The sequence below is a fragment of the Amblyomma maculatum genome, chromosome 8 (genome assembly GCF_055883805.1).
Source record: "Amblyomma maculatum isolate TAMU_Amacu chromosome 8, ASM5588380v1, whole genome shotgun sequence".
Lineage (NCBI taxonomy): Eukaryota > Metazoa > Arthropoda > Arachnida > Ixodida > Ixodidae > Amblyomma > Amblyomma maculatum.
Genome location: NC_139351.1, coordinates 81,655,993 through 81,728,081, shown reverse-complemented (window position 1 = coordinate 81,728,081; position 72,089 = coordinate 81,655,993). Strand labels below are relative to the sequence as shown.

General features: G+C 45.5%; 2 protein-coding genes across 2 annotated transcripts; both read right to left on the bottom strand.

The window, feature by feature from the left end:
- Window positions 1–2,713: 2,713 nt before the first annotated feature.
- LOC146181619 (neprilysin-2-like) lies at window positions 2,714–31,032 on the bottom strand. The gene is made up of 11 exons (XM_084575814.1): window positions 30,723–31,032; window positions 27,708–27,938; window positions 25,447–25,533; window positions 24,327–24,576; window positions 22,901–23,174; window positions 18,267–18,535; window positions 15,632–15,823; window positions 13,711–13,852; window positions 9,906–10,264; window positions 4,888–5,061; window positions 2,714–2,960 (listed from the first exon to the last, which is right to left on the bottom strand). The coding sequence occupies exons 1-11, from the start codon at window positions 31,030–31,032 to the stop codon at window positions 2,714–2,716; spliced, it is 2,535 nt and encodes an 844-aa protein (XP_084431940.1).
- An 11,226-nt stretch (window positions 31,033–42,258) lies between these two features.
- Window positions 42,259–70,256, bottom strand: LOC146181618 (uncharacterized). Its single transcript, XM_084575523.1, has 5 exons — window positions 70,158–70,256; window positions 62,687–62,823; window positions 60,800–60,926; window positions 49,177–49,401; window positions 42,259–42,456 (listed from the first exon to the last, which is right to left on the bottom strand). Exons 1-5 carry the CDS (start codon window positions 70,254–70,256, stop codon window positions 42,259–42,261), a joined length of 786 nt encoding a protein of 261 aa, XP_084431649.1.
- Between the last annotated feature and the right edge of the window lie 1,833 nt (window positions 70,257–72,089).

Here is a 72,089-nt window from a genome sequence, read left to right as displayed (position 1 = left end):
CGGGATAACTGCGGCCTACGAAATTAACTTCTTGTGGGTATTTGGCTACAATTCGCAAGCGCTATATTTCACAAGTAGGAAAACATCAACGATGGGCAGTTGATCGTTTATCTTCAAGAATTTTAGAACAGCTTGAACAAGGACAAAAAGAGTAATAACTAAGCAGACAACTGTGGTAATGGTTATACATATACAGTAAATTCGTAACTGCAAATATGCTCAGAATGATTCGAAAGGGTCATCACCTTTTAATTCTGAAATAGCAGGTTAGGTATTATAGACAAATTAATAGAGAAATGGCGAACAGTATGCGCTATCTTGTGTTCTGGAAGCATTTGCGGGCGCTGCGCAGTTACTAGTATTTACCATTTATCCTGAACACAAGCTGCACTTATTCTTGCTCAAGTGAATGTCTTGAAATATGTAAAGTAATCAAACCGTTATATGTTGGCAATAAACAACAGGTCGAACAACAAAGTTCGACCAGTTTCAGAGCTGGTACTGTGGCCTATATTTCTTGAAGTTTATACGTTGCGACACTGGAACTTTGATTGGCTATCTGCTCCTACAAATGAACGTCTTGTGGGTATTTGACTACATATAGCAGTCGCCAAATATGTGCAAACCCAACATAAGACGATTGTGATTACTGATCTCGAGCCGGGCATCCTGAAGAGTGAAGTTGAATGGGCCTTAGCCAGCCTTGTTAAGAACAAAGCTAGCGGAATTGATGGCATTCCAGCTAAGTTGCTTCAAAACCTCAACCATGACGCTGTTAACATTATTATGTCAGAAGATTTGGACAACCCTGCAGTGGCCACAGGATTGGAGGAGGTCAGTTTACATCCCCATTCCAAAGAAAGGCAGTGCCAAAGATTGTTCCAACTACCGCACGATCGCGCTTATTTCGCATGCTAGCAAGGTGATGTTGAAAATCCTCCAAGGTAGGCTGCAGCAGTATGTGTATCGGGAGCTTCCGGACGTGCAAGCTGGGTTTCGCAAGGGCAGAGGAACTAGATACCAAATTGCCAACCTTCGCTGGATCATGGAAAAAGCAAGAGAGTTCCACAAACCCATCTACTTCTGCTTTATTGATTATGCGAAAGCGTTTGACTGCGTAGATCACAGCAGATTGTGGCAAGCTCTCCAAGAGATGGGAGTTCCAATTCACCTCATCTGTCTCCTCAGGAACCTGTATAATGGGCAAGAGGCCACAGTCAGAACTGGGCATGGTCTTACTGATTGGTTTCCGATTGAGAAAGGAGTGAGGCAAGGCTGCATACTGTCGCCCTGCCTATTTAACCTATATGCAGAGTGCATCATGGAGAAGGCCGGACTGGACGAGTCTTCAGCTGGAGTGAAGATTGCTGGAAAACGTATCAACAACCTTATATATGCGGATGATATCACTTTAATGCAAGAAAGTGAAGCGAAACTCGAGACTTCTGATGCGCGTACAAGAAGAGAGTGAGAAGTTTGGGCTTAAACTGAACATTAAAAAGACAAAGATCATGGCGTCTTGCCCTATCAAGTCCTGGAGCATCAAGGGACAAGAAGTGGAAGCTGTGACAGATTTTCTTTTCTTGGGCTCCAAGATTACCTCGGAAGGAGACTGCAGCCATGAAATTAGGAGACGCCTGCTTCTGGGAAAGAGAGCAAAGGTTAGCCTTGACCGCCTAGTAAAGAGCAGAGACATTAGTCTACCAACCAAGATCCGTATAACTCGTGCTATGGTCTTTCCAGTTGTGATGTATGGATGCGAGAGTTGGACTGTGAGAAAGGCTGACCGCCGAAGAATTGACGCGTTTGAATTGTGGTGCTGGCGAAGACTCTTGAGAGTTCCGTGGACTGCCAGAAGATCAAATAAGTCGATATTGTCGACCATAAACCCTGACTGCTCGTTGGAGGGTCAAATTCTAAAGTTAAAGCTCAGCTACTTTGGTCATCTGATGAGAAGAGAGGAGTCGCTGGAAAAAGATTTGATGTTGGGAAAGGTTGAGGCTCGCCGGAGAAGGGGTAGGCAGCGAACGCGATGGTTAGATGGCATTCTCGAGGCACTGCAGATGAAGTTATGTGATGTTAGGAAAATAGTGAGAGACCGGAAAGCGTGGCGTGACATGGTCCATAGGGTCACGAAGAGTCGGACACGACTGAATGACTAAATAAAATACAAATTCCACAAGCAGAAAAACATCAACGGTGAGCAGTTTTCACTGACCGTCATGTATTAGTAATATTAGAAAAGCTTTAACAATGATAAAAAACATTAATTAGTCAACTATGGTAGTGGTCGTATATATACAATAAATTCATAACTGCAAATATTATCACAATGATACGAAAGTGTCATCTTTTAATACGAAAAAATTAGGTCAGGTATGAGAGAGAAATCCCGAGGGGAATGAGAGAGAGGAATCCCGAACCGTATGCGCTATCTCCCATTCTGAAATAATTTGCGGGTGCTGCGCAGTTGCTAGTGAACCCAAGCTATACTTATTCTTAGTCACGTGAATGTCTCGAAATACATGAAGTAAAGAACCATTCTATACATTCACAATAAACATGCTTCCATACGTAAAACAGTAAATAAGCCATTGGGAAAAAATAACAGTCGCTGACTAACGTTTGTAAACGTTGAAGTAATGACAAGAGCTTAACTACATGACATGGAGTTACTAGGCAGCACGAGAGTGGCGCAAACAGAGACATAGTCCTAAACAGTGCACAACGTTTTGGGGCGCATGTCCGAGCCTCGCGGGCAGTCGAAGGCCTCGGCGAACTGCTCGAGATTCCTCAGGGGCCCGTTGACGGAGAAGGGGGCCGGCGACCGCGTTCCGTGGTGCATTCTCTGGTGCAGGTACGCGTCGTCGTACGCCTCGCAGCGACTCCGAGCGAACTCGTAGAAAAACAGCTTGTCCGCGGAGGCCGAGTCTGGTAGTATGATTCCACCCAGTGAGGAGCTGCCATAAAATGTGCACAAGGAGTTCCAGTCTAGTTTATGCAAAATGGAAAGCAAGAACCACAATGATAACTATAGAACAGGCCCACAATCAGTCATACGTCACAAAGTTGTATGGTTCGCTTTGTAACCCTCACGTTGGAAGTCTCTGCATGCTAAGGGCAACCTTTGTCCTTGGCTCTTCGTATCTTATAGTGTTTAGGGGTGCCTTAAGGAATTGGATGTTGACCTCAAAAGCAAACCACATGGCTCGAAGACATTTAACGGATGTTTAAGTAATGTGATGAGGCGGTGTAAACGGGGAAAGACTAAAGTGACTTGAAACCGAACCCGATACCGAACTCACGCGCCTACAAGTGATAAGAAAGCTAGGTGGCAGCTATAACACAGCCGTGCGTGTCCCTCGTCGATGAAGAGAATTGCCACTGATATGGGAAGGTTTCACTTGAAGCTGGCGAAGAGCTTTTGAGATAAGGCGCGGTAATCACTTACAGTAGTTTGGAATAACGTAGAACGCGACACATTTTTCAGCTTCACAAGCATGATATGCAGCTAATGTGCCGTATTCATGAGAAAATAGTATTTAATTAAATCATGCTTTCAGCAGCCTGACCATGTTATTCACAGTGTAGACATTGCCTTCCTTCTCGGCAGTTCCAATATGGCACGACGGGATGGCGTTTGACTTTCTAAGATGTACCTGGTCTATGAGGAACGCTGTAGTGCAAGGCTCTATATTATTTTGTTTCCGAACAACAACGCGACAAAAAGTCACGTAATGAGTGCATTCGGAATTGGAGAAAAACAGTTGGATTCCCCCACAGGTCACTGGCAAGCTCTGAGTAAATATATAACCGGCGAGAGATCGCAAGAACCTGAAAGGTTCGGGGCGACGGCTTCATATGATGCGTAATTGTCTACAGGCACCTGTTGTCGAAATGAGTACAGCCGGCGCCATTCTTGTGTAGAGCGCTTGAGCAAACACATCGGGCTAAAAAAGCCGAAGTCAGACCCCAGTCCCCGATAGCTGGGCACGGTGTTCGTGCCTATCTTGCTCGTGAGTCTCTGTTGCACTACTTCCACTCAAGTGTTGCCTGTACAACCTAAAGGCACCGCTTCATGGATTTTTCTTAGGCGTACGCACTACGTCCCTGCTCGCACAAGCATACGCTAGAACTAATCTACGCATGCGCCAGACGCGAAGCGAGCCATTGTGCACGTATCTACATAACAGATATTGACATCCGCGGGCGCGTCGGAAGCGGGGTCTAGTTTGCAGCAACAGGACTTCGCGGCTTTCCCCCACTGTTTTCTTCGAGCTCCTCCTGCGCCTATTGATCATGGCTGGAAATCTTCTCAACTATCCCCTGTCTATTTCCTTGCGTCCTGAAAAGTTTTTCAGTCGGGGCGAGAGGGTGAACGAGCCAGATGGATGGACATAGAGGTGCATGCTACTTTTAGACGTCTAGCGAGAGGTGGTGCTGTACGCTCAGGTGCGTGCGCGCGCGCGACTGGGAACTGTCCATGGAGGCGGCTCTTAGCAGCTGTGGCAAGATCTGGCTTCGTTTGCGGAGACGTGCGCCCCTCGATCACTCTACACAAGTGTGACGCCGACGGTACAGAGCATACGCAGCAGGAATACAGCAAATCGGTTCAGTACAGTACATTTTCATATGCATTTGCCAGGAATGGAAAGTACTCTCTAACGCATTATGCACCTTCTCTCAGCTCCATGCTATGTTGGACAAATAAACGACTAGTGTGAGACGTGATACACAGAAACAGGAAGGGATAGAATGTAGAACTTAACTATAAGTTCGCTAGTTAGGGTTGAAAGAGTGAAAGACCTCTAACTTCAGTGCCTGACTAGATGAGACTGGACAGTAACGTTAATGTAAACTCCAATAGAGAAAAGCAAGGCATCGCACTTGTGTTGCGCATGAGTCGGTGTCCTCTTTCTGAAGACACGCAGAGCCGCGGGAAGGGCGAGCACGTCCGTGACGTCATGGCGTATGGACACCTCGCTGACGGTAAGGCCACGGTAGAACTGCCTCCGAAGACAGTCCCCCAGAAGCTCCAGCTTCAAATGTACAGTGGGGTACCTGGAGACATGGCCATCAAAACTCGTCTGTTCATGTGCTTTGTCGTATTTCCGAGGATAAGTCGTGCTGAAGGATGCGCAGCGGACTTGCAGCAATTCTAGCTTGTTTTCAGTTGATTCACAGCGCGCTACGACACACTAAGAATTGAACGAACGTAAAACAGACAGGACGAATAGAGCGCGAACTCACAACTGTTTATTGAAAATGAAATTTATTTTTTATATTTTTTACGCATGTTTGTCGTAGGATTTTCACTTATAATGCACACGTCGGCGTGTTTCTATCTTTTCTTGATGAAATCCATCTCGACTTTCGTCAATGTGATGGAAGCGTCCCGAACACACTTCTCTGTATCTGCCCCGAAAATTTCGTATTGTAAGGCAGCACTTGCTTGAACGTGTTCTTTTCTAGAGCCAGCTGGCACACAGCGCGCGACGCTCCGAGCAGCAGTCAGCGATGATGATGATGATGATGGATCTATACAGCGCACTGCCCTCAAAATATGCCTATCAAATCTATGTTTCAATCCTCTCGCCTGCATGCCCGATTAAGCTTGTCCCAGTTAAGTTCAGATCATACCCATGCCTTGCTCAATGCGTAACCAGGTTCCCGGGGTGCGAAATCAGCCTACAATTTCTGAAGTGTTCACTTATTCTTTTGTTAATACATCTTCCGGAGTGTCTAGTATAATGTTTGCCGCAAGATAATGCAGGATCTGGTAAATTATGCGGATGTCGAATTATATGTACCTCTTTGTGGCGCGATGTTGCATTTGCATTTCTTTTCTTTTTCCTTTTCATTCGTGCACGCACAAGGCTATTCGCTTCTATGAGGCCGTGAATGCAACATGAATTCCATACCTCGCGCCAATCTTTTTCAACCCGTGGGATACTTTATGCATATATGGTAAAGGAATGGGACTTTATTTCTCTTTGTTGTGTATTGCGGCCTCAGCTCAGTTATTGTTTTTAGTGTTTTTTCAGCTATTGACGCAAGCAGGACGTTTGGATAATCACTCTTCTTTAGTCCGTCTACCTGCGCAAACATGGTGGGACAATTTTTTTTTTGCTCTGGATCTTGCTGGCTAACGCTAAGCTCTTTTTAACAAGTTTTGAATGACCTGAGTCGTAGCTCAAAAAGCCTTGTTCACCTTTTGTCGTGCACGACCAGCATGTGTGCTCTTGCGCGTATTTGAATGCCTAAAAATCTCATCTTGGCCTGCTGTGGAACTTTGTACGTAAAATCTAGTCCCTTGAACGATTTTTCGGAAAGTTTAATTACTTCAAGGATCTTTAATGCACTGCCTTTCTCAACCGGAAAACAGGAAAATATCCACGTAGCGAAAGCATGCTAAAACACCCAGTTTCTCTAATTTTTTTGTCAAAGCACAACTTCCTTTAGCCATGTAAATATTAGACACTACGAATGCTATACAGTAGCTAATGCAAATACCATCATACTGTACGAACACTTTTTTCATCAAGCTTCAAATACTGGGATTTTAGGTACGTATTGTTACGGGGCGGCAAACAGAGAGATAAAATGCGATGGCCGTGCGATGACTTTTGTGAAACGTGACGGGCCTAGGGCGAGCGCTCCTGCCCGCGCCACTGTCGGCTTCATCCTCGTCCGTAACATTGCCCGGGGCCACCGAGCGATCGTCCTGATCGTGGATGACGAGGTTTGTCGAGATCGATCAGATCCATGAAATGACGATGGGCGTGACTGGATGGCTTGTCGACACGACAATTCTTGGATGAAGCCTGCTCCAGTACGCTTTCGAGACAGGTCCCATAACAGAAGCCCAGGCACGCACCGCATGACATGGGCGGGGAGATGTCCTCATATGTGATGTCTTCTTCGGTCGGTGAGGATTTCCGGTCAGCGTCTCGGCAGTAGGGTCATCAGGACAGTCGGGTCTCTCGTAGTGTCCTGTGGTCGAGCGGGCGGCGTCTCGGGTCGATGGGATCATTTGGTCTCTCCATCGTATTGTTTTTTTGTCGAGGTGGGGCGTGGGGCGGAGAAACTTAAGGCCACGTCTGGTCCTGCAGGCTGGGGGACAGCCAGGCGATGCGCTACATGGAACCCGATGCCGACGGCGCAAGTAGACACAGGGTGCCGAAGCTCCGCACAAGGATGATGAGTGATGATAACGTACTTCGCACATTCAACCAAAATATTACGTGGCGGCAAGCCGATAAACACAAAGCATAGAACAGAGAGATGATGTCCAATGACCGCGAGATGATTTTAATGAATCGTGACGGGACTAGCACGAGTGCTCCTACCCACGCAGCTGCCGGCTTCCCGGAAGAAGCCGGTTTCTTCCTCGTCTCTAACTATATTAACCAAATTCATATAGTTTTTTACATTTGTTCCGCACTCATTCTGAAAGTTTGTTATCGAATTGATCAATGCACACCTCTAACTCTACCAGAATGGCTGCCTGCGGGATATTGAAATACGTCCTTTACACCAATTGAAAAGCAAGTCAACAGCACTTTTTTTTTTCAAAAACAAGACGACGTCGTCGGAGTCTTGGAGAAGGTACAGGTCCTCAGTCCTCAGTCTTGATAAATGTAACTGTATGTATCTTTCAACCGGGCTTTGCTGTGTTTGCTTGTTCTCTATTATCGTTCGAAGGGGGTTATCCGCTTGATGCGTTTTAATCGAGAAAAACAGTCTCAATGTGAATCACTGCCTTCTCTGACTTCATTTGCAAGTTTTTCCAAGCCCATGTCTTTCACACGAAAGTGCTTTTCTTAAGCTCTTTTTCTTGCTTAAGAAAAGCAAGAAAATTAATTATTAATTTTTAATTAAGAAGATTAATTACTTTTAAGTTTTTTTTTCCACAGCGTCCAGCGCTTTTCTTCAAGGCTTTTCTTCATTTATCACGACGAATCTTCCATTTTTGCCCGAGACATGTACAGTTAAATAATTCTTTCTGAGAAATTCGGTTATTCCTTTCATGTCACAAAAACTTCCTTTTCGGTTCCACATATTTCTTTATGCACTCTACTGCTTCCGTTACGCATGTAGCCTTGTTCTTTTCAGGCACCCTCTTTGCGAGACTATAACCATCCCCGACAATTGAACTGGTGAGCCGCGAGTCTGTAGTCCTAACTTGGGACCTTTGTCTAGGGTGTACTGTATCCTTGGTGACAACTGAAGTCCAGATAGATTGATGCGGTCTCTGCAGTCAGTCGTCCTTCTCTTATTCCTTGGTACACGCGCAAATGCTGCTTTCGACATATGCTCTCCAATCGCTTCAGCCATGTCGAACAAGTACCTTATCATGATCCAGGATGCCGCCTCATCCAGAATCGTAGCAAAGATTACTTGTATGTGTTGCTGGGAAAAACGAATAAGCCGGCAGTTCTCTGTCTCAAAATCTTGCACGACCGTCTCGATGCCTTCTCAGTTGGGGCCAAACTTCCCAGCATGGCGTCCAGCACCGGTTTTGCCAATCTTTCAGTCAATGCATACGTCAGGGTTCGTGTTTTTGTCCTTTCTTGGTCAATGCAATTCACAAAGTGCCAAATCCATGGCAGACGAGGAAGGGCCGGAAGGATAAGTCCCGATGTGCTCGAAATTATGGCAAGCAGTGCTGTGATATGATGAGTGAAGAACGAACTGAGCGCTATCATAACACTATCTGTTTTCAGTGTAATGACAGCGTAAGGGGTATCCGCGTTTGACAGTGACTTAACTGCTCCTTTGATTGGATGCGAGGTTAACGAAATTATAGGGGAAACAATAATACTTCTAAGCTGAGACTTGTGCTATATCTGGACATGGACAATGAAATGCTCCTGCTTACTAATATAATGACATTCATTAGCAGAATTACGTCAGTATAGCAAAATTCAGGCGTCTTTAATTTACGATTAGCGCTGCCTTGAGCCAGCTGTGGGCAATTGCTACCGCCAGTATACCAGAAGATGGCGAAGGATCAGCTAAGTAGCTGATGCCACAAATTTACTCAGGTAGCTGCCACAACAAATTACGTCATATCAGCTGCTTACCCGATTCTTTGCGCCTCCGTTTGTATGTTTTTCATTGCTTAATTCAACTCTGCTTTACTGATTAACCATGAATTATATATTCGGATATTCAGCATTTTGTTTTCACTAAAGACATGCATCTATCTTTCAAAAGCGTGTTTCTTTGCTGAAAATAAAGACTCATGAGATACATATCCAAACCAGTTGCTGCTTCAAAACCTAGATTACCACCTTAAGTTCGAAAATTACATGGCGAGTCCGTATCGAAGACTACGAAAACATCAAACAATTTGTTCAGTGCATATGTATAGGACCACTTCATAGATGCCTTGTTTTGCATTTTCTTTCTAAATAAGTTCGTTCTTTCATCGCCACGTGTCTCGCGTTGTCAAGTCTTTTCAATTTTATTGAACGCGGCTTAACTTTTTGGAATCCTAACACTGAGGAATCCTGTCGCTTACTTTAAACAGTACCTCTTGTAAGCATATTGTCGACAATTTTTTTGCAATAAATAGTTCCAAAACGTAATACTACCGTTAAAAGTATAAATTTTTCATCCTCACGCAATGCCGCTAAAGCGCTCCTATGCTCACTGGAATTAATAAACACCAATGCATGGGTACTATACGAGATTCTTGGTAAAAACGCGCAAAAGAGTTCAGAGGAGCCTGAATTCACTAGCCGTCGTTCCGACAAGGGGATTCGTCTTCGTCGCATTTAAAAATACGTTTCCTTGTCGGGAAACTGGCCAACCGCGACAAAGGCTTGCCTCCCAATTCTAGTGTATTCAGGGCAGTCTGGCGGTAAGTATATTAATCACAAGCTCCATTCTCTCCTTACCTTCGCTTGAGACGGAATGTAATCTGTAGGAAGTGTTCCACTACAGCTTTGGCCAAGTCGAGTCCAATCCTGGGTAAGTGGTGAACGGAGAAGGCGGGCTCCATGAAGATCCTCTTAACCGCCGCTGGAGGCACAGCCAGGTAGCCTTCATCCTCGTCCAGCCATGGCTCGAATCCCAGCGCAGGTCCACGCCAGAACGTCTCGAAACCGCGCTCCACTTGTTTGAGCAGCGAGTTTCGCCAAAGTGCGCGCAGGGCGCCGTTCCAGGTGACCATAGGGGATGCCTCGGCATCGGAGAACGCGAACTTGCTGAACTTCATGCGCAGACTCGGTGTCCGCATCCAAGCAGGTACCAGCAACTGAGAATGAGGAGATCGCGCTATCATTTAATTGTTATCACGCCAAAAAATTACGAAGGATTTCAGCGACTAAAGTAGTTAAAGGCAAAAGCCTGAGTGCCGCATTCTGCTACGCAACTGGCACTAATTAATAATAAATAAATAATTAATTATTGATTAGGCTGGTATGAAAATAATTAGTCATTAATTCGTTAATTAGTGAGTTACTTTACTGGCCATCAATTAGTGCTTAATTAGTTACTGATTGCCATGCGGCCATTAAGGCACACATTTGGCATACCGCGGCGGTGCTCTGTGATTGGTTGAGACCTCTATGGCGTCATCTTGCCTCGGCCAATCAGAGCCGCCGCAAAAGCTGGACACATTTTGTGCGCGACAGCATGAGCCATTAAAGGCTTTCGCCTTCAAATCTGAGTTTTATAGCTTTATCAAAAATGTCTGTCGGACGACCACACATCCCATGGGAACATTCTACGAGAGCAGTTCGATTTACCCTCGATGATTGCTGTGACAGTTTTGCACTACTAAACGCTTTCATCATAGGCCGCTCTAGGTTTGAAGCATGCTACTTGGCACAAATTGTCTTAGAGGGTAAAGCAGTCGGAGGTACGCGATGAGTGGCGGTGAACAGCTCTTTAGCAAGGAGAGTGGGGTGGGAAGTTTGCTTGGACGGTAGTGCTTGACCGCGGCCGCTGATTTTCCCGCTTATTGCATTCGATTTCACTGTCACTTTTAAAGAGTGAATGTTAGTACTTCCCTGTCAAAAGAAATCACCGAAGGTGTTGGCGTTGACTGTTAAATGCCTCACTCCCTCAAACGTCACAAGCAAGCGGTTGTTAACAAGTGAATTGACCGAACAGTGTTCGGAGGGCGCGGGTGCGATCATCTTATGGCATAGTTTAGAAACATTACGCCACGCGTATATTTCTCGTGAATGTCGCTGATGGGCTTTGAATTTTAACGCGTTAGCAGCTTGCTTATTTGCATTGAGAACGTGGAATAAGGATCAACCTTCGAGTGCACTTGGATGCCGAGTCAAGAAGCTACTCCTAGGCCACTCAGGCACGTTCATACGGGTTGGTTAAAGCGGGCGTTATATTTGGGGTGGATAGCCTACGCTACCGCGTCTTACCATTAAAGGCGGAACTTAAGTGTCCCCCATAATTTTGTAGTGCTGCTGCTTGGACATATGTTTGGAAACACTGTGGATGTCACAGATAGATGGTGGCCATTTTGGAGGTTATATATTATGGATGGTTGTACTGGAGAGCATAGGTGGGTTGGCTTAGGTGGGGTACATAATCGACAATGACTGAGGTTAGGTCGGGTTTGGTTGAACATATTAGTTTTTAGCCGTACTCTACAAGCGCAAGGAGATAAAGAACGCGAAAAAGAAAACCCTTCACAGCGCTTTCTAAACGGTTGCTTCAAGACACTAAGTTCAGAGGGAGTAAAGAACAAGAATACCAATGTGCCACTACACTGCATTATTACAATTTTGTACTCGTCTTTAATATCTTGCTATCCTAATCCAAGGTTGATAGCCTGACACCGGTTGTGTCACTATATAGAAAAATTATTGAAATTAAGGCAGGGGCAAATAATAACTTTTACATTCTTAAAAGTTCAAATTGCGTACAGTTTAAGAAAATATCCGGTTTCAGAGCACCTCAGTGCAAACCTCTGGATCCTTTTAAACATCCTGACCCCAACAACTGCGAGTGAGATGTGACAGTTTTATTCTTCTGTGAGATAAATTTTAGTCAATTGATTTCTCGCTTCGAGAAATTTATCCTGTGGTTTTGCCAATTGTCAAATGGTTAAAAGCTATCGCCCGGCCTAGCGCTTGTTTCCTCGGTACACATGGTTGAAAAAGGGGCCTAAGCCTTGAAATAAATTCTCTGCAGTCATGAACGGCACTGAAAAGAGCGTCCCAGTGGGCTTTATTGCACAAGGCAGATTTAGTTTTTTGAAAGCCGAAGAAATCGATAAACTGCCAGATTTGACCGAAACTGAGCACATCGCGGCAGAACACCGAGTTCATAGCCTCTCCCCGAATGAGGCCAGAATGCCCTTCAATGAAGTCACGTCTTCGGTAATAAGATGGCTGTCACTATTAATGGGTCAGTTGTCCGGAGCTGGCAGGGGCAACTCGCAGATTTAATTCCGGAACCTTTCACGTTATGGTGCATGCTTACAAACACACGCTGCTATTTGCAAATTCAAGCACCGATCTCAGATGTGCATCCAGCAGTTCCAGCAACAATAGTCTCGTTCTCGTACCCAAGATGCCTGACTTAGTTTGTGAAACGCACTCGGCTTGCTGTTTTGAGGACTGCACGCGCAGAGTTTGGGCATTTGGATGTAACACACTAGCTTTTGATTCAGAGATATGCTTCGTGTAAGGCTGGAGCTCTTTGCCCTAAAGCTGCAGAAGTCGGGTGGGGTGCCTTTGACAGTTTGTAGCTCGCAAGGAAAATGGACAAACACTGGTTGGTTGTCGGTTTCATTAACGTCCCAAAACAATGCCATGCCCGAAATGGCACGTGCCGCCGACTCGAGCTTCATACTGAGGTTGGAGTTTGAGATCAGAATGCAGCCTTCCAAAGCCGCTAAATCCCAAGTTAGCCACTCTAACCATGGACCACACAAGTATGCTCGTATGGCTTCCATCAAGCTGGGCTTAATGTCTATGTCTTAATATCTCATGCCAACTTTGGCAGCCGGCATCATGGTACTGCTCTGGCAGGTGGTAGTTGGCAGATCACATGGAGACGCACTGATTGTTCCGTGGTTTATGATGTCGCCTATGTTAAAATTAGTTGTTTGTGCTTGCTTGAGTTGACCCTGTATGCGACACCAGTACTGACGTCTTTCAGCAGTTTTCAAAGGGCTATATGTGTCACACTGAACTGCTTGAACAGCGGGTGAGGAGAAAGTAACAATGTTATCTACATCTATCATATATCAATACAACTATCCGAAATACGACAGTCAAGACTGGGATACGAAATCGTCTACAATCAGCGAAAACTCGAAGAACATTTTGCAATCGCTTCGTCTCCGACTGCGTACACTTTATGCGCACATAACAAACATTATTGTTGAGGCGGACTACTATTGAGCTAAATCAAGCAAAATGAAGTAAAACCAAAGTAAACCAAACTTTTGCTCGATGATTCGCTTTAACTGTGTCAACACTGTCATTTTTGTGGATCAGTTCCGACCACGACCATGCAAAGGGATGAACTAGTTCGTTTTGCATACTTGAGAACATAAAAGTGCACAAATACAGGAAAGAAGGTCAAGTATAAAAATAAGAAAATAGAAAATAAAACGACCGTTCTTACTCTGTCTATTCTATTTCCACCCTTATCTGGTGGACACTCAAATTCTTAATAGTCCGTCAAACCATTGACTTCACCCAATAAAGCACCACAACATACCTGCTTCCTAAGGCCAAAAACGGCATCTCTGAAGAAACTGGTCAGTCGGGGCGTAATATTGAGCGCCCTCACACTCCCGACCGTGTCGTCGACCACGTGTTCAGTCATGGCTCCCAGTGCTTCTTCAAGGTGATGCAGACTCCTGGAGCATGATAGTATAGAGAGCTCCAGCATTCTGATGATCAGTGAAGAAAATGTCTAAATATTTTCTGCCGACAGGCCAAAAATTTTCAAATCTGCAGAAGACTAGAAGTCACCTAGCAAAATGTAATTAACTTATAGGCTTTGCCTTCCACAGGCATGTAGACAAAAAAAGCAGAGCACGAGCACCCCTACTGCCCCAAATACGACTTGATTTTTATGTATCATATTCATCCTGACTGCACAAGTTGCAGGGAAAGGGCCGCTCTAATATCCATAAATTAACCCGGTTCTGTGCCATGAGAACACATTTCATCCTGCAAAATTCTTAATCTCTTAAGCGCACGTAAATTTCTGCAACTTCCCGCTACGCTTGCCTTCACTTGAAATACAGTATTGTCCTTAGCGGCCATCGTGTATCTTGTCTTTGCATTACACGTCCTGCCAATGCGCATTTCTTCATTTTGACTGGAATATTATGGACTTGCGTTTGTCCTCTAACTCACTCTGTACGCTTCATATCAGAGTTATGCTTACCATTTTCCTTTGACTAACTCTCTGCGTTGTTACCAGTTTAAGTGGAGCCGTTTTTTGTTAGCGGGAACGCAAAATGGCGACAAGGTAGAAAACCATGGAACGTATAATGTTATAAAAAAGCTGTATTGGCAAGTTAGGAGTGATTCATATCATGGACTGGCAAAAAAGATGCAAAGACCGAGGAAATAGAAGACAAAATTTCTCTTTCATCGGTCTTTTGTCTCTTTTTCACTTGTCGAAGATCAGATAGTGGTACATGCAAGGAGGAAGCTAGCGTGAATAATTTGATAGGGAAAAAGGATGCAACAAGACCGATGGTCACTAAGCATGACAGGCCGGATGGCAATGGAACGCAAGCGTAGCAGGGTGCGGAAGAAAGGTGGATGGGCGGATGATATAGAAAGTTTTCCGGTGAATAAATGGATGCATCTGGCAGAGGCCTGATTGATTTGGAAGAATATGGGAGAAGCTTTTGCCCTGCAGTGGGAATAGTCAGGAGATGGTGATGTAGCGTCAGAACAAATGGGTCATTCATACGATTTTCGAATTTTTCAATATTGATCCGAACGCAAAAATACGAGTACCCTACGTTTAGAACTAGACAATGCGAAAACGTCGACACCGATGAAGGTTTTCAATTCGAAGGGCAAAATAATTGCGGCATTATTTCAATAGCCTTTTCGCAAAAGTATCGAATGTTAAAGGGTAGCACAAGTCGCATGCTTTAGACCACCTGCTTAGCTCGCAAACATGACTGCTGGACACATTTGTGTGATTCATGTCTAGAAAGAAAAGTGATCAAGGAAAATAGTCAAATTACTCGAATACATAATGTGATCGTGCCAAAGCGACAGCGACCATTTTCACCGCTCAAACCTACACCTGCCACGTGGGTAGGAATGGCTGACAGACATAACGCGGGAGCTCTAGCAGTTCCTAGTCCTGCGCAAGTTTCGATGATCTTTGCTTTGGAAATGCAGGACTGACTACTCCATCTAATATATCGGTTAATGGTAGTCCATCAATAATTGCATTTACGTCCCTCTCTCTCTCTCTCTGCGTACCCACGAGATCTCAGGCATGTTTGCAAAACACGTGACTGCCATTTATGTCTGGAATGAAAAGCATCTTGAGCAATCTGTAACATGCTCGAAGACTCGCCCAACGAATGGCTGACCTCACGTGCACCTGCCGGTATACCCGTGGTTTCTCGCGTGGGCGTCTGTGAGCGTCTGTGGCCCACCTGAGATGTGCGTTCCAGTGGACGTACACGAAGGGCTCGGGCATCAGGCGTGACAGGAACCGTAGGCATCGAAGTTCGGCCGCGTACTCTGGAGGCTCACGGTCCTCCCATCCCGGAAACCGAGCAGCAGCCACGTCAACCACCTCGCGGTAGTGCTTCCAGTCCAAGAATACGGCGTAGCGTACGTACATACTGTAGTAGGAACACATATGAAGATAATGACCTGTACACCAACGGAGCATATTCTGCTCCGTGTGTCGTTGGTGCGCATTTTATACACCAAATGAGTTTACATGCATACACATGAGCCAAGCTGATCATTTTATAGAGATAGCTTTTTTAAGATATGGCACAGTATGGCAAGGTATTTTATCACTCGAAATTACATCTAATAGTGTTGTATGCAGGTTTAAAACTCCTGAAGGGAGTTTGGGTGTAGATACGCTTAAGTGAATGGGGTTGGAAGACGGTTCTAAGTTAGTCTGCCGGAGATCATTTAGTATGTACTGATGTGGCACATATAAAGGCTGATTCAGAAGTTGCCTACATGAGAATGCTCCACATGGAAATCACCAACTAGCCCAATTTGAAACCGCTCTAATAAAAATGCTGCCAGTTGTACCGATATTTCATCCGGTGGGGTAAATACATCTTCCGAAAGAAATACCCATTAAGCCAATTATTGCAGATAATCTGGAAAGAAAGATCAACGAGAGGTGTTCCCAATAACGCCTAACACCGCTCTGATTAACATCTGTGCCTTCACGCTAAGAACCTTTTTTACGCTATGCGGATGTTTTCAAGCCCTTAGCTACAGTGTTTTAGTGAAGTCACATTGCGTGTGACAAAAGCTGCTCAAGGCAAAAATTACAATCTCTTTTAAAACTAGAAAACAGTGCTTCCTTTTTACTCAGATGCGTCTAGCTGCCATCTATGCGAGAGCGTGTCTGTAATGTCAAGGAGCAAAGTAAAGGATCTCTGATGGAGAGGGCATTACCTTAATCCCTGTAATTTAATTACCGCTTCATAATCCGTAATGCAATGAATGACCGTAAAATTAACAGTGCCTCTGTTGCAAGTCTTCTTCAGTCAGATATAAACAATGTTCTTGACATGGGTTAACACGTGGAACATGGAATTAAACACTAATAAATGCAAGCACATGCGTGTTTCTCATCGTAACACTACATTGCCTTCAGATCACCTTAACACTAGTAACCTGCAATATTTGCTCTCATATAGTATCTAGGAGTATTTATTTCTTCAGATCTTTCCTGGAAGATGCACGTAGACCATATAACCAACAACGCTAATCACATGTTGGGCTACGTACGCAGCAACTTCCATCTTTCTTCTAATCCCAAAAAATACTACTTTACAAATCTTTAGTTCGTACTAAATTGAAATTGCTGCATCTATTTGGAACCCCAGTAAAAGACGCTGATCAGACAACTTGAATCTGTGCAGGACAGGGAAGCTCGCTTCACTCTTACAAATTATCATCGCAACTCCAGCATCCCTCCTATGCAAGCAAGCTTATCATTACCAATGCTTTCACAGTGCCTAAAATATTTTTCGTGTTTGTCTGTTTCACTTGATATATCAAGACAACCCCATCCTCAAGAATAAATTGATAACCCCGTCATGTTAAATATCAGCTCGCACCGACCTTCGTAATAAGATTGGCGTTCCTTCATTTCGCACCAATAATTTCACAGTTCATTCATCCCCAGCACGTCTGCGAGTTAGAATTACCTTCCAATATCTGCTGTCGAAATATCTGATAATTCAAAGTTCAAAGCTACTTTAACTAAGCTGCTGTTGCCATAAAAAGATTAAATTTAGCATTGTCGATGTTTCTTATTTATTTACTTATTTATTATTTTTAGCCATTTTTATTTGTCGCAACCATCTTTCAAGGCGACTTTTACTGGTATATTACCGCGTTGAGTGTTATGTTTCGCACATTCTTTCTTTTCTTGCAAATGTTACGCTCATGTTTTGTGTCTTTGCTTGTTGTTTTTCCTTTCCTAGTAAAATATCTCATTATATTTTTAACTGCTTTATTGAAATGACGTAACCTATTTGCATTTTCTCCCATGAATCGCACTTATATTTCGTTATATAAGTTTGTTTTGTTTTCGACTACCTTCTGCAATGACCTGTGGTGCTTAGGGTAATGAAATAAATAGATAAATAAATATTTTAGCGTTCTGATGAATAACAATGTAGAATTATTTGACAGCAAAAGTACTTATTTTCTTTCAAATTTATTTTGATTAAAATCCACCTTTGCTCTCGTTTAAAATGAAGGCACAAGGGTGCCGCGTGCACTCGTGCATATTTGAAGGAATAGGGTCCGTTTATTCTATCTCAGATGAGCATCGACGTCTATTGTTGCCTAGGTCAGCTGTGTAATCCAAACGAAGAACCTCTGCTGCGATAGTCAGTCGTAAGAGCAATGGAATGCGCTTGCGCATGGAAATGGACATTAATGACACCTCCGCCTAATTTATTTCTCAGTGGGAAATTGCAGTTCTGCCCACCTCAGCTTTTTAATGCTCATTCCAATGATAAGGATGCAATCTTTCAGGTGGATTTTGTTTTAAGCATATTTCCCGCCTCTGCAACTAACATCTCCGTCAGGACGCACCGCAGGGCGAGGTAGTTGTGCAGGCTGGGCGATCCAAACTTCTCGACCATCTCGGTGAAGCGCCGCTGAAACGGCCGCCCCCTCACCAGCACCGGCGTGCGGATTCCGACGCCCACGACGCCTCGAAGGGCGATGCGTAGAAATGTCGTCCAATTCCAGTGGCGCGAGTTTCGCAGCTGCCCCACCGTCGTCGGCACGTAGTCATCCACACTGGCACGCTCACCTGCCAAGTCAACGAGCGCCTGTTCGATCTGCGTTGAGGAATTTAACATGAGCAATATGACGTCCTCTTAACTCTTCACTGTGCAAGTCGCGGTTGCGATTGCAGCTGCTCATTTTTCAATCCCATCTGTCCCACCTTTCTACGACATCCTTTGATAGGTTAGCACGTTACACCGGGTTCAACTTCGGCCGCTGCGACCGCGTTCAGTCGACGGCAGAACACAGGGTGCCTCGGTAGTGTACGATGTCAGCGCATAGTAAAGATTTTAGGGTTGTCCTAATTATTCGTGATCCCTTGAATACAGCTTCTCCACCAGACTTAGTCGTTTTGAAACGTTAAAGGGTCTATTAAAAGCTATTTACTAAAAGTAATAAACGCGCACAAGCAATAGGTATCACATCATTCCCCTCCGCGACGGCGATCGAAAATGATGCTCCTCCTCTCCCCCCTCAACTCGGCGCAGGCTGGCCCGCAAGAAAAAGCAAAGGAAACAATTCACGAAGGCGCCCACCGCCCCCGGTCCCGCCGCTTCACTTTCGAGCCTTCAATGAGTGGGCGCACCCAGAAAGACCTGATGACGTCATCGGGAAAGGGGCACACGGGGAGGTGCCGCCACATTCGGTTACGAACGGTGGGTAGGAGCAAGTTTTAAAAATTAGCCGTAAATTATAAGTTTCACGCGAAATGCAGTACAATATTACCGCAAGAGGCCGTTTCAGGAGCCCTTTGCGCCTTATAAACTAAGCAAGACCAACTATTTCCCTCTCTTTGATTTTGGAAATCTCCAGTTTAGGAATTCCTGCTTGGGAAAAAATAAATCCCATGAATTTCCACCGAACGTAAAGCGATGCCCCTCATATTTCATCTTGTTCCAAGGAAATCGCGGACCCACTTTGGCGCAGAAGTTTGAGAGAACGCTCTCCCAAAAAATGTTGCAGTGTACTCCAGGCTAGTATATGTTGCCCTATATACCGCGCCGCATTACACATTTCTCTGGGAGTAAACAAGGATAGCTCAACTCATTATGATCCCTACAACCGAATGCCGGTATAGCGCTTAGCTGTGCCATTTATTTTAAGTTACCATAGGTCTTGAAAACGTCGCATCCCAGAACTGTTGATACACTGCCAACCAGCAGTTTCCGTGCAATATTTTCTTCACATTTCTTCCTTTTCGAAAAGAGCAATTTGTCCGGTTCGATACTCAAGACACGGTCACCGCATTTGTTCTGTCATCCTTTAGCTTACACTTCGATTGTGTTTTTGTCAAATTTATGCGCGTCCTTCTCGCGAAACTGGTATGACGCATAAGAATGAGCAACCGGACAAAATGCCTAACATTTACATTTTGCTCAATTAAGCATACGCTGAACGTTAATGTTACTTAACTGACAGCAGAGCTGCCAGAATGCAGAACTGTTCTTTCGAAACCCCATGAATGGTCTTTACTACACCGAGAAAGGTTTGGTTTGGTTTGTGGGGTTTAACGTCCCAAAGCGACTCAGGCTATGAGAGACGCCGTAGTGGAGGGCTCCGGAAATTTAGACCACCTGGGGTTCTTTAACGTGCACAGAGAAAGAGCACTGTAAATAGAATGCTTTCTTATTACGGTGGAGATGCCGCGGTTTTATTTGCTATGCCGCTCAGGACTCAGGCTCTTAGCAAAGGCAAGCATCCCCACTAAAGAACTGCACAGGCTTGGGCTATCCCTCATTCCACGTTTAAAGGCTGGCCTGGGCCGGAATATGAGATTTATCGCCTGGAACAGGCCAAGTCTTGCTTTGGAGCTCTTAGTCCACGCTGAATTTAGGTCCCATATACAAGTCAAAAAGGTTTACAGTGCAGACGGTGAAGAAACATTACTCAAAACTACATACTAATCTGTGCATGCCTGTTATAGGATGCATTTTTCTCACGAGAGAAACAATACACTATCCTTCATTGTAACTGCTTTCCTGAAGATCCAGAAAACTTAAGAATTTCCACTAGTAAATTTTTTCCAGTGAGTGATTTATTGCCCTGAAGTGGGAGAAAGCTTAACTACGTCATTTGAAGACCGAATTTATGCAGCGTCATTCCAAGGGCATTGTTAGAGAAACTTCGGGCGCTCAAGCGCGGTCGCGTGGAAGTTCTGGGGATACAGATGAAACCCCTGTTCCAATGCAACAGCCGTGAGTGATTATCACGCGATGTTACGCTAGCGCCGTTCGAGAAGATTGGGAGAGGAAGGCACACCTGCCGACAGCACTGCCTACCACTGTCCCGTGGCGACACCTCCACGGAGGTCTTCCCTCTTTTTCTTTGCATACCTCCTCTCCACAGCACGGCACGAACTCGCTCCTCCCGATTGCCCATAGCCTTCCGGTGGGCTGACGGCAGACATGGCAGTAATTGAATTAGTGTAATGATATACTCTAAGCTAAATAGTTTTCCTGTAATTTTTAATGTAACAAATTAATTTCCTGATCTGGTAATTTAGTAATGTAATTATTCACAGAGCAGTTTTTCAGATTAAAAAATTCCTTTTGAAACTATTTTTATTAAAGCGAATCAATGCTTCTTCTATAGAAAATACTACGTAGTCCAGGTAGGATGCCGTGAAAGTAAGAACGTTGCGAGGGAAGCATGGGCCAGTGTAACCGACCGACCGGCAAAAAGAGACGGAATTGAGTAGAACTCTGAGTCTCAGACCTGCAGTGTTCTGCGTCGCTGGTTCGCAACCGTTCCTGAAGCAGCAAGATTTAAGGCGTCCAGGGGCCACCGAAGGTACACAAGATTCAAGATGGTCGGAGATCAAAATATAGTTGGGAGCGCGTAGGGACGCTCGCTGTTTCGTCGACTTGGGCACAGTGGGGCGCAGTTACACTCGCCGGCACGAGGTGAGGGAGGGGTGAGAGGGAGGAAGGAAAAGAGGCCGGCGAAAATGTCCATAGCGTCAGCATTATAGAGCGCAAGGTGCGGCGGTCGATTCCTGCGTCCACGAGAGCAATAAATATACCCCTTAAGGGGTTCGAAACGATGGGGACAGCGCCGGCCGAGCAATGCTCTGGGTTCTTCGTTTCCGTCTTGAGCGCAATGAAAGTGGCTAGAGTTAAATGGTCCTGTTTTGTTGTCGCTGCCTTATCTTTGTGCTGAAGGAAAAGGGTAGGGAATAGTTTTCAGGGGCAGAATTTGGCGGGACAAAAGAAGAATCTGCTCATCGCGTCTGGATAGAGGTGTTTTTACTAGCTCTTCCTCAGCTGTTGTGTTGTGAAATGCAATTACAGGAAGACATATTGTGTTATGCACCTCAAGTATATTAACATACACAACAGCAAACAGACGAATTCACTATTCATTATTCAGACGTGGCCTGTGCAACCATAAATATTGTCCGCGAAATTTTGCTCATTCAGAAAATGCTCATCATAAGGCTGCGAGGTCATCTTATTATTTCTACCATGATTGCATATATAAATGAGCCTGTGAACCGCAGAGGGAAGAACCTTTTTATTCGGCGGGCAGAACATTATCGTTACTTACGCACGAGCCAACTGTTCAAAACGCCAATTGGGCGTTTTGAACAAAAACAACTATTGAATGCGTTATATCTATTTGAAACACACTGCCGCAGGCTTGCTTGTTTTGTTGGAGTGTATGCGTGAATTCAGTCAGCAGTTTGCCTTTTGAAAATCTGCTGGAACGGGCCGGGGACAGGCACGAGGCCGATTGTCACATACAATTTGGATCGCTGATTCAGGACTGGTAATGTAGTATCACAACCAGTCCGAGGCTGGGCTGGGAAGCTCATAAAGCGCGCTCACCCTCGCATTACTGTTCCGATGCTTAATCAGTGTATTTCAGTTTGTTATTTCCTGTCAAGTCAGATTTTGCACGCAACTTAAACAAGATAAACGCACATCCCGGCGATCCAGTTCAGTGCTCCGCAAGCATATGTGAACCACTAAATAAAAATCGTCACGTTTGATTTCATTTTCTGCCCTCGAAAAGGGCAGAATCACCCGATACAGACGTCGTAGGAGCTCTAGCCTGATTTGTGTTTTTTTTTTTTTCATTCAGATCACGGTATTGTTTTCAGTCAACTTTGTCCAGGATTAGTACTCAAAACACATATATGATGATTTAACTTCATAACAGGTTTATCTTATATTGTCACACAAATATCACAGAAATGTATACAAGTTCATGCATTGCAACAGTTTTCTACATCTTGTGTGATTTTATGGCTTTTCTATGATATTTGTAAATGACATGACAAATCCGGTATGACGTCATTGCATTCTATAATTGTTTTCAATAGGGAAGTCCAAAAGTCTGCTATTCGCATTTTGGTGAAGTGTGACCATGGCTGCAAACAGCCCAGAGGCGAACGCTGCAGGAGAACACTTTTTCACCTTAATCAGTTCACGCATGTCTCGCGATCCAGAGATCTTCTCAACGGCAGCCATGAACCACTCGTCGTGCACGTCCCTCATTTTTACGAAACCCCGGAAGAGAGGCTCTGGCGGCCCCACGCGGATGATCCAACGGTCGGAACCAGGACGCCGCAGTGATCCCACCTTAGATCCTTCTTCGTACGCGCCGAGACCAGGCGTCGGGACGACGTCAAGGGGCCTCCTCACGACCTTCACGTCGACGAGCGCAGGTATGGCCGAGTATGCCAGGACCCTTTTGAATACGTCAAAATGGACACAATGTGAAATTAAAAATCAGTTTCCTTCATTACTCCAGCAATCAGTCTTTTTCACAAGGCAGCTCTGCGCATGCGTGCCTCTCTTCTGGTTGAACACGAACCACCGACTCCAGCTTCGCATGCGCAGTTCTTGGCCTCCGCAATTGACTGCCCAGCTCGCTCGGAGAATAAGGAGTTAATGCGCACGCACGTCTCCGGTGCCTCATCCTGTCTTGGGGATAACACCTGCGTGCCCCGAACTCATCTGTTTAAATAAATGTTTTTACTTCTACTACTACAGCGCCCTACAAAATCATTTTATATAGATATCATTACTTGTTTCTTTTTTTGTCAGGGCGTAGAGGATTATTAGTGCAATGATTGCGACTCCCCCGGAGCCAAAATTGTTATCGTGATACCGTACCTGGTCTAAATTTGAAGATTGATCTTAACTATAAGCAACCAATAACATATTTTGTTTTAAAGAGGCGACGTTTCTACGCACACTTCACCGAATATCAATAAAAAAAAATTGTGCGCTTGCATAATTATCTGAAAGCATAAATCTGGAACTCCGTTCTCAATATAACAGTGAATGCATGTCTCAAGAGTGATCGCCGCAAGGCCGAACAGAAGAAGGATAAAAAAAAAAAAAACGCAGTGCTATATAACAAGAACCAATAATATGATACTAAGAAATTAATTATTATTATTGCACTGTTTTACTTTTTCACCTTTTTTTTCCCTTTTTCTTGTGGTTCGTAGTGCTTTGCGTAAATCTGCCTTTTGTATATATCAAAGACAAAGCAAATATTCTTAGGCGTGCACCGGCGCGCATGTTTTAATGTGCGCTCTTACTTCTGTCACTTTATATGTTTCCCAGCCTCACTGTGCCATCTGTATTCTTTTTTATTTACTTGTGTGCAAACATTCATATAGTAGTTAGCACCACTTCAGTGAGTTTTATGAGTTCCTCGCATTTACATTGAAACATATGCAGCATCAGAGAAGAAGCCGATTATGATGGTAGCTATCGATGAACTCCAGCCATGAGTTTTTTAGCCCTGTTCGGTTCCTATATCATGTTCTGCGCCTGTTGTGAACACCGGTCCATCCTTTCTGATAAAAGTCCAAGCCGTAAGGCGTACTTGGCTGCCGTGGAGGCCACGTCCTTGGCGTGGTACGCGGCTCCGAAGGGGAAGTCGGCCAACCCGTGCTTGGCGAGGATGGTGCGGAACACGTCGTGCGAGTGAGGCTCCCCCGTAGTGGCGGTGCAAGATCGCCAAAGACGCAGCGGCCACCGCAACGAGCCGTCGTCCGAGCCCGAGCGAAGCTCCACTAGCAGCTCCCGCTCCAGTCGGCGCTGGCGGAGTGTCTGCTCCGACACTAGCGCTTCGCCTGCGAAAGGGTTACTACCAGTGTTCGTAGGCAGAGGAAAACTGACCAGACTACTGCGTGAACAAAACCCTATGAGTCACAATATTTTAATAGACATTTCTCATACTAAGCTTACTAAACTCGTACAAATCTCATATCTTCTCATATAAGTATCATTCAACGTATGAGAAATATACGAGATTGAATGGCATTTGTAGGAATTTGGTATGAGTTTAGTATAAGAAATCTGCATCAGGTTATTGTGACTCGCACAGTTTTTTTCACTAGGGTAGCCTGCCTTTCAGCGAAAACAACCGGTGAAAGTCGTGATTAGTCGTAGCTGACGACTTGCAAAATTGTGTGTCATCTTGACAGAGCCGATGTTGTCCACCAAAACAATCTCTGGGTGAGACTCCTTTGTGCTCCCTGCTGTACCTACAAGGAGCTCAGGGCGAGGAGAACTGCCCTAGTCAGCTGTACCACTGTCCTTTTCCGTAATGAAACTACTATACTAGCTATGTTACAAAATCTACAAAAATGGCATATTTTGCTTTCGCCATTAAAGTATCATTCCAACTCTATATTAGACCGTGAGCTGTAAGCAACTTCCAACCGCAGTAGTGGAGGGCTCCACAAATTTTCACCGCCTGTGGTTCTTTAACATTGGCCCCATGACTCGTCGGGACTATAAAAACTGTTTCACCGGTGCTCGGTAGCACAGTCTCGCCATGGTTGAGGTGCATACCAGTCCGACTGCGTAAACGCTTCGGCGCATGCGTCAAGCTGATGTGTAGCATTGATAAACGGAACATACTAGGTGTGACAAAAAAAAACGAGACTGGCCCAATAAATTCTTGTACTTGCTGCATCAGTTCTCTGTGACATTATGACCTTCAAAGTAGTCGCCTTCAGCATTCACACGCTTCTGCACTCGGTGCTGGTACTGCTGGTAACAGTTCTGGAACGAGGTTTGAGATTCTGCGTTTTTGCCTGAACGTCTTCAAATGAGGTAAAATGGGTTCCCTTTGAGCAAGATTTAACTTTAGGAAATAAAAAAAAGGTCGCATGGAGTCAAATCAGGTGAAAAAGGGGGATGCTACATCACTGTATTGTTTTTTGCTGGTCAAAACCTGCTTGACAAATACGCGTAGGGCTGCGTGAGCAGGTGCACTGTCCTGGTGCAACAGCCATCCATCACTCCACAACTTTTTCTTTTGCCTAATGTTTTCACGAAGTCTGTTTAGTACTTCAATGTCGTAGTATTGATTAACAGTCTCACCACTAGGAACCCACTCAATCATTATAATTTCACTCTTTTTTGAAGCTGCGCACTTAGTCTCGTTTCTTTCTAGCCATACACTCGAGACTTATATGACATTACATCATTGATTATTTAAGTTAAGGTTTAGGAAGCTAACCATTCGGTGAGATTTGGATGCAGCTTACTCACCATGCTTTGTCCACGTGAAGGTTAGATGAGTGGTAAACCGTACGATTCTTATACTGATTGTTTGCACATCAACTATGTTCAATTTAACAGGGAAAAATGCCATATATAAGTGTTGTAGTACATTTGACATTTATAACACGTACGCTAAATTCAATTGAAGTTCCAGTGAAGGTTTACCAGACAATTATTTGTAATGACTTGATAAATAACTCAATTGTTGAGAAATACATCGCTTTACAAGCTGTTTCAAGTACTGCAAAGGTTAAAGGCGACCCGAGCAAGTCAGTGTGGCGCCCATTATGTGATTGGGCTCCTACTTTTGACAAAATCAGTTATAGGAGCCTATAGGAGCACAATCATGCAGAGTCTGTGCCCCCGTCACTGTCCCAGGTTACCCCCACCATAAAATCATGAACATTTCCGATTTCGTTTTTTTTCGATAAACTCATTACGCAACTTCTATTTTACTTTTACCATGCATTCACGATAAGGTCTCACTGCAGTATTGTATTCCAGCCCCATTGATGCATTACCTGTGCAAGTCTCTGTAGAACCGTTGTTGATGATAAACCTCAAAGCTTGTGGAACGGAGTGTATATATATATATATATATATATATATATATATATCTGTGTGTGTGTGTGTGTGTGTGTGTGTGTGTGTGTGTGTGTGTGTGTGTGTGTGTGTGTGTGTGTGTGTGTGTGTGTGTGTGTGTGTGTGTGTGTGTGTGTGTGTGTGTGTGTGTGTGTGTGTGTGTGTGTGTGTGTGTGTGTGTGTGTGTGGAGAGAGAGAGAACGAGAGCCTAACATTGCAGGCAATATTTAGAGCAATCCCTTTGATATAAATTAAGGCAAGACGACCTCCAGGAAGTGACCTTTCTAGTACATTAGGGGATGCAATAACATAATCGGAGAGGCAACCACCCATCAAGGCGCTCTGCTTGCGGCCATCGAAATAGCATTCAAATCCAAGCAACTCGATCTATGGAATCAAGACCAAGATAGGATAATTTATGTAGGTGTATTGTACGTAGGTACAGAGCAGCAGGCCCCCCATTGAAGCGTAAATACATTCCATTCCATGATAATGGTGAAATAAGAAACAAGGTCATTGCTAATCTTAAACAGCTGATTTCATCAAGGGAAACAAAGTCAGAAGCCGTGCTTAACTTCATTAGTAATGATTATGGCCAAGGTTATTTAGAACTGCAGTGCCAGTAACGCATTCAAGCTTTTTCTACCTTACACGTGCCAAAACAGATTGGTTAGTAATGAGCAGAATATCCCTCACAACTGGCAAGGTTGGTGAATTTCTTTCACATTTAAATGCTTTCAATCTGCGGGTAGCCACGAAAACCATCAATAAATAAGGGTAGTCGTGAAGGTTTGACAGCAGAAGGGGAAGGGCGAGGAGTATGGCGGTGAGACAGCCGTAATTTCACTGGTGTGATAGTAAACATTTTATTGGAATAACTTTTGTATACAATGAAAATAAAAATGTATTCGAAAAATTAAACGAGATTATTCAAGAGGTAGCGTCAATGGTCAAAGCTTTTGATTGAACGAACAATCTTCCAACCTTCTTTCCAGGGATTTTATTCTGGAAAGCTGATTCATCGCCTAGTGATTGCTGTTGCTGGAAGTGTCTCGATGCGATATTACCATGCATGCAAACATTCAAAAATTCAATCGCAGTTTCTCACCAAGTTCTGGCACGTGAGTCCTGAGCCACTTGCCACAGACGTGCTGGTAGAAGTCACTGCACGGGCTCACGTTATGGTCCAGGGATGAACGTAACTCGTCGGCCATCTCCTGGCAACCAGGCCCGTCGCAAACGGTGAACGCAGTGGTGTCCCGGATAGTCCGGGTCGTCTGGGGAGCCATGACAGTCATGGGCACATCGGTGAAATCGGCCGTGATCAGATGCTCGGCAGCTGCGAACGTTTTTCAGTTTTTTAAGAAAATGACCGCTGAGCCAGTTCGCTACAAAAAAAAAAAAATATAGACTTAGAGAGGCCGCTGAAAGAAACGAGGAGCGGGAGGATAAAAGAACTTGTCTTGTACTTGTCTCGTTCAGTGCTATTGTCCCTTCTCTTCGGCTTTGGCAACCTGTGACATCCCTCTCTGGCGAAGACGTTTGCTTGCTGCTAATGGACATCTAATAGCATATCAAAGGTTTTCTATTAATCGCTATTGTATCTCAGCAGAATCATTAAGCGTTAGGAAATTATCTGATATACACAAAAGAACGTACACATTTTGAACTAAATAAATAGAGAATATTAATTGAAGGTTTTCAGTATATATTGATGAGAAACCAGCGATTCACGAAGGCAGAATTAATAAGATGCAACTATGTACAATACAAGAAGTTTCAAGAATTCAGGCAATCATGAATTGCATCTCGCAATTTACAAGTTTGTTTAAACTAGCTTACAAACGCAAAGCATACGACGTTAAAACGGAAAAAAAAAATTCCAAGAGCGTTCCTCTTGTCGCCGTGTCTCTTACTGATACAATTCTAAATTGCATTTTAATTTGGCTTCAGCGAAATGATGAAATATAATGCATATCGGAAAGCCGCACATTATGGGGCAAGAAAAGCATACGAGAGATATTCGCTCTCTAAGCTACATAACAAAAAATGTGGTCTAGGTCACGTTCTTTCACTAGGGCCACTGGGCTTAGTCACACTTCACCTCATTCAAAGTGTGCATCACCCAATTGAATATGTTACAAAGCAGGCCCAATGGGCTTGGGAATTCGTGTTTTTATGCAACTTGGCATTTATGCGATCTTGCGGAAGATTGGAATGGGGCGTGTTTAGCATCTACTTGCAGATTATGACTGGCAGCTTGCCGGTATCGCTCAAGGGGAAAGTACACAACAGATGCATCTTACCTGTGCTCACCTTCGGGACCGAAACGTGGAGGCCGACGAAAAAATTTCTATTTAAGGTGAGGACAACCCAGAGGGCCATGGAATGGAAAATGGTACGTGTGACGTTAAGAGATAGGAAGCGTGCAGAGTGTGTAAGCGAAAAAAAATCGAGTTAATCACATTCTAGGGGATATCAAGATGACGAAATTGGCATAGGTATGACACGTAGTGTGAGGCGAGGATAACCAATTGTCATGAAGTGTAAACAATTGAATTCCTGGAAGCATAGCTGGAAGCGGCAGAAAATTAGGTGGCCGGATGAGATTGCAAAGTTTGCAGGGGTCAGGTGGAGGCATATAGCATAGAACCGGGAAATTGGAAGAGTGCGGGAGATGCCTTTACCCTGCAGTTGTATGGTTAGGCTGGTGATAAAGTTGATAATGGAGACACACAGTGAGCGTTGGTATTCATTTTTGCGCGTTTACTCCCTCAGAATGTCGTCGTAAGCGGTTTTGAAAGCCCGCGACAGCTGTTGGCTGCCCGTCTCAACCGGATATAGTCTGTTTGTTCCGATTATGGTACTCTGATCTTCACGTGGCTAGCAGAGCGGGCGCAGAAGTGCTGAAACGCTGCATACGCCTGTCCAAGTGGCGAGGAAGAGCCCTCCAGTCCGGCATCAAATATGGAGAGGTATAAGAGGCTTCTCCTTGACTCTTTTTCACCTCCATGCTCACTTCAAAGGCACGCCATTTTGCCTTCCTCCCCGCTGCCCAGTGTTGCCAGTGCACGTCCCCGTTTCCGCTAAGTGTCGAATGGTAAGCTTCAAAGAAAAGAACTTATTTCTGAACGAAGTTCAGGACACATGGAATTTTATTCCGTGACCTTGGTTAATGCGTGAGACTTGTGCAGGCAAGCTTCTTCGTGCCGTGGGCTGTAAGCATAAGGTTCAAACTACTTGTAAGCAAACGTCATGGATCCTCCGGTCATTAATCGACTCAATTACGCAATACCCAAATTACACGCTGTCTGCTCGAAGTTGAACAGGCAGGCTATCACTAATCCCAATTTGACATAAAAGTTGTTATATAATAATGTAATTGAACTCACCAAAGCTGAACTCTTGATTACGCCATGTGTCACAGTAAAGTGGTTGATATTAAAAGTGTCTAGGTGACTCGTCATGTCCCCGTTCTTTTTCTTTTCGACTCCCTCTGTCACGCTCCTTATTATATTTTCCCAATGTACGCCGGAAGAGTGTCAGTTCCTGTGCCTTCGTTGTTATCTCAACACGCTTTTATTTAAATGTTTGGTGTAGCCTACTGTCTCAAGATCTTCTGTTAACCTAATGAAAGCGCAGGACGTCGCCCCTATTGTAGTTGGACACTGTAGCCAGACACAATTTGGGTTTACGTGATACGTCGCTTATATTCATCACTCACACTGTGTTTTTCCCCATAAAAGTAGTAACCTTTTAAATTTATTTTCTTAAAGCAAAGGTTAAATCACTACATAAAGTTATAAGCACCGGTCTACCGAAGCGTTTTAACCGAATAAAGCAACACAATGTTAATATCACTAAGCACTGTGGCTTTTTGTGGAGTAAAATAGCAACCTGTGGAGCACTGACCCGCAACACATCACAACCTATTGACAATTTTACTTTCAGTGCCACCGGAAGCTTGCTCCATAATTTTGAGTTTAAATTATGGCATCCTTAACGCGCTTAATATTGCCAGAACCAACACGACACCTTGAACAACCTAGAAGTTAAAGTTAGGCAAGTTTTAATTAACGATAAATCTGTGAACAAGGCTCCAAGAGATGCGGTGCTGACTCACCGGCTGCTTCTTCGACAGGGTGGACCGCGGCAGAACTGGCGAGGTTCCTCGGGGCCTCGCGGTTCCTGCGGAGGTTCTGGTCGTTATCTGTACTGGCGATAGAAGAGGAGGACGTCCATGGCGAGGGGCGAAACCTGTGGCCGAAGTCGTACTGGAAGAAGAGCACGAACACCACGATTACGGCTGCCAGGAAGCCAATCAGGATTAGGAAGTCGTAATCGCCCGAACGGTACATGTTCCGGGAAGCGCAGGCCGGCCGCCGGTCCACAAGCCGGTTGAATAACTCGTCTTGCTCGTCGTACAGACCCATGGCAACGTTGTAACTACGGCCTTCTTATTGTTCTTCTTCTTCTGCCTTGATATATGGCACATACCCACGAAGGGGGTTGGCCAGGGTATAGTGTGGACTGCCAAATGTCTTACATAAACTGAATTAGGGCATTAAAGTAATTGTCAAATAAACAAAAACATAAGATTTAAGATCACTAAACTGATTGAAAGGAAAAAATATGAAGCAAAAATTTGGAAGTTTGTAAATTTGGAATATAATTACCAAGGGAACCACGGCCGTCTGAGCTCTATACTCTGCCTCCGTCTTCTTTATCTTCTTCTCGTCTGGTAGCTCAATTTACCGACAAGAACTCACTGTCCGCCAGGCCGACTAACCAACTTCAGGCGCTCGTTGCGGTCTACAAATGTTCGTTCTCGGATAGTTAAGCGCTGTCCTCTTGCAAGGAACTACATTACCAATCAGACAGGCAGCAAGATAGTCAAAGACGCAACTGAGAAGGAATCCCAACCTCGCGACATTTGAGGACTACCACTGACTCCTGCATGCAGGACTGGAGCAAAAGGTGTTTCCGCAACAAGCAATGCGAATCAATGACCAGATCAGGCTAGTGAGCCATGCGCAAACATATTGATGCTACCGAACACGATGAAGTCAAATAGTTCGAAGACAAGCCCCAGCGAATGTTTCTAGCAAATGTTGCCCTTTTTCACGTTTGAAGCATGCAAATAACTTGGATTCTAATAAATTTGCTAATCTCATTGACCATGAACGTCATTGCGAATCTATATTTCTCTGCTTTCACTATTGTGATAAAGCTCTCGACTCGCTTAACACGCCAGAATGTAGAAGCCTACCAGTGAAGAAAAAACGTGTGTTAGCAAATGTACTTCAGGATAGTGCGGTTGAATGTCTTAATTCCCTGTAGGCTGGAACGGGAGAAAGAAGATCACTTCATAGTATGAACGCACACTGAACAAGGGTTGAGGGAGAGCCTCAGTTTGAAAGCTGAGCCAACGTTTCGAAAAGAAGACTCGTCGGCCTTGACGAAGACAAGTCTTGGCGAAACGGGGGCACGCTCTGCAAACTGAGGCTGGCCCTCAACCCTTGTTCAAGGTTTTTTTATTATTTCAAATAGCAACAAGTGCTTTTGGTTGCGGCGCTATGAAGGGGCGGCCCTCCGCCCCGCCACCACTCCGGCTCACTTAACCAACCAATACAAACGTCTTTCTAAAACACTGTCGGGTCGCCGCCTCCTTGCCCGGCTATACATCCAACATACCACTCTTATGGAAAATCGTGTACGCCTCCCTTTCGAGTGGAGATGCGCCCTCCACGTACGCCCTCTTCCTAAAAAACATGACACGTGAAGACCACAATGGCCGGCGCCTGGCGCGGGCGGAAGCCCTGGGCCGCCATTATGGGTCGAAACCCGGCATTTACTACGTGGACGCCTCCGCCCTCCCCCCCCCCCATGGGGATGGTACACGGCCGCAGTGGTCCACCAGTCCAAAACTGTTAACGGGCTTACACTTCGCGCCCGTGACATAACCCACGCGGAGGAGGTCGCCATTGCGCTGGCAGCTACTCACATTGATTCTAAAACAATTATCTCCGACTCGCGAGGGGCCTGTCGGAACGTCGAGCAAGGCTGGGCGCCATACTTAGCCTACCGACTATTTCAAAATTGCACCTATACCGGGGAACCCGCTTACCGGAAAATAGTCTGGGCTCCTGCTCATATGGGTCTCGAAGGGAATGAGGCAGCCGACGCCGCCGCCCGCGCGCTCTCTTTCCGGACTTCCCATCTCGACCCCCTAGATCAGGATCTCGAATTCGAACCCGCGTATTCTTTTAAAGACATTGTTCTTTATTATCATTCTTGTCATAGCCTTTACCCTCGCCCGAGTAAAGGTCTATCTAAGACGGAGGAGCGGCTTCTACTCCGTCTGTATACCAACACTCTGCTGTGCCCGGCAGCACTAAAACATTTTAATCCCTCCTTCACGGGCAGTTGTCCGCACTGTGCGGAGAAGTCTTCGGACATCTACCACATGGTGTGGGCTTGCCCATCCAACCCAGCTATTCCTCTTCACCCCAACCCCACTCGGGAGGACTGAGAAGCGACCCTGCTCGGCTGCTATGACCTGCAAGCCCAAAAGGCCTTGGTCGAGCGCGCCCGGGCAGCGGCCGACGCCACTGGGGTCCCGTACTAGGGACCCCACCCAGTATCTGTAAGGGCTGATAGTCAAAGATCCGACCCATGCGTACATCCACCCCTTTTAAATGAATAAACGTTTGTCACCACCACCACCACCACTACCACCACTCCGCGCGTGCAGTCTCCTTGAAAAAAAAAAATTAATTGATTTATAGCAAGGGAAAGGCGCGGTAACTGTCTCACTTGCTTTCTGTGGACACCTCAACCGGGCCGTAGGGGAAGGGAGGAAGGTGGGAGTGGGAAAGAGAGAAACAGGAGACGTAGTGGAGGTCTACGGAGTAATTTCGACCACCTGGGGATCCTTAACGTGCGCTGACATCGTACAGCACACGGACGCCTCTTCGTTTCGCCTCCATCGTAACGCAGGTGCCGTTGCCCCGCCGGGGTGGCGCAGTGGTAAGACGCCCGACTACTGTGCCGGAGTTCCCGGGTTCGAACCCGACCTCGGCGGCTGCGTTTCGATGGAAGCGAAACGAAGTGGCGTCCGTGTGCTGTGCGATGTAAGCGCACGTTAAAGATCCCCAGGTGGTCGAAATTACTCCGTAGCCCTCCACTACGGCTCCCCTTTCTCTCTTTCCAAATTCTCTTCCACCTTCCTCCCTTCCCTTACGGCGCGGTTCAGCTGTCCACAGAGCAAGTGTGACAGATACTGCGCCTTTCCCTTCCTGTGAACCAACCAACCGAGGTCGGGTTCGAACCCGGGTACTCCGGCACGGTAGTCGGGCATCTTACAATTCACCACCCCGGCGGGGTCCCTCGGACTCCTGAACGGAGCCGCGAGGAAGAGGAGAAAGGTGGGAGTGAAAGAAGAGGTGCCGTAGTGGAGGGCTACAGATAACCGCGCTCACATTGATTGATTGATTTATAAGAAGGTAAAGGCGCGGTAACTGTCTCATGAGTTTTCTGTGGACACCTCAACCGCGCCGTAATGGAAGGGAGGAGGGTGGGAGTGAAAGTGGAAAGAGAGAAAGAGGAGCCGTAGTGGAGGGCTCACATTTGAGCCTCATACATATAATGTGGGTACCAGACCACAGGAACGTGACAGCCAATGAGGTTGCTGATAGACTAGCTGAAGAGTCTCGTAATGGCCCCGTGTTGCCTATCTTCCCAGCAACAGCGTACATAACAGCGGGACACCTTCGTAGGCGCTCCTTACTAAGCATGCAGTCTGGATCTATTTAACATCGGACAACTACCTACATCTGAAGTATTCCTGGAGTAGGAAATCATGCCAATCAAGGCAGACTGAAGTCTCTCTGACCAGGCAGCGCTGCCGTATTCTGCCACTAAATTTCTATATGCACAGGTCTGGTTTGGCGCTTACTCACGTCTGCACATTCTGCGAGGAACCGGAAACAATAGAACATTTATTGCTTTTTTGCCGCCGTTTAACCATGATGAGAAAACGGTATTTGGAGAAGCCGTTGCAACAGCTGGGTCTTCATTTGAGCAGCCAGATTTTTTTTTTATTATTCGGTGCCACCATGCTTGGGTACAGCCACAGGTCCATTTTTAATGCCATTCAAATTTTTTTAATAGAAACAAAACGGTCTTCCTTTGCTAATACGCTTTGAATTTTTTAATCTGTAAATACAGATCTCAGTGTTCTCCTACTGCGTCCGTTATTGATTACCCTTTTTATTTTGCTGTTTCATATTTCACTTTCCTTCTTTATTTCTGAGCAATCATTTCTTTCTTTTTTTGCGATGTAATTATACAGCTCAAGATCTAACATCTGCACCCCAATTCTTGGCCGATCCCCCTGTGTGGGTGTGTGCCACAAAATTAGAGAAGAGCAACAACAACAATAACCGCGCTATAAAGGCTTTCGCCTCATCGAAGTTTAGTGGTTTGCAGTTCCCCCTAGAATTTTCCTGGAGCGGTTGTGGACCAGGGGTATTATGCGAAGCAGGCGCAGTCAGTCCGGCGTAGGTGGGACGAAGGCGGTGAGTACTGAGAAAAGCAGGCGGTGGCAAAGAGGCAGGGGTGGTTGAAGACGCTGGGCTTCGAGCAAGGAAGGTGGCCGAAGCGAAACTTCAAAGGCGAAGAAGGAACGCCGATCTGCTTGCCCGATAAAGCGGTCGCGTTCAACCCTTACAGGGGGAGCTTAGGCGTTCTCTCAACTTTTTGTAACAGGCTCTCAATAAAGCAGTTACGAATATTAATTACTGTTAACAGTCTACGCGCTTAGGTCCTTTGGCGGCGCACTGGAGGGTTTAATAACACTTTTAATTACATATACACTTGTTATTTTTCACTTCTCGGTTTGGTATGCTATTCACGATAACCGCTACTAGCAATCGTTGGAACACAATGATATGGATATATAGAAGCCGCATAAAATTGCATAGTTTTTTCTCGCCACATAAGAGGTTCAAAACTACTTTGCGCAACTGTGCAACTTTTTTAGCTTCGGATTCAGATGAAGGGCGAGGCTGAAGCGATTGTTTCTTACACTGTGCCATCACTCGATATTTCTCCATGTGGTTGAGCGTTGCCCGCTGACCGCAATGTGGGCAGTCAGGGTAATAAAGGGAGGGGTACCAGAGGTGTAGGAGAAATGGTGCAATAATGGTATTATTTTGCAGGCGGCGGTAAGTTGCTGCTTCTTGAGTAGAGAAGGGGGAGGTAATGTAGTCCTATTTGTCTGTGGGTAATGTGAGTTTTCTGTATGAAGGTACACAATAAATTCTCTGTGCAATCGGTCGACGTTTTACCGATCACTATCCGGTGTTGGAAAAGTTTTCGACGAGCCTGCCCTCTCGCGGAAAGATTGAAACATCGACACCACTTTAATGCATGCAGCACCGTGCAGCTGGGAAACTCTGTACGCCAGCTCGCGAGCAGAATTCTGGCAGTCCGTTAGAGAAAGGTGCGTCTGACAACCGAAATAAGCCATGCCGGGGTGGTGCAGTGGTAAGACGCTCGACTACTGTCCGGAGTACCCGGGCTCAATCCCGACCACGGCTGCTGCGTTTCGATGGAGGCGAACAAAGAGGCGTCCGTGTGCTGTGCGATGTCGTTAAAGATCCTCAGGTGGTCTAAATTACTCCTGAGCCCTCCACTACGGCTCCTCTTTCTCTCTTTCCACTTTAACTCCCACTTTCCTCCCTTCCCTTACTGCGCGGTTCAGGTGTCCACAGACACAAGTGTGATAGACACTGCGCCTTTCCCTTCCTGGGAACCAATTATTATTATTATTATAACCGAAATAAACGATATCATCCGAAAGACATACATTGTGCGGCGCGGTGTACCTCTTTCATAGTTAACATGCAGGCCTACCTGAAGCAGTTGAAGGCACGTCAAACGTTTCTATCCTCATTGAACTCGATCTGCATTGAGGTTTTCAAAGAGAACGAAGCATGCGCTGCTGCATGGGCGTTTTAAATGACCATTGCGAAGTTTCCTTCGTGTGGTTTAGGTGACGTTGAGAATGGCGACGCCCGCTCTTGAATGTGCTTGAAAATTCAAGACCGCTTGAGGAAGCGGCTTCGTTCCAAGCAGGATCGGGCTAGATTTCATTTAAAAGTTGCGGTGTGACATCCTCGATCTGCATCGAGTTAAATGCAGATCAAGTCAATGAGGATCGATTTGATTGATTAAAAAAACTTTTTTTTTCCACCGGATGAAGCCGATTCCCCCCACCCCCGGCACGCAGGTCTTGGAGACGGGGGCCGCCGCGTTAAATGCTGGCTGGCCGGTCTCGGCCAATGGCAGCGTTCTCCGCCAGGTGGACGATGTTCTGTTGGAGCTCAGGGTCCGAGCTTTGTATCAGGGTCTCCCAGTTCTCTCTACTAATTATATTTTGCCCCAGCCCGGGACAGTATGGGCATTCCCATATTATGTGGTCGAGAGTCCTTCTCGCCTCTATCATGATCTCTCGTCTCGGGGTACACATGGCACGCCAAGACCGGATTCATGTACGTATTAGTTTGCAAGCGCCTCCTTGCAGCAGCTTCTTTGTTATTCAATTTTGGCTATGGCAGGGGCCCCTCCGAGGTGGTGCAGTAGTAAGACGCCCGACTACTGTGCCGGAGTTCCCACGGCGGTTGCGTTTCGATGGAGGCGAAACAAAGTGGCGTCCGTGTGCTGTGCGATGTCAGCGCACGTTAAAGATCCCAAGGGGGTAGAAATTTCTTCGTAGCCCTCCACTAAACGACTCCCCTTTCTCTCTTTCTACTTTCACTCCCAGCTTCTTCCCTTCCCTTACGGCGCGGTCAGGTGTCCACAGAGGAAGTGTGACAGATAATGCGCCTTTCCCTTCCTGTGAACCAATTATTAGTATTACTATGGCGGGGTACCAGCCTACGCGCCAATGGATAATGGTTGATAATTTTCTCATTGAGGCGGCCTCCAGAGAATCGGGAACACTCAACCCACCAAGACATCTGCGTTGCGTAGTAGAAGCATGACGTTATCTGAGTGAAGTATGAGCTTGGCCTGCGCCGAGCCCCGCATCGGAAAACCGTGAACCGCACTCGCACCTTCCACGCGCTGAAAAAAAACTGATTGCTTTATAGGAAGGGAAAGGCGCGGTAACTGTCTCACTTGCTTTCTGTGGACATCTTAACCGCGCCGTAAGGGAAGGGAGGAAGGTGGGAGTGAAAGTGTAAAGAGAGAAAGAGGAGCCGTATTGGAGGGCTACGGAGTAATTTCGACCACCTGGGGATCTTGACGTGCGCTGACATCGCACAGCACACGACGCCTCTTCGTTTCGCCTCCATCGAAACGCAGCCGCCGAGGTCGGGTTCGAACCCGGGTACTCCGGCACAGTAGTCGTGCGTCTTACCACTGCACCACCCCGGCGGGGCGTCCACGCGTTGAAGCAACGGATCAAGGGCCAGCGCAGAGGAGGAGGAGGAGGAAAAACATTTATTATATAAACTTCCTTTTCGTCCTGAGTGGAGCCCTCAGTCCATGTCTCCATGTGCCGCCTCAATCCTGCAGGCCCTCCAGAACAGCTGTCGCTGGTCTTGCGGGTTGTTGCGAATAAAACGGTTTCAGAAAGAATAAATACAAATCAGTCCATAAGCCCATGGTCCACGGCAATCCTCTCGGCCCGCTCGATTAGCCGGCGTTGTTCGGCCAGCTCCGTGCGGGACAAGGCATTTTCCCAAAAGGAGAGGGTAGGGTGAAGTACTCTCGCCAGCGCAGAGTACTGGCGAGAGTGCGCAGCCCTGCCGCACACCCGGGTCACTGCACTTAGAGAAGTTTATTTTAAATCCAACCTGAGGATACATATACACATTGTCCAACACTATTTCATACAGTGCAATACAAGCTGCAGGCCTTTCCTGCATAACTATTACTGCATTTGTGCCAAGTTGAGAAGTGAACAAAAAGAACGTGTTAATGTGCCCAAGAATGTGGGATCGAATCAGGGTCGCTTTTCTATAGAGGCGCAAAGCAAGGCTCCCGTGTGCTGTGTGAGGACAGTGCACGTTGCAGATGGTCTACAACCTCCTTAATACTTCTTCGCGTGAATAAGGAAACATCCCCTCTCCTTTTTTTCCTTCATGTGTCTAAGGATGCTGAAGGGTTAACCGATCGCCCTCCCTTCTGCACAACCGTGGCGGAATACAATGGGAGCTTACATGTGTGCCTTGTCCCAAAGCATTCATTCCAACCTTCATCACTATCAAGGGGCGGCCTTAATGTGTGTGAATGGGAGGCGTACACGTCAATTCTAGATAAAGCTTTTAGTGAAACAATGCAGCGTGGAATAACGGCAGTGCACAAACGCGTAGCTTTATTCTTATTTTAATCTCAAACACATTTTAAAACCGAGGTTCTGTTAGCGAAAATTTTGTTGAAACCTGAACGCTCTTCTATGAATGGCTCACTATACCGATTAATTTGTTAATTACTTTCTTGTGTGGAGAGAGACGGAAAATTGGTAATAATTCGCTGAAGGAATTTTTTCGTTCAAGAGGTGTTTTATTAAGGGCTATTGTGACACCGCGAATAGTACCGTTTAGAGTGGAATATCATTGACGGCAATGCCATGAGAATAAAGGGATATTTTTTACACTTAAAATATTAGCCAGTTATCCCACCACTTTTCCACTAGCTATATGTCGCATTGCGAATAGTAAGCGTCTCTGCTGATAGTGATACTCCGGCAAATGAAACAGTTGTCTGGGAATACACGACCACTAGAAGAGAGATTATTTAGGAGATGGTCACTGTGGGTTAAGAATAATCTAGGCTTTAAAAAGGTATCTTGAGGTATGCCTGGTGTAACCGGGAACATTGAGTTAAGCGTGGTTGCTGGCCAATGCAGACTGTTGGCGATTATTCCGAACAGTTCGGAAGCAATTAAATGACAATAGGTTCAATTTAAGGGGTGGAAGGTTAACCTGAATAAGAGGCGTTGGTAGAAACCTTTCTGCAAAGTATTTAAATTCTGAGAAAAATACGTGCATGGGTATGTTAGTATCCACACTAGAAGTTATGTCGTTAATAAAAAGAGCCAGTTGTATATAACCAGAGTTGATTCTTCAGCAATCCATATTGATAGGGGTAAAAAAAAACGTTGACAGACTTCAAAAGTTCATGATGACTCCGCAAATTATTTACTCCATTAGCCCCGCCGGGGTGGCGCAGTGGTTACGGCGCTTGACTACTGTTCCCAAGGATGCGGGATCGAATCCCGGCCTCGGCGGCTGCTTTTCGATGGAGGCGAAAAGAAAGGCGCCCGTGTGCTGTGCGATGTTAGTGCACGTTAAAGAACCCCAGGTGGTCGAAATTTCCGGAGTCCTCCACTACGGCGTCTCTCATAGCCTTAGTTGCTTTGGGACGTTAAACCCCACAAACCAAACCAAACCTATTTACTCCATTAATTTAGAAAAAGCGCTTGGGATTAATGTGGGACAATAGCTCCATCCTAGATGAGCGAAGGGGAAGGAAGTGATCTTTTCTGTGCGCGGATATGATTTCCCCCACTTTCGGTTGTGAGGTACAGTGCCTACTTGGAGAGACTGCTGAAAGCTAGGGCAAAAAAGAATGGATACAATGGTTTTGGTATCTTTGAGAAGTCTTGAATGAATTTTATCTATGGAAGCCGGAGACGTTAGTTTCAGAGAATCAATTAAAACCTATATTCCCTTAGAATCGAATCTTATGTCCAGCATATGAAGATAACAAAACTTCGTTAGAGGCACTGGGATCTCTTTTAAGTTCGGAAAGGCGGAAGCTTTTTCTGCGAGTCTTTGCTTTCGTTTGCCGCTTTTCCACCCATTTTCTTCTTTTTGCTGTTTTTTTTCTTCTTTTTTCCTCCTTTGTCTCTTTTCGTGCTGTATTTGTTTTGTTTTTATTCCTTCTCGTTTTTTCTTTTAGTTGTTTTTTACTGTAATTTTTGCTCTTTTTACTTTTTTCTTTCACTCCTTTTTTTTCCTCTTTTACTCTTGACTATTTTCGAAGTTGTAACGCAATAACGAGACCTGACATTAAACCTCTGCTACGTTTTTGAACGCTTGTTGCACAATCTTGACATATTTTGCACAATTTCGACGTCCGTGTCTGTTTTAACATAAAATTGACTTTTTTTGGCGCTAATTAACTGATTACTCCATATCAACGAACATTTGCACGTAGACATTTTTGTCACCCTCTACCTCACAAAACCACTTTTTTACTCATAAGTTACGTCATCCTTCGACAGGAGCGGTGTGACACCTTCTGCGGACAGACACTTTCTAGGCACAGCCATGAGCCTACGAAGGCTTTCGCCTTAATGAGGATGGTAAGACGTATTGCCTTCAGGTGCTTAAAACTGGGTGGAAATCCATAATACAGTGTTTCGGTCGTGTCGTTGTGCGGAATCCGCTTTTTTCACAAGATGTGGCGCCCTCTGGGTAGTGGTTGAAATTTCGTCTGCTACTGTTTGAAATCTTCCTTAGGAGAAGCAGCCGCCTGTGAAGCGACGATGACAGCTACCGCCATCTGTCGCAAACGGTTGTAGCCAATATGAACTGCGCATGGCCTCCGCGATTGGCTCCGGCTGCGCCGATCATGGAGGCCAAGAACTGCGCATGCGCATCTGGGCTGGAGGTTCGCGAAGCGATACTCGCGCGATTGCTCTGAAAATTAGGGAACGCAAAATTGCCTGGGGTTATTGCTACGCATAAAAGCTATTGTACAAAATGTTTTCTTTGCTTGCGCTGCGTGCGAAAAGAAAAGATTTTTCCCACAGCATGGTATTTTCATCATGCATTCACGTCATTACAGTGCTTTGGAGACCATTATAGGCTTATCTTTTTATTAATCGGCCTTGTTATTGTTAGCCGTAATCGCGGCTGTGATCACCGTGTTTCTTCAGTTTTACTGTGGATATACGGGCTGATGCGATCGAACATTTTAACACTGAACAGAGACCAGTTAGCTTCTGCTGAGCGATTTGAGTACTTTGCAAGAGCAACAAAGTATCTTCATATTTATATTCAGAGCATCGTAGTCAACTTTGTCGTACAGTAATGTTCTCGTGATGACTTCCGCGAACGCCAAGCCTAAAATTCATTTTGCATGTGTTTGCAGGGATAATAAAAAACTAAGTAAACAATTAATTCGCTGAAATGCTCTCTTGAGGAAACGCAAAAGAGTGAACTGGGTGCTTTACTTCACGCAAACAATCCAACACCGTAATAATGTTGCAATAATATTTCAATTCTATATTAATTTGATATTTCGCATTAGCATAGACCTCACATTATCACCCAGATCAGCTATGCCTACAGTGAGAGGGAGGCGGGGGGAATAATGTTATCTGAATAAAGAAGGATCACGAGGCATGAGGGTGCCCTAAGGGCGTTATATTGTATGTATGGATGCTCAAGGAAACTTATTCCTATATCTCGTATTTTCCTATATGACCTGAGGAAGCAAATGATACGTAAAGATAAACAGATAAAAATAATTTATTTATTAAGAGCACTGCATGAGACACATACGTGGTGCCGCAAGAATGAAGCAGCGTTTACACTGCGCGTATGTCAGTGAGGCAAGCCTCTAAGCGTCAGCTTTCTTCACGTAAGGGTCCAACAGTCGTTCGGGTAGTGCTGATTCTCGGTCTGCTTGACGTAATCGACCAGCTTGCGGGCCAGGGTCATCCGAAGCCAGTTTCTCTCCTCTCCGCAGGGGTTGTTTTCCAAAACATCGTAGTCTCCGTCAAAAATAGCGATGCCGTATGCAACGCCGTTCAGGATCTGGCGCAGGTCGCAGTACTGCACGTGGCAAAGGCCAGATATTCTTTGTAATATATTTATAGTTCCGAAGTGGCAATGCTCGAGCTCATAAGAGTTGACTAGGGGCCACTTACGAGTCTGCCTCCAAACCCTCCCTTAGAGCTTCCTAGCCTGTTCGCGTGCCTCTATTAAATCGTTATCTATCACGCTTGCCCATCTTCTCCAGTGATAACAAAGGCATCGTGGTGTTCAGACAATCAAGACGGTCTAACAGTAATCCCATGGGTGTACGATCGTAGCCCTGTTCTGACCGTCCAAGAACCTGGTCGCTTTTAATGGGGCACTTTTCTCAACATTGTGGTTGCTGTCAGTGGTCCTTCGTCAGAAGCTTGCCGCACATTTCTTAATATCATCCCTCTCAACCCGCCTACTGGACACGGACCTCATGCAATCATTCACCGTTAAAAACATGAGGCAAATATAGCGGCAGAAAAAAAAAACAAAATAAAGACGCCGTGTGATCTCAAACACAAAATAAAAACCAACAAACCAAATTCGGGAAAGACAAAACAGAAAAAAATACAAATATAGAGAATAACGATTAAGCTCGAATCGCCACACTTCATCAGTTCAGCCTGTTCCATACCTATTAGAGGACCATCTCTGATTCGGGATCTAAGGATCGGGTGGGTTTGCTGTCTATCTCAAAAGTGCTGCCCACATTGGCAGCTCCTGGCATTAGCTTCAGATAGACACACGTAGGCGGAATTGGGTATTGGATGTCGTATTTCTAGGCCATTAAATATCGTATATTTGTCTTCCTCATTGCCAATATCCAGGCCCGCTCTATCCTCACCAAACCTGCAAAACGTAATAAAGCACTCGTGGTTTTTATTGCACTTGAAACAGTATTTAAATGCTTACTCAGAACACATAATTAAGTTTTAATAAGTTAGAGTACGTTTAAGCGACACAAAACCGGAGTAAATAGCGTATCGAATGTGGTAAACGCGGGGGGCTGAAAGAGGAATCTTTGGGCTCCTGACGATGCTTTTAAGCCGCTCACCTTCTTTCTGATGGTGTACTGACTGTCGTACAGCAAAGACAGGCCCTCTCGCTCGCTGAAGGTGAACATGACCTGCTGTCCCTCTTTGACTTGCTCCAGGCGCTTCTGGTACGCTCTGTCCCCCGAACAAAGCTGCACAGTTCAGATGAACGCTACATCTCTACTACACCACTTAGCGCTGCGAGGGCTCAGTTCAAGATTCCGACTCAGTTATGGCTGGCGAAGATCCTTATTCGAAGTGAAATTCCAGAAAATAACAGACCACATAGTTTGGTAGGGGCGAACGCGAATTAGTCGCCTTATCAACGAGACACAATCAAGCATCAAAACAAATGAGGTCTATAACACTTTGGTTTCAGTTTCCGGTCACGCATGCTCGTTACTACACTGTCGTAATTCATCGCGCATAGATATACAGCCTTGCTTCAACAAACCCATTTGAGCGTGCCCGCATGACCTGGGAGATTCAAGGGTCTCGATGAGTTAAAGTCCCATCTCTTGAGCACTACCCATATTAGCTACCGGATTGCCTCGTTCCCTTTGGGCAACACCTCTTGTTCGTAGGCTTCATCATCACTCAAGACGGCTTTACTTTAGCGACGTACAGTGTCGTCCACTCTTAGTGCGAACACGTGAGCAGGCGGACGCTCTTTTCAAGCGTTATTGCGTCCAATGCGGCCGCATGTGGTGCCTAACGTGCCAGTGCATGGCCGTATGATGTGCAGTGACGACTTGAAGACAGCGACCACTTCTTCGCGTGTTCGCACTAGGAGTTTACTGCCCTGTACGTAATAATAACTCACTAAAAAAGCCCGAGGGGCGGAAAGTAATATGAAGCTCATCACATCGAGTGTCGTTATAGCACTGCCTTCAACGTTTTTACACAACAAAACAGGTTGATAATCCATATGACATCCATATTTCTGGAGCAAATGTGCTGGCCGCAACATGGATTCATTAGTGGATGCTTAAACCTCTGTTTCAACACACAAACAAATAGCTAAACTTCGGAGTTAGGAAATTGTTTAAAGCCTACATGGCGTTCAAATTTATTCACTCAGCTGTAGCGTTTTCAAAAACAAATGCATCTAACATAATTACAAACAAATGGAAGTTGTCAAGTTTCCTTTTTTCAATGAATGATTCACCGCTTTCTATAGCTAGAAGCATAAAACATGAGGTGGAGCGCATTTCGCAAGTACTCTCAGATCGTGAGCGGTAGTTTCATATCATTGCTTAAAAACAGTTGTATCCTAACGGTATTCAGCTATTACATAGTCAGAAATGTGAGGCTAATAAAAGTGGTTCAACGTACACACGGAACAACCCAACGTGGTATGAAAGGAAAATTATGGGTGGCTTGTTAATACACGCTAAAAGAGCAGAGTGAGTCAAATAAAAGACACGATTTAATTATCCTTTTCAAAGGAAAGAAGGAATGGGCGTGAGCAAGGCATGTAATTCAAAAGACGAGATAAATCGCAGTAAAATAATGCTGAGAACAAACAGAGGTTGCCCAGTATCGTTGGTGAGCCGCCTTTCAATCCCATTAACAGAACGTTCATCCAAGATGACATTTTTCAGCGCTAAGAAATGTACCAAACAACTTGCGGGACAGTCAGACATCAAAGCGGTAATTATTTTAAAGCAGTTGTAATTGTAACATTGAAGATCTCTTGGAGACGTTTACTGTGGTGGATGCTCTTGATTTCAGCACACCCTTCCCACATCGGACTTAATTATACTGAAAAGTGAAGTGGGCGGAGATTTTTTGAAGCTTGCATTGGGAGGGTGGACAACCACCTAGGTAGGATGTTGGGTTGTGTGGCGAGGGAGCTGGTGGGTGGGCTTTTAAAAGGCAGCTAATTGTTCCACTGCGGCATTGAAAATGGATAGGGAGTAGCACTGGGTGGTGGCTGCCCCCCCCCCCCCCCCCCCCGCCTGGCTGCTCCCCTACATGGTCCTATGTTGCTTGAGACTGGGTACCCTCCAAGGAGAAAATTAAAGCTCATCACCTGAGCTAAAGGCTTAACGTCAACAAGAGCCAGATTATTAAGAAAGTGGTGTTCCCTGCTTCCCTGCCCTGCTTCCAGAGTAAACATCACACAGATACTTCGCCATCACAGACCAATATTCGCATGAAAATTGTTCGATTCTTCAACGCCGATACCAGTGGCTATATGGACCGCTGCTCACTTCAATGCTGGTAAGCGGCCCATATTTTCCCATCGATAAATGCCTGATTTGTTGGTGGGAAAAACGGTCAATGCGGCAAAAACGTTCCAGCAACTCAGTTTTAGGGGGAGGTTTTCATCATTGCCCCTTTGAAGTCGATGGACTCGACTCCAAGGCCAGCAGATGGTGGAAAGACTACACACCACAGCGCCTGTTACGTCTAGGCATTCTTATTTTTGTTCACTGCGCGCAATGGTTTTTCAAATTCTTGCGTCAATTACCGCAAATGTCGGTCATATTAACGCAGTGGAGAGGCGCAGTAAGTCAAGCGACCGAGTAAGGTATCGAAGTTTGAGGGGATAATGTGGTTGTCGACAGCATAGGACCGGACTTAACGCTTACGAGTGAGGTCTCTGTACAGATTATGGTGACGGTTGTCATGATGATTGCGATTATACAAAGAATGTCGGGCTTGCTATAGGTCGCTGCCGCTAGTCACATTGACAAAGGCAAACTATTCAATGGCTGCCCTACAAATGGCATAAGCTCACGCGGCAAACAACGACAATTGGAAACGCTGCTGTCATGTCTTGAGTCAGCAGAAACATGCAGCACAAAAGTGATGAAAGTGCTTCCCCACAACTGGAGGCTACGTCTCGAGGTCAATTGTTTAAAACGTTCCTGCGAATCAAAACGTCCCAAGTGCTTGTTTGGAGGAAGAAACATTCAACTTAAAAGGCCAGCTCAGGTTATCAACACATTAACACATCTAACTTGTCCTTTTGAATGCACTATCTGTAAATGTGTCACTAGCTAAAAGGCCATAATAACCGGGTGAAGCCTCGGAACGCAGACTTGAGCATGCCGCACAAGCATCAACTGTGTGTGCGTGTGTAAGGGGGAGGGGGGGGGGGGAGGGGACCAGGAGTTCCGCTTCGGTCACTTTTTGAAGCTGTTGGCGTTCAGTTTTCCCTTAAATTGCCCTGAAATGTTACTTGCGGTAATAACGTCTTGCAAGAAATCCATAGAGGTGGTCCTTGTGAGTATTCGAGCCAAATTTGAAACCTTTGCGTGGAGCCTAAAATTTACAAAAAAAAAAAAAACATTACAAGGGTTTAACACTACTGAACCAAATATTGAGCGAACGCATTAACTGCAGGTGACCGAGTGTCGTTCTCTTTACCTCTTCCTCAGCCCACATATAAAGCCCCGCTTTAACCAAGACATATTAAGGTGCCTCAGTGGCCTATAGGGGGTAACGTGAATGCCAGGGTCCTGGCAGGCTGATTCTGACATAACCGTCCCATGTGAAACGGGAGACCCAAGTTGGCAGCTCCTTCCAGCCCACGTGGGGTGTGACGTCACAGCATCCCGTGGGTAAGACGTGGCTACCGGCCGCGCTGCGCTGAAGGCTCGGAACCTAGAGTAGTATTGCTTTCGCAATAATAATCAGAAGTGCTCATCACGACCGCTAGCAACCCATTTGGGCGACACATCCCCGCGCACACCGCAAACCTCCGTTGTAACGTCAAATGGGCTTCATGGGCAAGCCGCTCATTGGACGCTTCCAAGTTAAGCGGTTGAGACGAGCGCCGTTGCGAACTGTTTATTGCTTTTTCTTGCGCGGTGTGAGCTGATTTGCTGAAAGAGAGGAGCTGCATCGGTTTCGATCGCCCATATCTTCAGTGCCAATTTTTGCGTTGCGGTGACGACTGACGGGATACGTATTGCTCTTGCACATTTTCAAGTTTTCGTAACTAGGTTTTCATGTGCCATTTAAGGTCTAACCTAAATACGCTACAACTGACCCCTGCGCAAAAGCCGTTATGGCTTGGTGAAGCCGCCGATAAACAAGTGCGGCTGAGCGGGTGGGCATGATAGAGACGACGGCTTCGCAATAGCTACAACCATGGAGGAAGGAAACAACTTAGGAGAGGCCCTTGCCATTCCCAATGCATTGGAGAAAGTGTGGCGGAAGTGACATCTCAAAATTTAGGGTTAGCAAAGTCGGGCCATTAGCAACGGCGACGCGTTGCTATGAAAACTCGGGCCACTAGCAACAGCGTTGCTAAGGGCCCTAGGTACGTGAGCGTTGCGGAGAAAGGGTAAAGGAGGAGGAGAGACGTTGCAGCGTCCGGTCGCGGCGCGGCCGCGCCGGCTTCAAAAAAGTGACGTCAGGGCTTCTAAGTTCTTTCCTTCCTCCATAGCTACAATCAACGGGATACAAGTAGGCCCCGTCAGCTGCAGTTGGAGGGAGGAGCGCCGCGTCAGCCACAGTTGATGGAGAGAGAAGTTTTTTCACGCAATCTGCAGCAGACTCGTCGAACTGTGGCTGACACTTCGTCATGCGCTAAGTGATGTGAAGTTATCGTTGAACTGTGAAGGAGAATTTCTTTTGCGCATTCCGGAGCTGAGGCTAATGCTAGGCTAAACAATGGCAAATGTGTTTACGCATCTGTAGGTCTCGTTTAGCTTACTAATATAATGCTGGAGCCAGTTTTTCTTTCCTGATGCTGTCAACGCTTGATTTTTTTTTCAATTACTTGAACAAATAAGTTTACAAGTGGCGTTTTTGCTCTGTTTAACAAGAACACTTGACTTTGGATTTGACGTTTTGAAGAGTTTATATTTCTGCTTTTTTGGTAAATGCAAGAACCGTGTAGTACTATGTAGGGTTCTACACACACCGAATATTTCACAATGCTGCGTACATAGACATTTGGTATTTGTTCTTCTTTGTTCGCTGTCGTTTGGCGACTTCAGCAAGTCTTCTTTCTTGCACATCGTACTCTCGACGTACCTCCCTTGAAAAAATCGAAGAACAATGAAATAACGTAACCCCGTCGTCTTTATACAACCACCGCCCACAAAATGGTGATTAGTCATCTGAATTAAAAAAATATTTGTTTTACCTCTGGTTAACCCTAGTTGAATTGCGATAGCAACGGCGGAAGCTTCTTTTGCCTGCTACAATATTCCCCTATCACGCCCTATCAGTGTAAGGTGCTACATTATTGGGGACACTTAAGCTCATCCTTTAAGAGTATGACGCGAGAGTGTAAGCTACCAGCCCACATAGAAATGAGAAGAGTTCAATGCTGCTGAACCGAATGTGCAGCGAAAGCATTAGCTGCGCGTGACCTTGCGTTCTTCGTCTTTTTCGTCTTCTTCTTCGTCGTGCTGTTCTTCTTCGTCGTGCTGTTCTTCTTCGTCGTGCTGTTCTTCTTCGTCTTCTTTTCCTTCGTCGTTTTCGTCTTCGTCTTCTTCTTCGTCGTCTCCTTCTTCATCTTCTTCGTCGTTCTTTCCCGCAGTCTTCTTCGTCTTCGTCTTCTTCGCGGCTGTTCGAGGTCAAACGTGGCCCTTTCCGGGACACCGCGACGGGCCGAAACCTGGCGTAGTATTGAAAGTTGAACGCAGGCGAAAACTTTTCATCCGTACCTGTGCTTGGATAAGATTGGTTCTACCTTCCGGAGCGCATCAGCATCGCCAGATTAACTCTACGCGCCAGGAACGCTCACATGAAAGGGCGTGGTGAACGGCTCCTTGGCACCGAGGTTCGTGCAGCGTTGGCCCGGCTTGTAACCCGGGTACGGATAGATGTAGGAGGGCGGCCACCACTGAACGTAGGCGTGGGAGCTGGTGTCACGCGGGTGATACCAGCGAGCCTGCATGGTGAACGACACGGTGACAGCTGGCCGGCCGAAAGAATGGCGCTTCTCGTGCAGAAACTTGACCACGTCGACCTGCGGTAGGATGGTTGCGAAAAAGTGGTTTCGAGCATCGCAAATAATCACTAACGGGCCCGTTGTTGTTTCAATGTACCATCACTAGAGCCCCATTCACAGATTTCGCCTATGTCTGCGTGAAGCCACCATGGTTGAAGCCCGCGACCGCTTCATCCCGAGTAAGGAACATCCATACCACTTTGGGTAAAGCGGGGCTTTGTAATATATATGAGATGGACTTTCTCTTTTACACACTCTAGCCGATAAAAACAGTACGCTAATCAGTATTTGCGACATGAGGCCTAAACGGAAGATCAAACCGGTGCGCTACGGATATAATTTTCATTTCGCCTGACTATGCTGAATCAGCGTGTTTTAAGACATTACACTCTAAGAAAATAGGAGCCAACAGCCACCGCAACGAGGCGAAGCGTAGGGAATCGTTCCTTTTTTTGCTGCGCTAAGCATTAGGAAATACAAATGCGTTCATTATGGCTCTGAAATATGATCGGAGTACACTTAATCACTGTCATGTTCAGCAATGTGTGCTATAATCACCTCGTCGTAAGTTACCGTGCTCAAAAACACTTGCCATGCACTTAAATGCGAGCAATGCATGACTGCATATATATACAACGCCTTACCACACCTTCTGTTGGTTAGATTCTTCCATCCGCCCTCGGCAGCCACCTTCCAGTGTCTCCCTCCTCTTTTTTCTCCCTATTTCTCTCCACTTTGGTACCTGTCAGCCGCTACAGGTCGCACAACCATACGCCCTGTTTTCGCCACAGTGGGTCCTCTATGCTGTTACTGCTACCTGTAGGCAGTGAAATCTGGACTTGCCGCGTCTGTATGTAGCATACAATGATCTAATCAACTGAGAAAATGCAACTGGGGCCGAGTCTTCAGCTTTCAGGGGTATTTGCGTTAAGAGTTGCTTATGATTCAGAATGTTCACCAGTGCCAGCCTTCTACATAGGGACGGACATATAAGGATCATACCCTAACTGACACTTGTTACGTGATCGAGCTGTTAGTGCGGAAACGGTGCGACAACCCTTTTATTCTCCCTGTTGCATCAAGCCTTCTAGAACGAAGGCCTTGGTGAGCCCTTGATCAGACGAGAGAAGGGAAATGATCGCGGAGGAACGAAGTTTATAACTTAAAACTGCCAGAAACACAGGTGCTGCTGTACAGTTCCCATTCACGTTTTAGTCTCATTCCGGACATGCTCGAACGAAGGTGACGGCATAGAGCTAGAAGGAGTTCCATATAGCCATGATTGTGGAAGATGCTCATCACTTGTGGTTTTTCCCGGCACCGAAGCCAACGAGAATTCGGCACTTGGCTGTAGCGGATGACCGGCCATTCTTTATGCATTCATTTAATACGTCCCTTTTACTGCCTATCGGTTTATGCTCTGGACAACGTTATAAACATCTCGAAGGAGTGCGGATATGTCTTGTAATATAGTTGGGTTTGGCTAATATTTGAGTTTCTTAGATTGTCTTGTGTTGCTTTTCGGGAATTGTGCATCTTAACTAACTGGTTAGTGTCATTCAACAAAATGGTTACGTTAACAATGCCCGCGTTAAATAAAGGTTATTTTTTACTACCACTCGACTAGTGAGCCTCGTATCTGTCTATGAGGGGCCCCGGGCCGGCAACCTGCACAGCTCCTCCATACGAAATGCCTGCGCACTGGCCTCAATGTCCGGCTCCGGAGCGTGATAGACGGAAACCCCACGTCATCTCTCTATGTCCTGGCCTATCCACCGCATCTCAACTCATTGGGACCGCTAGACACACACGCCTGACCAGGCGAGTGCCACCTCAACCGGAATTGCATTCCAATTTATGAGTTCTGGGTCCCGCCGTAGGCGGGATCTCAAACTGCTAGTGCGCAGTGCTTGCCTCACCTCCGGCTTTATCCAAGGAGTAGCTCCCTTCCACTCTCTATATTATCTCGTCTTCTCCCCTACAATTCCTTTTCGGACCAAGAGCCGTCTTTGTGAATTAGTATCGAATGACTCCTTGAAGCCTAAATGAATACAGAAAGGACGGCGCGTGCTACGATTGTCGAGTCGCCGAATTGTGCCAATTGAGATGCATGAATGCGAAGAATAGACTTTAAAAAGTTGGCGTCCCGGAACAGTTTTGTGCTCTCAACTGGCTTGCCTTTGCTCTGGATAGCACGAGTCACCTCACTTTATATTTGCTGCACTGAGAGGCGGTCTTCTTCTCACTTGTATATATTGTAGTGGACCGGCAGCTCAACGTGCTTTTTTCTGTGGTAGCGGTGCAGGGTTTGTTGTGCGGGAAGTTTCTGTGCGCAGACTTTTAAGACTGATACGCACTATGGAAGGAATCGCGGATTACACGATCGGGACATGCATCATGCGACTAGGTGTCATCGTTCTGTGCGCATGCGCCTCAGACTCGGAAGGTGCTGTAGGAATAGTACTACCTCCTTCTTTCTGATATTGAAGCTAAGTTTTTATACGCACAGTGCATTGAGGACATGGCAGTATCCAGTCGAAAAAAAAAACAACTACAGAACTGGGTCAAAATTACGACAAAATATCCTGTAATTCTGTCATAAAGGTCAGATTTTTGTGTAGTTTTATAATGACTTTTTGTGGTTCTGTAGGTTTTCTGCTGTGGCTTTTTTTGTTGCCTGGAGTTCTTTAGTGATATTCTGTTGTAACTGCAGAAAAGTTTGATGTGACTACAAAAAGTCCTGTTGTTACTTCAGGTTTCCTGTCAAAAAGCGCACAGCAACATTGTCGTAACAATAGAAATTTTTTATAGTATTTGTCAACTGGGTATAAGATGAAATACGCACAAAATTGTGCAGCCTAATGATAATATTTTCGAAAATAATTAACACAAAGAACACGGTAGTTGTAAATCGATTAATTAACATTTTTTTAAGGCGACAGCAGTGGCAGTGCTTTGAAGGTGAAGACTATCCAACCTTGAAATATGTGCGAAGCTGGGGACAATAATAAAATGCCAGATATTATTAAACACCGGCTATACTGAGACACCAACAAGAATGAAACACCAACTATAAAGGAAGTGCGGCTATAGCAGCTTGTAGTGATGGCTATAGCTGGTGATAGGATGGCAGTGGCTTAGAGAAGTCGAGAGTAACGGTTGTGGTCGAAGCGATTCGGAACCTGCGGTAGGCTGCTGAACGACGAAATAATTAAAGCGAGAGAGGAAAGCTATGGCATTTCCTCCACATCATTCATATTGATCACCCCTGATTTTAAGGCAAGAACACAAGTAGGGCTTAAAAAAGGGCTTAAAAATTCCACGACACTTTGACGACTAAATTGATGAAAGGCGAAAGCCTGAGTGCTGCATTCTGCTACGCGACTGTTGCATATGTAGCGATGAATGCTGCTACGAGTAAAGCGAGGACTACTCTCATATTCTGCGAGTGCATTTATTCAGTGAATTCTGCTTGGCAGCGAAGAGATCGCGCTCCTTCTATCTTCGTGTTCAAAAGCGTTGGAAATCATGGCTGTACGATTTTCACGACGAAGTCGGAAGTAGTCGCCTCATTTATATGCCAGCAGTCCACAAACAAGTAGCATTGTGCCTGTAAAGCGTTTTCTTTCGCAGGAATAGCCTTTATGCTAAAAAGCCTGCTTCACAAAACGCAGGAAAGAATTAACTGAATGTTTCTGAGTGTACACCTGCCTGCTTTTCTTCGTAGCAGTGCATTTTTCTTTGCTTTAAAACTAATTCACATTAGATTTTTTTTATGCTGCTTGTTGCAAGATTTCACAAAAATGACACAATATTGTTGCGGAAATAAAGCAATGATCTCCTAAGTTCTACGTTTAATGTTGTGTGGTTGATTTTACCGGATGCGTGGCATTAATAAGTAATTAGCTAACGCATTACGCAACTGTTACGAATTTGTAATCAATATAATTAGTAATAAGTAGGTATTATTTATACTTAATTACTTCATTATTTATCATTATTATTATTTGGTCATTGATTGGCATACGGCCATATAAGGCACGCATTTGCGCATACTGTAGTGGTGCTCTGTGATTGGTCGAGATCTCCATGACTACACCCCGTCTCGTCCAATCAGAGCCGCTGCAAAGGTGTGACACTTTTGCTGACGACAACGATCAGGCAATAAAGGCTTTCGCCCAAAATTTCTAGAAGAAAAACTATTTGTGGGTTAGTGGAACATGAATTAAGGATTTTTCGACAAAAAATTCTGACGAGTTCAGAACCCCTACAGGAGAAGTCGGCTACATGTGTCGCCTTTGATACGAGATCTGGTCCTCTAGACTTGAGCTGAGCAGCGCTTCCTCCCACTTCTCCACTGTGCAATTTTTTATAAGCTCGAGCTTGTTTTTTTTTCTTGCTCTATGGCACTTTATGATATAGACCAGACTTTGGTTTTGTCCTCGCCTACAGGCGGCTGCCGCGGTCCCGGATGGATTAATGAGATATATGAATGCCTCCTTCGCAAGAAGGTAGCGGTAGTTTCCACGATGCTCGGCTCTTGTTTCCCCTTACTTCTTAAATGTTTTTATTAATCCGTCAAGTACTTCCTCATTTCAATGACATTTTTTATTTCTAAGCTTCTTACCTTATTTCACCTTACTGCTTTTCAGTCACCATGCAATTTTCCCATCGCTTTTTGCTTACTTGTACCCTAGATTCATTCATCCGACCAGTGATATCTATAAATCTTAGAAATTCAGGGAGAATGAGTGAGCCTGCACCGGTAGCCAGATGGATATCATCACGTTCGCGTATAAAATGTTCAATTGTTTGTAAGGGTGTACCACACACTGCGCACGTGTCATCTTTTTGGTTAAACTTTCTTTTGTAGTGGCGTGTTCTAAGGCACCCTTATCTATAGCTGCATAAAGTATTGCACTGACTGTTCAGTTATGAAAGAAATATCCCTTCTTCATCTGCCTTTTCCAATGTCTATACAGTTATACATTTTGATTTTTTTCCATTGAAATATACAATATTTACACTTCGTGTTTTTTAGCGGTCGTTTGCCACTCTTTATATTATATCTCCATACGTGCGTCCTGCATGTATGCTATTTAGTTTCCTAGTTCTTTTCTTCTATTGTGAGCTAACGCTTTTTATTTATGCGTATTTTTATATTTTAGCAGCCTATCTGTTGACGTCAATTTTGCTCAGGCGTTCCCCATATAACATTTAACTCTGAGCTTCCCGTGCTTCGAAAGATTCCCAGATAATAACCCTGTGCCACAAAGTTTGGTGCTCTGCTGTGTGCACCTAATGCTTATCGTCCAACACGCTCCTAAAAAATGTGGTCGGTTGGAATCTCTTTTGCAAACTAGCTTGCAACTTGACTAGGAGATGGATCCTACTCGAAATAGTACGACACGGTTCTGAACTCCGCGTAGGGAGTCACTTGAGTGTTAACGAGTCAATTTTTGCACTACAACCGCAGTTCTGGCTCAGGCTTTTCTGCCTAACGATGTCCTTACGCTAGCATATAACATGTTCTTCTCACGATGCTTACAATCATGCGCAACAGTCGCTAACTGTGCATGACAAGCCTTTTGGGCTTGTCCTATCCCAATCGTATGCTCCATCACGCGAGCTCGCGCAGCAATAACTGAAGAAGAGGAAAAGGAATTCGGAGCTCAGTGCCGTTAGCTACGTGCTGGCAAGAAGCGCTGACTTCTTACGAATCAGGTTGTTTTAATATGCATTTGAAAAGTTCTGAGTGAAGCAAGTCCTCACCTCTTCTACCACGAAGGAATGCTTGGCTAGTGGATAGAATTCTCTGCTTTGTGTGGGTCGTGAAGGAAGAGTTGGGGTAATTCCGTACATACATGAAGTCTCGCATAACGTCAAAAAGGTAGCCATTAAGTGTGGTGTTAAGGCTGCCTTTTCAGCGCCTACAATATTTTCGTCACCTTGTTTCGGTATATTTAAAAATAACCGCATAACAAAGAAATGTAACGTCAAGAACCAGAGCCCGTTCACAAATGCACAACCAATGTTGTTATACTCGCTCGCACTGTCCTGTGTAAAGGCCTACATGGGACAAAATGGCCATTGCAGTAACCAGCGCTTAAGGCTGCACCGACCTTCACTCTAACCAGGAAACACAGCAAATCTGCCAAGCATTGCAGCACTCTAAAGACTGCACCCCCTTTTCCAGAATATCAGAATCATGGGTCGTGGGAAAAAGCATATGGAACGAGAAATCATAGAAGCTTTTAAAAGCAAGAAGTTAGGGCACTGAATGCGTCAGTGACAGCTCTGCCAGTTTCACGCCGAAACGGTACAAGTTCATGAATGGGACATAGTTTGTCATATGTTATCATCTCCGACACAGTCAATATTTTTGTTCTTGTTCTGGTGGCGTTCGCGGTTACTCTCGCGCACGTGCGCGTAGTTCTGTTCTGGGCTATTCGCATAGTAAAATTATAGTTGCGTTTCCAGCGTCATCTTTGTACTTCTCCTTGTGAATGTGCCCTATCCGCCGGTGTTTTTAAGTTTTCTCTTCTAGTGAATACTAATGAATATGAGTTAGTCGTAGTACCTTTTGCGAAGGTATATATATATATATATATATATATGAAGGAACGAAGCCAACAGTCGGCGAGGCCAAGGAAAGCGTTGGGGATGGTACTTTATGTATTTTTTAATGTTTACTTGGATAATCACAGAGATTAGTAATGTCATCTGTTTAGGGGAAAGATAATTAAACACAAAGTAGAAGAAAAAACAACGTGCCGATGGTGGGAACCGAACCCACGACCTCCGAATAACGCGTCCGGTGCTCTTCCAACTGAGCTACATCGGCCGCTGTCCCCCCTGCTACTTGCTTGGGTATTTATGTTGTCTGTATACGAACCTTGAGAGTGTTCACCAGCGCCACCCTCAGCCAAGGCGGCGGACGTGGAACGTCCTTTGTTACCGCCAGCGTCACGTAGAACGTGATCAAGAGCGAGGGCGAAAGCTGTGCTAGAACCCTCTTACTCTACCTATGGCTTCAAGACTGCCAGAACCGAGAACCCTGTAAGCTACAAGCAGATCAATTAAGGGGAAATGAGGGTGCTCGTTATAATACATGAAGGAAAGAAGCCAACAGTCGGCGAGGCCAAGGAAAGCGTTGGGGATGGTACCATCCCCAACGCTTTCCTTGGCCTCGCTTTCCTATATATATATATATATATATATATATATATATATATATATATATATATATATATCCACATATACTACGGCAAGCAGATAGCCAAATGAGAAGCTTCCGTATATTTAAAGAAGAGGGAAAGATTGTTAGGGGAACTGCTGTCAGCAGCTTAGGTGTATGACGAGGATGGAGGAATGTACAAACGAAAAGTGACGGCCACTCGAGAAGGACCCGGAGGGTGGCTTCGTTGAAGGAGGAGGTAATGAGGAGTGCCAAATAAAGTGCAACCACAATGTTGTGGTAGGAGAACAAGAGATAAGTGGTTAGTGTACAAGTAGTAACTAATGGTGAGAACGAAGGAATGACACAACTTGATAGTGAGGATGAAATTTAGAGGACAGGGATGCGGCTCGAGATAGAGGACAGCAGTGGCGGAAGAGGGTACTCCGAAAGCAGACGTTGGAAAATGGAAAGAAAGAGCGCGCTGGGGACAGGTGAGAAAGGACGTGCTCGGTTTGCATCGTCTGATGCGTAATGCACAGCGGTGAAAGATACTTGTACGGGCACAGGAGAGAAAGGGTATACGCCACCCACGTGCCACTAGAGACGAGCTCGACGAAGCATGCTGATTTCTGTCACAACTGAGGCGGCCACGCACAACTCACGCATAGACCTCGCCTTCCAGAACCAGGCTTTCGTCTAGCACCTAAAGATACCTTCCTGTTCTGAAATCGCAGGACTTCTTTCTAAACATTAGTGCTGGCATATGAGTGCCAGCTGAATGATAATTATAGGTGGGAAGCAAAAGAGCAGTTTTTAAGTGCATATATATGTAGATCCATGTCTATCTCAAAATCATTTACCTCATCATAAGGCAAAATTGAAATACTTAGACAGACGTGCTCAAATTTTGCATTACAGAGAATCGTGTTCTTCTGTAAATTGTTTTTGTCAAAATCTTTACATTGATAGCGTTCTTTAGACAGCGCCGCCACCTTACCATCAGCACCATCTCGTCTATCGGCAGCAGCAGATGTTTGCAGGATTGAGCAGTGAAACTACGCAGATAATAGTGTGCTTGCTAACATTTGTTGTAATATCATACGTGTAGTGTAAAGTCTCAAAGGCGCACATGTGTCGCGAGGGGCGCCGATGTAAGGCTTGAATATTAATTTGTGAATTTAAACTTGATGGTGGGAGGGAGAGGGTTGACCTGCTCTAACGTTTCACATCACACGGTCATTTTAGCTCTGATCCATCAAAATGTGGCCACCCCTACCATGATTTAATCCCGTGGCCGTGGGCTTGACAGCATAATCCCAAAGCCTTTCTGGCGGCCTTTGCCTTGCGTGTTTTCACCCAGCTCACTAGGCGAAGTAAGCGTAGCACACGTCGATTGGTTATCATCTCGATGCTTTATACGAAAAAACTCTTGGAACGCTGTCGGCAAATACAGATTGTAATTAGACATACAGCAATTTTCGTGCTGTTAGTAATTGGAAATGACTTCGAGACAGGACAGCCATTTGCTGAGTCCGAGCTCTTGGATTTCTGGAGGTCGCTCTCGCTAATGCAACTTTCTTGTGCCTAGAGTTTTCCTTAACAACTTATTCCACAGCCAGCGATGGAACGCAACGAGTCGATCGACGCCGGTGATAAGAATGACGAGACGAAAGAGACCAGAGTTTCACCCGACGCTCCCTCTCCTGAGAAGCTGAGCGAAGGTGAGTGTACCGTCAAGCGACAAATGCCATGTCCTAATGGGTCCTCTGCAACGGGCATCCCTTAGCACCGTACGTTATAAACGTGGGTGACATGCGGCTGCCTAGCTCTTCTACTTTATATCACATAGACTTTCAGTCTTAGCTCGATTACGCTACCATTATTCATCAGTATAGAAGACTAAGTCAGAAACCTGGGGCTGCTTGCGTACTGTGAAGGTGGCAGCATGAATGATTTGTCGAGAGTGTTGTTGTTTTGTAGCGAAAGCTACACTACTGTAGGTTTTTAAGCCGTCGGTGGGGAACCGTGGCAACAGTGGCAGGAGCTGCCAACTTTGGTCTCTCGTTTCACATGGGACGGTATGTCAGAAACAGCCTGCCAGGACCCTGGTATTAACGTTGTTCATATAGGCCGTAAGGCACGTTTATACGGCTTTATATGTGGGCTGGTAGCCTACGCTATTATGTCATACCCTTAATGGCGGAGCTTAAGTGTTCCTTATATATAGATGCAATAAACGCCTTTACCACATCACTTTAAACGCCGATGAACTTTGATGCGTTTAACGGAACGCTGGTTGTGCTTGATGCAACGCTCAGTCGCCCGCAGCCAAAGCATTCGTTCCCCACTCGGTTCAGCATCGTTGAGCGCGTGTAATTTTTCTTGTTTTATTAAGTTTAATACTCTGTCTTTCTATTGCTTCTAATTTACTGTTTTGTTTGCTTTCCAACGATTTTTTTACCGAAGTTCATTGACCATGCGACGTACAGAGGTCGTCAAAAGTTTCCAGGCCGCCGGTTTTGCTTCTGGCCGGCCTATTCTAGCGTTTCAGATCCTATTAATACTATTATTTATCTAAGAGATTAGAGCAATGCTTCTTCTACACTCCACAGATCTCCACAGAGATACACTCAGAAGCGGACCATGCGGCCTGGGAACTTTTGACTGCCCCTGTACATGTAAACCCCGCCTGTTCCCAAGACATTAAAGCGTGCATTCGGTGGATTAGTTGGTAGGTATGGCGTATCGATTGAAGCCTAACGTGCATGCCTTAAAATCACGCCTGAGCGGCAAATTAATTAAAGAGAAATTGATAAATTTGAAAAAATAAATCAATTTAGACATGCGCCGGCCATTAAATCGCCATGCATTAATCACTTTCATACCATACTGACGTCACATAAGCAAAGAAGCACTTTCAAATTTGACGCTGGTTCTTGATTGGTCCCCGTAGTGGTGTCGTCACAGTCCTGCTTGACCAATCTAAGAGTTTTGTACCCCTGATGCTAGACAGCAACGCCGACGGGTTTCGCTGTTCGTTAGTCATATAAGGAGTTAGCCTGAATATTAATGGAGGCTTTAGCATCAAAATGAACGGAAGCATTTCCCGATGCTTTCTTGGTTTCGGTAACCGATCCACAATCGCCGCCTCGCCCGCTTATGCAGATTTTGTTGCGGAAGCAACGCTGCGCTAGTCGGTGAGCAATTTCGCGGACCCCCCGATGAGCCAAGCTGCGCATGCGCGAGGAGCGAGTGGCGTCACACGGAGCACAACTGAAAAGCCGCGTCGGAGCCGCCATCGACTCCTCCGCTGCGCGGTTGAGAGGTGCCGCCGCCGCCGCGCCGGCTGCGCATGCGCCAAGAGGGAGTGACGTCACACGGTGCACATCTGGCGCGCCGGGGCCACCACCGGCTTCTCCGCGGCGCACTGACTAAGAGGTGCCACCGCCTTCGCCGCAGATGTTGCTTCCGCAATTCCACTCGGGAAGGCCATTGGTCAAACCACAGCCATTTTTTTTTCTATTAGCCTCTTGTCACGTGACAGATCTCGCGGTCGGACCGATGCAGGCTTCGCAGGCTTCCCTCGGTGTCCACGCAGAGGCACACGCCGTCACTTTCGCCTAATGAAAATCATGCTGCTTTCGCACTAAAATATCTATTGCACTGTATCTCTTGTGCAAAACGCGTGGACTTATCCCAGTTGTGACGTCATAGCAACTCCTCGGTTTCATGACTGAAGCGGAAACTAGACTAGAATGAACTCAAATCTGTACTTTTTACCACGAATATTTGAATTGTGGCCAGGCGATGATTCATTTTTGCTACTCAGTTACAAGTCTAGAATGCAACATTAAATACTCCGCAAGTGATGCTTTCCCGCCACTGGAGACAGTTCTCAACGCTGACCCCCTCCGAAGGGAGGGTCCCCATCCTTTGCACATGTCTTTATAGACTCGTCAATTTCTTTATTTCCGTTATTCTGGAGAATGAATACAATCACCAGGACAATTTTTCTTGTCACCTACTGGCATGACATTGGAGAAACTCTTTTGTAACTTAGTTACCGGGAAGTTCCTCTCTGTAAATGCCATTGGTTGCAGTGCTTCATTTGAAGAATTTAGCCGCTTAATTCTCGACTTGTAGCAGGCTATAGGGCCTTAAGCAGCACTGGAAAAATCACGCTCGCAACCAAAATTAGCTGTTGACCAGAGCAGTAGTTCTGCGTGGTCTACTCACCAAGGCCAGCTGGTACGACGAAGCCGGACTCTTGTACACAGTGGGGCCGGTGATACGGCAGTCTACACGACCGTCATCCCGTTCAGCTAGATGTGTCCGAGCAATGAGAGCATCGACGGGGAACTTGCTGCAAATCCGTGCGTTCAGCAAATTAGTGCGGTATTGAAAAAATCACTGGGAACCACACAATGAATATCGTACGTTTACAGACTAAATTTATTGTATCGCTTTCTGGCTATGCTTGCTGTACCTGCACAGCTGAATATGCTTTTTTATTTTAACAAGGACCGGTTTTGAAAATGAAGCCCATATAATTACACCCCTCCGTTCTAATCCGTAAAGAACAATACCGGAAACGACTCGGTGATAACCTTTTAGAGGTTAATGGTCGGGTAACGTGGCCCTTGTAGTCCGCAACGGAAAAGAGCAGAAATCCCGTTATCACATTTTTTTTCGAGACTGCATTCGGTGGTAGCAATGCCTGAATTGCGTCATAGGCATTTTCAATCTCATAAAGGTTTCATGGTAAATGAAACTAGACTTTTGTTCGTAGGAACCGGTAATTTGTAGAAACACGACCGGTTCCAGACAATGACTTTATGGTGATCAGCACTCAGCTCAATCTTTCCTTCATATAGTGTACAGCCAGTTTCATATCGTTTGTTTGTTTGTTTTTATAGTATTTATTGCCCCAGGGCGCCAGGAGGATGTGTGCTAAAGGACAAATAAATAATTAAAGTAATAAAACTGGGTTTCCTGATTTTAACAAGTCCCGTGCATCTATCAGCAGCATGCAGTCACGGGTCGCTCAGTTAAAAATGTCGCTTATTTGGTGCCCTCTGAGCCGTATCCGCCTTGTAGACAATATTGTCTTCAAACACAAAACTGCATATATTTCATCTCAATGGTTATGGTTGCGAGAATGCTAGGGCGTAGTAATTATTCTTTTATTTATCCTCTGCATTTCCTCTTTACGATCACCTTTATACTTAACACAGATAGAAGATTGTCTTCAATGACACGTTTGCTACGAATCAAGTGAGGACAGCCGTATGAAATGCGCTCAGTTGGGCTCCTTATTCACTGTTTAACGAATCAAGCCTTTCGTTGGTCACCTAAACTGCACTTAACCTCAAATTTGTTGTTTTTACTCAGACTTACCGTGCAAGTCTTACAAAAGACAAGACATTTTCAAAGGAAATAGATCATCGTATTGAACTGGCACTCGCACGTGGTACAAAAATTACGTACGCGATACAATCTGAGGCCACTGACATCTCACAGCGCACGGACGCCTAGCTTTTCGCTTCATTGCAAAAGCGGCCGCCGAGGCCGGCATTCGATCTCGCATCCTTGCCATTGTGAAAAAAACATTTCAGTCACAATAACCTCATACAAATTTCTCATACTAAGCTCATAGAAATTTCATGCAATCTCATATATTTTTCATACACTAAATGATATTTTTCTGAGATGATATGAGATTTGAACTAGTTTCGTATGAGTTTAATATGAGAAATCTGTATGAGCTTATTGTGACTCATATGGTTGTTTTTTTTTTGTTTTTTTTTTTACTATGGTGCGCACAGCAGTCGAGAGCCTTAACCACTGCTGCACAATGGCGGAACTTCTGATGATTCTGACGATCTACTTTTTAGATAGACTCTGAGAAATTTGATGAATGATAATAAGGTGCTTAAACTGATTAATTCCAAAGACAAAATAAAAAGAGTATCAAATTGTCAAAGTTAAAAGTTAGGACGAAGCCTCCTACGAAACATGGTGACAGCTTCGAGAACTAAAATCGTCTGTCCTAAATTTCTCCTTTCCGCTGCTCTCAAAACAAGATACTGGTTGATTTGGACGACTGCTGCGAACTTTGCTTACGTGAAGAGGGCCTCCAACGCAGCGTACGCTGGCCCATCTCGGGGAATCGTGAATGTCACCCCCAAAATGAGGTACGCTGTAGGCTTGGGCATGGTTTGCATATTTTCAATGTTCCACAGCTGATGACTTCTCAGTGCCTGCGTTTAGTTTGATGAAATTGCTTAATTAGTTCGAGCATCGTCTATCCCGCTAACCTGAGGCTACGATGGGCTAATTCGAGCAGCGAAAGCTCGGTGTTGTCGTTTAGCGATGAGGAGTATTTGGCAATAAGGTCGTGTGGTGAAAAAATAGAACGGTAAAAAGGGAGCGAAAGAGAATATTGTAGCGATAAAAGCTGCTGAAAGGTTGCGTCAGCCTATTTTATTACATTACATTCTGTGCTTCTAAATTATATTATCTGCGCGCGCTGCAAGGACGAAGAAAAGGAAAACAACAGAAAGCATCTATACGCCGTGAACCTTAGAGCTAGAACCCGGTGATAGCTGTTCTGAAGGACTGCACGTATATAAGACCCTCCACTGTGTCTGTATGTTCCTTTACCATAGCCGAGTGCGCTACGCATTTGCAAAGTATTTGACGTCCGCCACCTTGGTTTGACCGAAAATTAAAATAAAGGAGGAGATTGAAATTATTTGTGTGAACATAACAGTGGAGATTCGGCAGTCATTTGCGGAATTCAGAGTAAAACAAAAACGTTGTTACTAGTTAGGTACGGGCCTTTAAAAAACAAACACACTGTCAGCTTAGCCCATTTCAGCAAATGCGAAATAATCCCGCTAGCTCTTAGCCCGCTTATGAGGCTCGTGTTTCCATATGTCTGGGCGCTGTCTCAAATCCGGCGCTTTCTCTGCACGGACGTCTGGTTAACTATACGAAATTTCTTGCCGGTCCGTTGCCGCCTGTAGCGACGTCTTTCGCGGCGCGCTGCGCTGATTTCCCACTGCTCTCAGACGCGCAGCATCGAGATCAATATATGCCACGCCAACAGCAGCGAGGGTGCGGTGCAACTGAATCAAGATGATTACTGCAGACAAAGAAACCTCGGCGAAGTCTTATCTCAAGATTTAGCAACACCGTACTAAACCAAGCTCCGTCCCTGAAGCGCAATGTTTCCCCATGCTGCATAATGTGGCATTTCGGCCAAAATTTTATTGCCACCCACTGCGCTTGTTGCTGCGAATCTATTATGGCACTTTTCTTGTAATTCTCTTAACCTTACAGTTATCTTGGTGTAAAAACAATGCGTACTCTCGTTCTCGCTCTCGCTCTCCTTGTGATCATATATATATATATATAAGTCCGTAGCACGTTTTGACGCTACACGAGGCCAGTAATACATTTTCTGGATCCTTGAACGTGTTCTGGCGGCTCCCAAGTGTTCAGAGGTTTGTTCACCGTGGTAAGCTTGTAAGATTTGCTCGCGTAGGCTCATAGGTACAACAGTCAGGTACAATATATGGCGAGCAGAAACAAATTTTCTTCGTCGCCCACACGATGATCGTAGAATACGCTTGAGGGCTCTCGGGGCAGCTGTGCATACACCGTTTAGATAGGCCATTATGAGACATAGTTCGGGCCATTTGGCGAGGCACTCTGCACTGATGGCATTTAATATTATGGTGTCATCAGCAATATCATCAGTGGGAGATCTACAGGGGTACGCGAGAGGTAATCGGCATCAGAGTGCTGTCGACCCGACTTGTACGGGACAGCTATGTCGAATTTCTGTAGTCCGAACGTCCATCTCACAAAGCGGGCTGACGGGGCCTTGAAGGTCGCGAGCCAATACAGTGCATGGCGGTCGGTAACTACATTTAAAATTTTCTCAGATGATACAGCCCGAATTTCGATGTCGCCCACACAGTGCCTAGGCATTATTTCTCTGAGGCAGAATAGCTCGATTCAACTTTATACAAAGATTGGCGTAAGCGATTACACGTTCCTAGGTGTCCTGGTTTTGAACTAGGATGGCGCACAAGCCTACGTTGATTGCATCTGTGTCAATCTCCGTGTCGGCGTTTTTGTTGACGTGCTACACAAGGGGAGGTGCTTTTAGGTGGCGTTGAAGCTCTTCGAATTCTTGAGACTGTGGTGTGTCCCAACTAAAAGGCGTGTCTCTTCGTCAGACGTATCAAGGGCTCGGCGAGTCGAACAAAATCTTTGACGAAGTGCCCTACAGCAGGCACATAAGCCAAGAAATCATCAAACAGCTTTCTGGTCTTGGGACGGGGAGACATTGCCAGTAGTTGTCGTTTCTTCGGGGCCCGGGAGGATACAAGCGAGGTTTACGACGAGCCGTAAGAACTTGAGTTCGGTGTAAGCAAGACGAGATGATGTTACGGCTTGCAAAATTGTTTCAATGTGTCGAAGGTCCTCCTAGAAGATTGGGGTGAAGCCCACAGCGTCTTCAGAGTAAACAAACATCTTTGTTGAAAAGGCTATGTACCGAAGCCATTAGATGTCGCCGCGCAGAGCCCATCTGTAGTAATAAACGCTGTTTTCTCTCCGTCCCTCTCTTCTACCTATCTTTGCCAGTACCCGGACTTGAGGTCCATCGAAGAAAAATATTTCGCTGAGCAGAGCGATCGAGATCATTGTAGATTCGTGGAAGAGAGTATATGTCTTCTTTAGTAAGTCTGATAAGCCTGCGGTAACCTTCGCAAAACCTTACTGTATCATCTTTTTATTTACGAGAACGACTGGCACAGCCCACAGACTCCGCGAGAGCTGGATAACTTCGTCGGGGAGTATTGTATTCAATTGGCAAGTTATAGCAGCCCGTTCAGTCGGAGACAGTGGATAAGGTGACGGTTTAAGAAGAGCATGGTGTCATCCGTAATAATTCAGTGCTTGGCGAGATGTACTCTGGTAACAAAATTAGAGAAGGTAAGCCGATAGCGCTGGAGATCTATCACTTTTTGATGCTGCAGTTAAAAAAAGCGCTGAGTAATGTCAAACTGTAAATCGGTGGCAGGCCTCTCGTACCACACAATTCGAATGTGCCTGATAACACAAATATGAACCACTACAATACAAATGCCTATATGCTGGTGCTCACCGCCAGTATTTGTCTCTTATGCCTTCCTGGAGACAAACTCCTATTGCCTTCTGAAAAGCAGGATCTCTTCGCTCTCCATGACACACTCAAAGTTTCACAGTATCCTCAGCGCGGTAGACGTCGTCATATTGGAATGAAGCGGAATGGTGACAAGTTCATCGACGATGTGCAGTAGCGTCTGGCGATTTGAAGCACCGTGCATGGCGTTCTCCTTCGATAAGGTGACTGACTTAGGCCAATAAGTGCTTCATTTTCTGTTAAAAACATCCATGTCAAGTATTGCGTTATGGGAACACTAGGCCAAGTATGACAAAGGTTGCTAGGTACAGTGATGAACAAAAGTGGCATACAGCATGCAACCGGGGGCGCAGCTCGAAAAAACTGCATATAAATGCAATTTAGCGACAGCACGGCCATGATTCTCTCGATCACAGAAAGCTGTTCCTAGAGGGATGAGAAATGCAGTTTTTTCATGCTTCGCCAACTACTGCGTGTTGTATACGAATTTTGCTGACGACTGTACGTTTCTTCGCGCGCTGTTATCCGAAACGTGCCTATACTAGTCGCTGTGGGGAAGTGACCTCCGGCATGTACAAAGTAGTGGGCCTATCCAGGGGGTAATCACCATCTTCAGACTTGCGGCGAATTACCCACTGGAAATAGAATAATCGGCAACTAAATCCCCGAGGGCTATGACGTAAGCTCCGTCCACTGAAATGTCCAGGTCGGCTGTTACAGCTGTGGTGATTCAGGAACGTCGGGGGTCCGGCCACGGCTGCGGTGTGGTACTTAATGGTTCCGTGTAATGGGAAATAGGAGTGTCAATGCAGCCAATCAGGGAGGGGCGCGTCGTGTCGTTGTGAATTGGTGTGATCATTCGGTTGGAGTGGTTGTGGACCTTGAATATTTTGCCGATTTCAACTTTCGCTCCAAATGCTGCCACCTCTAGTTTTTTGACGGAGGCTAAAAAAACGGATCTGTGTCGGGTCGCCCTTTGGACGTGTGTAAGAGGAGTATTGGACGGGTGAAGGTGACTGGAAATAGTCGTAGGGTATTCCAGACGCTTCAGCCAAACACGCATCAGTGGAAGGGGCCATTGACTACGCTGAGGCTTTCGCGCGTCGGCACTAAATCCCAGTAGACTAATTCGTCGGTAAAAGCAGTTTCGGTACAAGTGACCAGCTTCGCCACATTGGTATCACTGTGGCGTGGATGCTCCTGAAGTCGTTTTGCGTGGACACCCCTGAGGAGGTGTAAAGTAGTGTAGTGTAAAAGGCCTCCTGACGCTGACTTGGAGATGGACAGGCCCGACGAGCGACTATGGCGTATATTATGGCATGTAGCGGTATTCCTTGGAGATGTTCCAGGGGAGGAAACGCCTGGCGGACCTTTTTCTGAATTGCCTATAGAAGAGGGATATTTGTGGCTATTGTGCCGTCGAAAAGAGTTTTTGAAGCTCCTCGCGTAGTACGACCCGCGTGGTATCGCGGACCACTCTAGGGCTACCAGCGTCGACAATGACGGTAGCCATCGGTATGGAAGTCCAGTCATTAGATCGCATCTCGAGCGTCTTCTCGATGATAGTGGCCTCGGACATAACTTCTGCAGTGGTAATGGGGAGACAGCGCTCTACGCCAACGAAGATCTGCTCTTTAATTCGTCTCATGAGATAACGAAGTTTTGTTTTCCTTGGATATCTATGGATCAGCCCGAAGCAATACCTTCGCCATGTCCTCGAAGTAGGCGACAACACTGGTTTGAGAGCTTACTGGTACCTGTAGTAGCATCTCGACGCGTTCTTTTCGACGAAAAGCTTGCAGGAACTGGTATTCGAAGGAATTCCACGTTTTTATGGCGTTGTTATGATGTCGTGATTTTCAAACCAGGAGCGAGCTGCACAGTCCAGAGAATAATACATGCGGCAGCATCTGAGCGTCGGCTCAGCAATCTTACTGAAGTTAAGCGCTAAATTTTTCTATCCAGTCTTCTAGAAGTTCGCCTTGAAGCCTTCGAAGGACGGTATCTTTCTCAACTGCTACAAAACGAAGGGTGGCGCATGAGTAGAAGTCCGTATGAGCATGAGTGGTTACGTGGTCCTAGACAGTGGTGCTGGAGCAGGCTGTGGTGTCCTCACAGTATAAAGAAATTACAGAGCCGCGAACTCCGCCTCTAGACCTCGAAGCCGTCGGCTACACTGATAGGTAGGCGTAATCTCGATGGTAGGAGATTCCGGAGTGCTGGAGTCTCGGCTGATTGGAGCCATTCGCAGCGTATAAGTTGAGGTTACCAGTACGTTCAACGGATGAACTGCAAATAATGATTGACGACCTAGACAGGAAAAGTAGAAAGGTAGGCTTGAAAATCAATATGCAGAAGACTAAGGTAATGTTCAACAGCCTCAGGAAGGAACAGCAGTTTACATTAGGTAGCGAAGTACTGGAAGTAGTAGGCGAATATGTCTACTTAGGACGGGTAGTAACCACAGATCCGGACCATGAAAAGGAAATAACAAGAAGAACAAGATTGGGATGGAGCGCATTTGGCAAGCACTCGCAGGTTATGGCTAGCAGCTTACCGGTATCGCTCAAGAGGAAAGTATACAACAGTTGCATCTTGCCTGTACTCACCTATGGGGCTGAAACGTGGAGGCTAACCAAGAGAGTTCTACTTAAGTTGAGGACAACCCAGAGGGCTATGGAACGAAAAATGGTAGGGGTAACATTAAGAGACAGGAAGCGTGCACAGTGGGTCAGAGAAATAACTCAAGTTACCGATATTCTAGTAGAAATTAAGAAGAAGAAATGGACATGGGCAGGACATGTAGTGCGAAGAGAGGATAACCGATGGTCGCTGAGGGTAACAAACTGGATTCCAAGGGAAGGAAAGCGTAGCAGGGGGCGGCAGAAAGTTAGGTGGGCGGATGAGATTAAGAAGTTCGCAGGGGTCAAGTGGATGCAGCTAGCACAGAACCGGGTTAACTGGAGAAATATGGGAGGGGCCTTCGCCCTGCAGTGGGTATAATCAGGCTGATGATGATGATGATGTGCTAGGAGGCTTGAATGTCAACGTCAGCTGCCGAGGAGGCACTCGCTCCCGAAGTAAACTTCGTTGTCTAAAGAAATCAAGCGCTAGCCTGTGTTAAAATGATGTCAAACACTAACGAATCTCCATTGCTAATGGATATTTGTTTAGCTCTGCGCAGGTCTTTTATGTCTACACAGCTGCGCTCGAGCTTATCTGCAGAAATCAGCAGCTGCTCCAAACTGTCAATTCATTCCCTCTGTGGAGCACCGCTCTAACGCTCTATAGACAAATGTACCCTTCTGTGCCCACTGCCGCATATACCGAAGTTCGGCAATTTGTGCAGCAATGCTTGCGGTGTACGCTCTCAAGTCTCATAATCGCCAAATTAAACTTAATGGAGCGACTGAAATAGGAAAACTAAAAACAGAATATTCGTTTCTGAGGAATACAGAGGAATCAATTTACACTTCGGCCAGCTGTGCTATTACAACAGAAACCTAAATGATGTGCGCCACTGGTCAACCTCCCTAAGATAAGGTCTGGTTTGTTTAGCTACAGCCGCAGCCATCTTTTTCGCAGTTCGTTCAAAGCTAACAGTGTGTGGAACAACTTCGCTCTGCTGGTACGCTTAGGTCTAAAATATTACGAGGGACTTTAGCGACTAAAGTTGTGAAAGGCGAAAGCCCGAGTGCGAGTACGCAACTGGCACTAATTAGTAATTAATTATTTATTATAGCTAATTATCTGGATACTAAATAAGTACGTAAATAAATAATTATTATTCAACTAATATCTATTAATTAGTTATTAATAAAACATTTATTAGTCATCAATTGGTAATTAACTCATTCATTAGTAATTGATCATTGATTGACTATGGCCATATAAGGCACGCATTCACAAATACTGTGGTGGTGCTCAGTGATTGATCGAGACCTCTATGACGCCATCCCATCTCGGCCAATCGGAATGCCGCAAAAGCGGGACCCATTTTATTCGCAACAGCGTGAGCTATTAAAGGCTTTCGCCGTAAAAATTGCGTTCATGAGAGGCCTGGCTCCGCGGGCGCGAACGTTTAGCTGCAAGAAGTCTTAGAATGTACAGTCTTTCTCAAAGGTTTGGAGCCCGAAGGCCTTGCTTCTGAGCACTCTCCATTTGTCTCGCAATACATTAATAGTGTTCCAAACATCCTGGCGGTAAGATTTATTTCCTACCATCTCTAAGGGAAAGGATTCCTATGAATGCGAAAGGAGCACCACTATGTGGCTTAGAAGCATTCCCTGGGCACCTTTTGGAAAAATAGTTCTCAAAGGGAGGCTTTCAGTCCTGCCGTGGAGAAGAATATTAGCGAAATCGGGCACATCACATTTTTCGCGAAAAATGACTCACCCCCAACAGGCTGTACAGATCTCCCACGTTGGCGGTCCTGGGATCTACGTCCAGAATCCCGTAGTGACGGATCTTTTTTTCCTTCCATAGGCTGAGCATATAGTTGTCCCCTTCGTCCGTGGTCAGTATATGCGTGGCCTCAGACGCGCCGCTGGAAATGACGTAGAAGAAAGTAGAGTCAAGTGGGACGTGTAAGAGTGAGCCGTGTGTTAGGCGATATCAGTGCCAAGGGTTGTGACTGGTCTGCTCGATTTCAGGCACCTTCACTAGTGCAACTATACGCATGTAGGAGTGTTTCTGGGGTATTTAAGGTTTATGAAAGTGTCCATTTAAACACCATTCGGTAGAAGGCGAGGCACTTCGATGAAGTTCTGAGGAAGGCTCAACAACATTTCCAAAATAGCTTCGACCTAGAAAAGCCGCCGCTGTCTATGCGACTTTCTCGCATGGAAGCTAAGGACATCAACCAGATATAGCTCTTAGCATGAATGTAATATAACACCTCTGGATTGGCAGTCCACCATAGACGCCACTGTGTGGGGGTGAATCCGGCGGTGGCCATCGAACGAACTTCCTCACTTGTGTGTCTAGTCATAATGAAGTGATCTTGATGTTAAAATTATATATATATATATATATATATATATATATATATATATATATATATATATATATATATATATATACCTGTTTTTACGTGATGGCATTACAGCCCATCCAGCCGAATGGCGGGCGCCAATATTGTAGACGGCTGTAGGGACAAATTATCATTGGCCGACGGAGCCATGACGTCATAAACACGTAACCTCGAGCGGTAATTTGAACTACCCCACATTTAAATAAAGGTAACGTAGTGGGGAGGGTCGAAATGAAATAAATTGACGAGATCTAAAGAGGCATTTCAGAAAAAAAGACGTAACTTGATAATATCACCGTGTCGCCAACAGAGTTCGAACTCAGGTTCCCTGCATGCCAGAGCGGCACTCAACGCTTTGGCCACGAAGGGTATTTGGTACCAGGCGTGTTATGGGGCAAGAAGTGAATGCTTTTTGGTGCGCTATGACTTACTAACGTATGTTCCGGAAGTTTGGTTTGGTTTGTGGAATTGAACGTCCCAAAGCGACTAAGGCTGCGAGAGGCGCCATAATGGAGGACTCCGGAAATCTCAATCGCCATTTAACGCGCACTAACATGGTACAAAGCAGGAGTGCTTTGCTTTACGCCTCTCTTGAAAAGCGGTCGCCGCGGTGGGAATTCGATCCCGCATACTTGGGCACAGCCTTCAAGCCTTCCACTGCATCACCATGACGGGGCTGTTTAGGTTGTGTACTCATTTTACAATAATAATAATTTTAATGGTTTTATACATCAAATAAGAATTTTTTTTAATTCGCGGAATGAAAGGGCGGTCCTACAATTGTCTTTGTGTGCACTCTTAGAGTGGAGTTTAAGCATCCTCCTATTTTTTTACTTCGCTAGTTACGGCGTCGATACCGACTGAATAATGTGACATCCTTTTGTAGCAAGTGCCCCAAAGCCCGCCTGAGCCTTTTCTGTACTACTGACTGTTCCGCTCTGCACCCATTTGCTCTGCTCCCCACAATCGCCAATGACGTAGGTTTCCGTACTACTGTGAGAAGCCGATGCCCATCTGCGTGGAGACGTAGGCGCCCCTCTTCGCCAGCTTGAAGAAGGTATTGATGGAAGCTGTGGGGACTGCACGGGGTCCGATCCTGTTCTTGCCACCCTTGAAGAAAGAGTCGTAGTAGAGGAAGTCGCAGATGCCGTCGTGGGGCATCGGCGTGGACGGCGCAAGCGTTTCACCGTACACGCATATCACTGGAAACGTTGGAACTGGTTCCTCTGCGCCGGCGCACGTAGAGGAGAAGAGAAAAGGATGGGGAGTATATGGCTTCAATTGAGTATGGATTT

Coding starts and splice junctions, on each gene's coding strand:
- LOC146181619 (XM_084575814.1), bottom strand. CDS start 31,032: ATGGGTCTGTACGACGAGCAAGACGAGTTATTCAACCGGCTTGTGGAC. Junction 24,577..25,446: donor TGAAGGCGACTACTTTGAAG/GTCATAATGTCA, acceptor ACCCTTTCGCAG/GCGAAGCGCTAGTGTCGGAG. Junction 5,062..9,905: donor ACATTCCGTCTCAAGCGAAG/GTAAGGAGAGAA, acceptor CCATGTCTCCAG/GTACCCCACTGTACATTTGA.
- LOC146181618 (XM_084575523.1), bottom strand. CDS start 70,256: ATGCTCAGCCTATGGAAGGAAAAAAAGATCCGTCACTACGGGATTCTG. Junction 60,927..62,686: donor GCGTTGGAGGCCCTCTTCAC/GTAAGCAAAGTT, acceptor ACGGATTTGCAG/CAAGTTCCCCGTCGATGCTC. Junction 42,457..49,176: donor CGTTCACCACGCCCTTTCAT/GTGAGCGTTCCT, acceptor TGCCACGTGCAG/TACTGCGACCTGCGCCAGAT.